General features: G+C 40.4%; 1 protein-coding gene and 2 long non-coding RNA genes across 4 annotated transcripts; 2 read left to right on the top strand and 1 right to left on the bottom strand.

Annotated features, from left to right (window-relative positions):
- Nucleotides 1–11,080: 11,080 nt before the first annotated feature.
- Nucleotides 11,081–49,246, bottom strand: LOC306826482. 2 transcript variants are annotated; one of them, XR_013779424.1, is made up of 4 exons: nucleotides 49,130–49,246; nucleotides 11,580–11,601; nucleotides 11,295–11,329; nucleotides 11,081–11,199 (listed from the first exon to the last, which is right to left on the bottom strand). It is a non-coding gene; the product is annotated as an uncharacterized lncRNA (long non-coding RNA). The 2 variants fall into 2 exon arrangements; XR_013779425.1 differs by lacking the exon at nucleotides 11,580–11,601 and having other exon boundaries at nucleotides 11,295–11,351.
- Nucleotides 18,009–27,255, top strand: LOC306826461 (class I histocompatibility antigen, F10 alpha chain-like). The gene is made up of 6 exons (XM_079347820.1): nucleotides 18,009–18,194; nucleotides 19,590–19,856; nucleotides 20,441–20,719; nucleotides 23,309–23,602; nucleotides 24,861–24,983; nucleotides 25,777–27,255. Exons 1-6 carry the CDS (start codon nucleotides 18,116–18,118, stop codon nucleotides 25,851–25,853), a joined length of 1,119 nt encoding a protein of 372 aa, XP_079203946.1. The 5' UTR covers nucleotides 18,009–18,115; the 3' UTR covers nucleotides 25,854–27,255.
- Nucleotides 38,851–39,928, top strand: LOC306826480. Its single transcript, XR_013779422.1, has 4 exons — nucleotides 38,851–39,097; nucleotides 39,254–39,317; nucleotides 39,515–39,571; nucleotides 39,667–39,928. It is a non-coding gene; the product is annotated as an uncharacterized lncRNA (long non-coding RNA).
- Nucleotides 49,247–60,948: the final 11,702 nt, after the last annotated feature.

The following is a 60,948-nucleotide window of genomic DNA, read 5'->3' as shown; positions in this document are numbered from 1 at the left end:
AACAAACGGAACCCTATGGACAGAATGAAAACTAAAACAAGATGAAACACAGAAACAAACCATGACACTAAGTCTGCACAGCAAAAGCTGCTCCAACAAACATTTAATTCATCACCACATGTGACCTTTCAGGACCTGTGACGGCATTAATACCTGCACTGTTTGTGTTTGTTTACCTGTGAAATGAAAGTGTGCAGTTATTGTCTGATTTTTTAATTCAAATAAACTCAAGCTGGAGTCATAGGGAGTCTAACAGCACATTGCAGTATACGTATGAAAATCTAAAACACCTCAAGGTTAATGTAGTGTACCAAAGGTGAGATGGTGGGAGGAAAAACCGACATGTAATTGATTGACCCCGGCAAAAAAACAAACCAGGACCAATCAATAGAAACTGTCTTCTGCAAAACTCCCAAAAACATTGAATGTAACTTGAAAATACCATCTTACTAGGATGGCATTCAGAACATGACTTCTCCAAAGTCTCGTGACCTCCAGCTCAAACAAAACCACACAATATTCACCAAATCTAACTCTGTACAGGAGCGAGATTTCTCTTAAGGTAGCAGACGAGCCTCCACACGTGGAGTGATAGAAGAGAAGATGTGTGACCCTGAAGGTGATCAAATATCAAACCTTCTTGTAGCTGTACACAATTGAATGACTGAATAATCAAACTGTAGCATCACATAGTCTTTACAGGAATATGTTATTGACTTATGAGCTCAACTCTGAAAGCCAAGTGGACCGCTGATGGGAGAACGGAGGCTCAACATTTGATCCGTTGTCAGACAGAGGAAGTCATGAAGTTACCATTCAGTTGATGAAAAAATAACCTGGATCTCAAACTTCTTGTAGTTTAGGAAGCCCGTTTTCTTAATCTTCTGTCTCAAAGACATTGTGGTCCAGCCACGTTTTGCTCGATGCGTGGCACATAATAAGGGTTGTCGACAGGATGTGAACTGATATGTGAGCTCAAATGGTGTAAATATTTATTTCTGTTTGGATGACACAAAACGTGCATTGGAGGGAGCGTGCACACAGGAGAGCTTGGTGTTGGTCAGTGTGTCTCCACCCTCTGTCCCATTTAAAAATGTTATAAGAATGTATCAGAGCAGCAGTGTGGCGTACAGTATGTGCGCTGTTGTGCAGCCTTACGTGGAAGTCCAGCCACTCCTGGCCCCGTCCCAGTCCATGATGTTTCTTTTGCAGTGGTCAGATATTGCTGATTTGAGATTTTCCTCTAGTGCTGTTTCCTTTAGTGATCGTGTGAGTCATGTTGCTGTTTCCTTTTCACATTCCTTCTGGTTTTCTTTTTTTCCTTGTGTGAAATGGTCTTCCTGTCTCCCTGATGTGTGTGTTATTGCAAGAGTTGCATGGTATTTGGTAAATGACATTGCACTTTTCCCCCCTCAATTTTGTCTTTGGGGTGTACCTGAAGTTGTTGTAGTTTGGTGTGTGGTTTTATTGCAGTGCCAATGTTATGTTTTTTCATGATGCTTTGTATTGGTTCTGTGATCTCGCGAAAGTATGGTAGAGTGATTGTGGTTTTGTTACTGTCCTGGACTTCTAATGCTTTCTTTGTATTTTGTTGTTTTGTTGCATTCTGTTTTTGACCTGTTGTTTTCCTCTATTGATGGCCCACATGGGGTATTGGCAGCATGTGTTGCTCTACTGTTGTCTGTCCTTCTCGTCCATGATGAAACTGGTCCTTTCGTATAGTGTTCTGATTACTGAGAGTTTCTATTGTGCTCCTCCTCATGTGTGAATTTCCTGTGGTGTCCATGGTGTTCAGTGAGGGGTTGAGTGTGTCCAATCTTGATTTTTTTCCCCCAGGATGTCATCAACATAACGTTTCCAGAGGGTGGGTTTGAGTGGTGGTGGTCCTTTGGTCAGGAGAGGGGGTCCCCCATGGCGAAATCCTCTTTTGACTGTAAATGATGTTGTTGAGTTGGATGTATGTGGATTTAGCAACACAACTTCCTTGTTAATTCCCTCGTTAATTTGCGCATTCTGTCTGTTGATTGTGTTTACTGTTCCTCTTATCCTTTCCTTGTGTAGGTCTTTTTTGGCTCTGTTTTTTTTTTCTCTCGCATTTTTGGATCGGATCGGGTTCTTGTTGTTGAGGCTTGATAGTATTAAATCCTCACCTTGAATGGGAGGTTGAAAACTAGGTGGTTGTGGAAGCATGCCTTTCCAGTTTTTCTAGTCTGCATAGTTCTCTAGTCTGCATAGTTTTCTGACACAGCTGTCTCCAAATCTTCCTCATAAAAACTCAAAAACATTCATTAGTCCTTTTGGTACGATGGGCTTTTTAGTTTCTTTTTTCAGACATATGATATAAGAGTGGATGTAGGTCTTTACCTTGACAGTCTGGCTTGGCCACGACACTGCCGTTTTGGTGTGGGCTGGTTGGACCAGCAGATCTGACAGCCCCGCTGGGTGTGCCGCAGGTGTCTCACTGACACGTCACACGCTGTCAGTGAGACACTTTAAAGAAGGCGAGAGACATTCGCTGAAACTGTCAGGTAAAGAGTTACAGCCACCCTTATATCATGTCTGAAAAAAGAAACAAAAAAACCTATAGTTCTATAAGACATGAGGACAGTTTTTTGAGTTACTGAGACACAGATTATAAATCAATTCGCTGTGCTCATGTGCCTCTGACTACTTTTCAGCAATCAACCCACCAATTTCTGCAATGCACAAAAATGAAATAGCATATTTGACAAGCTCTGCAAGAGAGGTCCCTCCCCACAAAGATTTTTTTTGTATCTCTCTCCAGCAGAACTGCAGTATAGCTAAGGGCCAAAGCTGTTGCAACAATGTGTAAAGACTATTATTAATGCAATGAGTTTTTAGCCACACCAGCTGCAGGGGCTAAAGGAACAGCAATGGCGATGGTTTGACATTCACTCTATCATTTTGGTCCTGACGGGATTATTCTGTACAACTTTGGTTATTCACTGACTCATATAAAATATCAAGTAAAATAAGATGGCTGTTTTAAAAGTTATATTCATATTCACATCTTCAGTTCACTTGTAAACCACATTTTCCTCTGAGAGATCGCTTCTCGTTTCCTAACGCCGTGTACACGCTTTCACATATAAAGTTTGGTGGACTCGGTGCGATTCAGGGCTAACATTGTTGCATTTTTCTTTTGGTTTGGTTTGCGTTCAGACTGCACTTTGTCAAGCGCACCAAAGCCTGTCGAATTGTGTGTACCACCGACACGCGTCACTAGTTGTGCTATAGCTGCACTCACGTGGTGTCAGACACATCTATAAAACTAGTTTAAGAGCTGTAAATGTACAGAAACGCCTGCTCAAGCTGGAACAATAACCTAAATTATTAGATGCCCCACTTGTTGAAATTTTCATCAGCATCAAAAGATTAGAATTCAATTAAGCTCATTGATGAGTTGAATGCATATAATTTCTCTTTGTTTTTTCTCTCTTTCTTAAAATCTATTACTATTATTATTATTAGCATAGATGTAAACAAATGGTAACTGGACCTAAGCTTATATAGCTTATGTAGTCTTCTGACCACTCAAAGTACTTGAGTACTGTCCACTGCATGTAACACCGACACATAGGTCGCTATGTAATAAGACCATCTGAAGTAACTAATCCCATTCATGCACTGCAGATGAAGCAGTGAGAGCAATTCATTGTTAAGTGTCTGACCGAAGGACACATCGGACATGTTGCTGCCCCCAACCTTCTGGTTGAGAGACAATGACTAATACAGTCTGCCATTATGTGGGTTTCTAACTAACTAGAAACAACTGGAGCTGAGGCCTTCTGGGAAAGAGATGAGCTGTTTTCCACAATTATTGCCTGGTTAAGAGCCAAAACAATCACTTTAAAAAAAGATTGTTTTTACCCTGCACTCTGTTACACAACAAGCTTGTTACTCCCTTGAGTCGTTTCAAATTGTAGCATTATTGCTGTTGACACTGAGAATGGGGTGATGGCAAATGCAATGACTTTTATTTCTTAACCAATCATCCCAAATGGGCAGCCATTGATGTAGAAGAGCAATAATCCCAGAATACATACCTCTCTCGGAGAACAGACATAAAAGAGATAAAGGACGTAAAGCAGAGAGTCTGAGTGTGGACTAAATATTAACGACAGTATCGACAAATGTGCCACAGCAGCAATTGGTATTGATCAAAGTTTCCACAGTGCAGTATCCTTTTAGTAAATGCAGATTCAGAGACAATTACCATTCATCCTCTTTAGTATCAGCAATTATTCTGCCACGTTATTGAATAAAAATATCAGTGTACTTTAGATTTTAATTAAACGTCAACACAAAGGTTTTGTAAAGGCAAACTAGAGTGTTGAATCATAACATAGGACAACTTGGAGAATAACCCAGCTGAAGCTTTCATACCTTGAGTTAGAGATTGTATAATGTTCATACAGTGTTATAGGATAACAAAGGTAGCAAGTTGTCACAGCACTGTTGTTCCTGTACCATGTAAACAAAGGAAGATGACTTTGCATGCAGCAATATAGGATGCTGACATTTTCAGGACAGAGCTGCACTGTGGTTCTTTGCCTCACATTTAGTCCCGTGGTCCAACAGGCCTCTGTGTGGAGTTTGCATGTTCTCACTGTGCATGCAAGGGTGTACATGCAACTCGCTCAGTGACAGCTGCGATCAGCTCCAAAAAAAAATTATACTCAAGATGTCACTCTGTGATTTCAACTTTTTTTTAAATTCTACACGCCCACTCGCTCTCTCAGGTCAGCTTCTCCTGAGGGTGCCAAAAACCAAACGAAAGCTCAGAGGGGACCATGCGTTTGCAGTTGCAGCTCCAGAACTGTGGAACAATCAGCCTCAGCACCTTAAACAGGCCTCTTCTATTTGTCTTAGCCTTTGACACCGAGTAAGAAGTCAATTTTATTTCATTTTTTACTGCGTTCCTTGACTCATGTTTTATGCCTTTTAATTCTAATATAATTTATGTTTTAGTTCAAATGTATATTATGTATTCTTCTGAACAACAACGGCTGTTTTTAAAGTGCTCAACAAGTAAAGTTGGATTGGAAACTTTAAATATTATTAAGGCTTAAAATAATTTTAAATATGTTCCTGATTCCATACCAGCCATGAACAATCCTCCGCTCTCCCTTGTTTCAGAGCTCACCCTGGACTTTGTGACAGTGGTTCAGGTTTGCATAACCCCTTTAAAACACACAGTGTAAGTCAAGGACTGGCTTCAGGGGGAGAGATTCCCACCAGGCCTTTTGTTAACCCAAAATTAATTGCCCTCTGAAATATTCATCTAAGGTTGCACTCTGCACTGATGCAGAGAGTGCACTGCAGAATGCAGCCTCAACATCGTATCAGGAATGAGTGTGCTTTATTTTTGAGAAAAAGACAAAGAAAGGCAGAGAAGCAAAGCTTTTCAAACAATATCTGGAGTGCCAACACAGTTCTTATTCAGCTCTTGAGTATGCAATGTTCCCAGAGTCTTATTGCTGCAGACATTGCCACCCAAACATTTCAATCCACTTCAAACAGGCCCAGAAGACCAGGGGATTTAACTGTGTTGGACTTGTTCTTTTAATGACTTTGTCTGCCATTGTCTGTCAAGTTAATTAAGTTTGACCATGCTAAAGCTGAAGGCTAAGGACTTAACATGAGAGCCCTGTAAGAGCTTAGTCTCTGTCTAAAAACAAACACTGACATCATGATGATTATAATGGAACAATGTGAATCTTAGGTGTTTGTAGTCCAATCATTTAATGACAGGGGCTAAATAATGATTGTCTCAGAGAAAAAAAATATGGTAAAAAATACAATGTAGCTCAGTGTAGTCTATTTGTACAATTCACAGCAAACGTTATCTCAAGAACCTTTACAAAAAGATCTTACTCTTTGTTAATCTACAAAGTCTCTACATAAATCGATCACGAGCACGAAACAGAATTTAGAAAAGTTACATCCTCCTTTAAGAAACCTTGAGCAGAAGCAGACTCTTAATGAACTGACATGCTGAAATAGTTTCAACATGAAATTGAAATATATTTATTGGTGTAATATTTCCATGAAAAATGTTGAAGCCAACTTGTGTATTTAATTTGCACCTGAAAACTTGGTAAAATTGTGGAATTGGAAGCAAAGTCAGTTTATATATAATCTTGTATTGGATTATTGGTATCAGAAAACATTTTTGTTTGGGAACTTTAAATGAATCACAGAGATAATGTTAGTGTACTGCTTTGAACAGAACCCCCTCAGTGGCTTTTCTTTAGCCAATAATGGGTCTGTTGGAAATCGGTCAATACACACTGTTACGAGCTCACGTTGGTTGGCATTGCTTCTGTGGGTGCTGTGATCACACACATTTTGTTTTCTGTTTCAGTCATTATAACTTTTTTTTACTTCAAAAGTTTGGTTTTCAAGCTAACATTTTTTTTTAAATAACTGTCCAGAGGAAAGTACCAATGTATTGACTGTTTTATAGAGACATGGATTCAAATCCTGCACATTCTCACATTTACACCTCACTTCACACATTTCAATACCACTCTTATCTCGAGTGGCATATGGTAGCATAGAGTCTGTTGCATTGCGAGTAACATCTCGTAAGGACTGTAGGGCTAAAAAGATCACTCCAGGTCACCATCTGCTAATTTTCTGTCTGCCTGTACAGCAGAAACAGCCTCAGGAGAAATGTACCTGAAAGTGAAACAGGCTCTCACAGCATTATGCTGACCTCACAGAATTGCAACCCACCTGTTCTCTTCTCACATTTCTCTAACAAACAGCAAGACATGTGCCTTCAATATCGATTTACCGAGATTTGTATACGAACGAGTCTCTCATGAAATCTCAAAAGTTCTAGTTCATGGCTGAGCAGCTATTCTTCTAATGTTCATTTTATTATTCAGTTTCTTTGTTTCAGCTCATACAACAAACTTCCTATGCTGCGGTGTTTTCAGTTTCAACAGGATAAGATTTATTTTCATTGGATTTAAATATTTTAAAATTAACACTGAAAGCAATTATGGTTGAGACAACACTGTGAATTTCCCTTTCCTGCTATTAAGAGCTGTTCTTCATGATTAGTTTGTAAATTGCTGTTCACATGAGAAACTTTGGATCAGTTTCATACTGTGTGGAGGTGTTCATGAATCTCTTGCTTACTCTTCAATGTGGACAGGACAGTCAATAGAAATGGTGGAGAAAGGGAGTTGGGAACAACATGCGGGAGCCACAGGTTGGATTCAAACCCATGCTGCCCAAATAAAGGACCACAGTCTAAAATTGGTGTGTGTTCAGTCTTTCACACATTCAACACACATAGCAACATACATGTTGGACATTTATTTTTAATTCCAGAGTTACATTTTAAAGTACTTCCATTTCATGAAAACTCCTACATACTGTCATACTTTGAAAAATACATTTATATACAGTATAATGTTACCATACTAAAACATTTCTAATTGTGTTTATTGCACATTAAACAGTGTGCAGATTGCATTTTGGATCTCAGACGCGCAGAAGGTTCAAAACAGTTCACTTGAGGTGGTGTAGTTGATATGGAGTCAGTATTTAAATAACACGTTCATAACAGTAAACTAAGGCAGGCTCCATGCATTATTGATGGTATCTCAAGGCTATAAAATCTACATGTGTATTTGTCTGTGCCATACCACTCTTCCATTATCCTGCTTATCCTATTTGGGGTCGCAGGGGTCTGGAGACAATACCAGCTGTCATTGGGTGAGAGGCGACCCTGGACAAACAACTGGCCATGTTCACATCCCCCTACAGGAAATTTAGAGAAGACAATTAACCCATATGTCTTTGGACTGTCTTTGATAAGGAACCCCATACATTCATGGGGAGAATATGCAACATCCACATGCAAACATTCAGCCAAGGATCTTAACCAGGGACCTTCTTGCTATGAGGAGACAGCTGACCACTGCACCACCGTGCAGCTTCTGGCCAAATGACATTTAATCAATAAATCAAGCAGGTAAAATACTTTACTTGTTGTCACAAGACCCAACATTAATCCATCATGAACACTGAGAAACATTTAGTAAAGCTACAGTGGAGAGGAAAAACTTTCTTTAAGAGGCAGAAACCTGGAGCGAAACCAAACTAATGATGAAGAGCCATCTGAACAACTTAACCCTAAGTTGCTCCTGCTGCTTTGTCGGTGGCGTGTGAATGTTTGTGAACGGGTTTAGTTACACCTGATGGTCACTGCACACAGCAGACTACCATCAGTGTGTGTATGTGTAGGAGTGACCTGTGGTGTAAAAGAACTTTGAATAGTCAGAAAACTAGAGAAACGCTCTACAAGCTCAAGTCTAGTTACCATTAAAGTTATTGTAGATGCACAGGAATATGTCAAAAGTTCGAGAGTCAAGTAAAAAAACATTTAAAAACATTTATTTAAACTTTTAAAATTACGCTTGCAGCTACACTTTTTCTTAAACTTCGATCCATACATTGACTGTTCCAAAAAGTCTGACTTTCTACACTAACAGCCAAAAGCAACAATTAAGAGTCCAGTAAGGCCAAAGCCTCCCGATACATCGTATACTTTATTAAACTGAAGCTTTTTGGCGTGTACTGGCTTGCTCATTTAAATTTGTATCTTGTAGCTGACAAAGGTTATGTTGTGAAAGTTGGAGCAAACAAGGGAGAAAGACAGCTGAAGGCTTAAATGAATAATAAAGTTTTTTGCTCTTTTTGTGTCTTTAAATAGGTCAGCTGGCATGACAAATTAGAGGAAGAAGCCAGGAAGAAAACTGAAACAACAAACAGAGTAACTCATCCAAACATGTAAATAAAAGAAAAAAATAATCGACTAAAAGCAATGATGTGTCTTTGTCTTGTATCTATCATAGGAACCTAATGCCCTCCCACTCAACGGTGAGATTATTTTTACATAATGCAATAGGGACTGTCATCCTATCCTGGCTCTGATGAGAGAGGACGTGTTTGTCAGCAGTCCGTCACCGTGCTGTGTTAGAGCTGAACACTGAAAATAAATTAGGGAAATGAGAGTCAATAAAAAATCCAATGTTTCGTTAGATTTCTATTTTTATGTGCAGGTTTTTCTTCCCCTTTCTGTCATTTTGGCATGTCGTTTCTATAGACTTGTGGCTGGATGTGTTATTATGTCTTATAGAAGTGTGATGCTGTCATACTGTGAGGTTATATATGTGTCTGGATAATTATAATGTTCTGACATGGCAATTGGATCAAATTGGATCAGAGGTTTTTAAAAACCAGGCTGTTTTGAGACATGTTGTGTTAGCTCTTCTATGACTGGCATTTCTAATAAGAAACCAGAACTCAGTACTTTCTCATTTAGAGGTGGAGACGTTTAAATTACTGATCGCTTTGAGAGACAGTGTCCCTTCCTGTGCTGCAGTAGTTACACTCAAATCTGGACCAGCCATGGACTCTGTCATAGACACCGGTTGAGCAGGGAGACAAATGACATACTACAGGTTACCAAAGACAAACACATCCTAAACAAGATAAAAACAAGAAACACTGAACTCTTTCCCCGCCAGAGAATTCTAGAATTGTTGCCAGCCAGTGCCAGACTTATTCACCATTTTCACCAATCTTTCAAGACCCACAGAATATTTTGTTCTTTGAATATGTAAATATTGAATATGTCAAAAGAAAGATCAGAGCCCCTGCTTTCATATACAATTCAACTATTTCATTTAAGCTTCATTCATTCTTTTTTTTTATCAGCACTTGAATATATTCACAAAAAAACAACATTCCGAACAAAAAGCAGAGAAAACAGCACTTTTGTAAAACACATTTATTTTCAAGAAAAAAATGTGATTTTGAGTTTACATTTGGATTCTTTTTACTTCCATTTGACAACTACAGTTATATTTTAAAATAAATAACTAAAATAAATAAAAATGATTACATAAAATTATACATTCTCTTTGAATAGTGTAGCACTACAACATTTACAATCGTGAGTACTCACTAACTTTATACATTTACACATTTTTCTTCTCCTATACAATCAGAAATACTTTTTTTAAAGTCTTTGTATTTAGAAACACCCAAATATTGGTTATTTTCAATAGTAAAACATTAGTTGAACAAAAACCTGATCAAGAAGAGAGACAATTGTGTCTCCCAGGGAAGAGCCTTCTCCACAATAGGGTTTCATGTTGTAACAGTACTCTGTGTCAGAATCGCAAAGGATGTAGGATTTGAACCCATATTTGACAGGTTTTTGGGGATTGTATACCCTGAACGCTAGCCGTCCACGCCACAGAAGCATACCCTCATCAATGCAAATGTTGGTGTTAGGTTGATACATTTGACTGAATTTAGATATAAGGTAATATAAGACAGGGCGGACTTTGTACAACCTGTCAGTGCTATTTACTGGCCTTGAGTCATTATCATTGGAGTGTAGAAATCTCCATATGATTTCAAACCGGTTGCAGGACATGACCTTGTTGAAGTAGGCGGTGGCCAAAATGTCATCTGTAGACCAGTACATTTCAAGGTCAGGCTTATGAATGATACCTGTGAGAAAAAAAAGTCCCAAGAAGGTTTTCATTTCTGATACTATGACCGGTTTCCATGCATGAATTCTAGCATGTGCGGAAGCACCATTCACCCCTTGAATACACTGATCTGCATACAAGTTGGTCTGATCAACAATGTTCTGTATCAGTTCATCAGACATGAACAACTCAATAAAGTCAACCGGTTGTTATGAATCAAGAGCAGCAGCATCATTTAGAGGTCCAGGATTCTCAGTGAAAATAAATTCTTTTGGCTGCTTATCAAGATACAGGTGTTGGTTTTTCTGCTGGGCATTGCTGCCTGACGCACCTCCTCCAGTGCCTTTTGAACAGGTGTGCTGTGACACCTCAATGAACACCTCTGTGGGCCTGAACGGGTCATCAGCTGAGGACCACCACTCATCAACGTTTCGCTCCTTTAACCCCAGTACGTCTCGTGGTGGCGGAGAGATGGCAGGGATCTCTCCCTGATGCCCTAGGTGCCAGTTCATTTCTTTCCATATCAGATGACCTGGACCAGGACCTGCACCTGGCTGGTTTACAGGGCCTCTTGCTTGGTCACCAGGTACTTGACCTCCACCACGCCCATAAGATCCACAGGTCTGACCTCTGCCTCTTTGCTGTGATCGACCTGTAAATAATTAGAATGACAACTTTTTTATTCAACAGTGTGATGTGCACAAAGAGAGGAACGTTATTTTTCGGCCTCTTCATATCATATCTTACCTCTTTCACCTTGGGTAGTTCTGTATAAAGGACACCTGGGCCTTGAATCCCTGGACTCTGTGTGTAAAATGACAGTAAAATGTCAAACAAATATTCATTTGGTAAATAGTTTGTGTACAAAATGAAAGATACATTTGTTTTTCATCTCCTCTCAAAAATTAGCAGATGCTCTTGTCTTGTAGTATCTAATAATCATACAATTAAAGTAACATACTATCAAACTAAATAAAACATGTTATCATAACTCACCACTTGCACCTACGGGTATGTCTGTATACAGGAGACCTGGATCTTGGAGATCTGGACTCTGTGTCTGAAAAATTACAATAAAATGTCCATCAAAAATTCGTTCGGTACAAAACTGAGGGATATGTTATTTCGACGTCACGTTATCTCATGAATTAGCAGATGCATATGCTATCACGGTAAATAAAAAAATAACGTGATCATATCTTACCTCTTACACGTCCTGGAGGTCTGAATGTAGGTCCTGAATCCCTCCATTCGCTGTCGCTGCTGCTGTCTTCATTCAGATCAGTTTTACGGAGGTCAAAAAATGAATTATCAGAGTCTGTATCTATAAGTAACTCTAAAGCTTCCGCAGCCGAATATCTCCTTGCTGGCGCCGGCATGTTTGTACTGTTCAGGAGCTTTTATCTCATATCCTTACGGCTAATGGTTACTTTTTGACGCGCGTCAAACTCACATACAGACAGATCGAACTCCACCCGCTGGAAAATAAGGACAAAAGAAGATGTTTGTTTTTTTTCTCGACTTTCCCACGGGTGGTCTTATTTGTTGGTTTTTGGCCTCACAATCCTGTAACTTTTTACTGGAAGAGACAGGGATTTCAGGTGGATATGACGCATCTCTATAAATAGCTCTGCCAATTCCTCCCGGTTAGAGACGCCCAAAAGGCACAAAAACCTATCCTACCCCAATGGCAAGCATTGGACGCAGAGGGACTGGCGTAATAAATGGGTTCGGTTTCCCATTCATCTGAGTGTGTGGGGCAAGTCTTGATATGATTTACGCCGATATATACCTTTTTAACTTGGGCCAAAAGAAGTGTTTCAAAACTTGATCCTTTTCCTGACACCCATATGGCCAGACCAGTCAAAAGAAACCATGGCCTGAAATTTAGCTGGAACAACAATTTGGACCACAGGACTCTTCACACAAACCACATGAGAAGGCATCCATTTTTCTCACCAGTACACTATCCTCAATGTAGTAGCCACGTTCTTGATCTGTCTGAGTAACAGAGACCACAGCCTCTAACAGCGCCTTAATGGAGGGATCTGACTGCTGCTCAGCAATCAACTGTACACAAGAGACAGCCAACGGAAAGTTAGACGAGTTCAAACCATGTTCAGCGTTGACGCTTACCTCTACAGATTGCTTGTCAACCATAGCCCTGGAGCGTGTCAGAGGACAAGCTGCAACAGTCTTGCTCAAATCAGACTCACTGTCATCGCACACATTACCACTACCTGTAACCAGACCAGACCCGGCCACCAGCTAACCCATTACCCAGAACCACATGAACTCCTTCCAGCAGCAACGCAGGACACTATGCCATTCACACCTCCCCCTGCACCAGATCAGGAAATAAATGAATCCTGTGTACAGGAGTGGATAAGACGGTCAGCCCAATATCCAGGCCAAGTTCTGACCCACCAGTGTCCGACTGCTCTGAAAATGGAAAAACTGACCCCAGGATAAATGAGCCCAAAGCACCTTTTAACCATCAGCCAACAGAGAAACAAAACCATCAGAAATAGAAGGCAAGCATGCCTCACCACAGGAAACACTGCACCCCCGAACATCCGAAAACTCTGGACCAACTCCAACAGGAGCAGATAGCGCCACAGCCTTTACATTTACTTGTTGGCTTTTCAAAAAAGCGAAGCATTCTGCTTTAACATGGCCTTTCTTGTGACAGAAATGGCACATCCTCAACTCCATATTTACATCATTATGCCCATTGGCCGCCCCTTGGAAAACCAAGGTGGAACCAGGTATTCTCTAAGACCGTCATGGATGGATGGATGGATAGATAGATAGATAGATAGATAGATAGATGCCTCATCCACCGTCCTTACTTCTTGTTCGGTTAAATATGTTGCAAATCAACCAGGCAAAGCAACTTTCAGTTCCAATTCAAGACGTTCACATAACTCATCAAATGTAACGACATTATAAGAATCACGCCAACGCCTAAATGAAGTCAACAAGTCCCTGGAAAACTCCAGGTATGACTGCCTGTCACCCTTCCTACCGTTCCTAAAGCGCTGGCGGCGCGCCTCGGGAACCATCTCTTAGGACTTCAGAACAGCTGACTTAACAGAAGCATATCTCAAGGAATCTGTCACAGACAACGTCATATGTGTACTGGTGGTGGGTATTTACGTACCTGAAGCCCGCTTGCCAAGGAGAAAGCCCACTACCTCCAGCCAAAGCTACGGCTGGTACTCCCAAGACAACTGCCTCACCTGCACGGACAACATACAAAAATAAACAGCCTCCTTGTGAGAACTGCTGCTACCGCCTAACCAGGGGAATAAACTCAGCTCCTAAATGCTAAAACAGCGTGATCACACTCACCTTCACAAGCAGCAAAAAATATCGCTCCAACTCTGGACACAAAAGAGCTCTGCCCGCCTCAGGTGCCGCCGTGACTTTATTACACTCAAAATGAACAGTAATCAACACGTCAATCAAAAAGAGGGAATCCCGCTAAACCCCGCCTTGAAGTGACATACCTACCACCACGTCACGATTTCATCCCAGGAAACCCCAAGCAAACACGAACACCTGGGTGTAATCAAGCACAAGACATGATTACACGCACACAAACCAAAAACCTTTGAAAAAATATGTCTTAATCGAGCAGACTCTTTCCTCTTCCTCCAGTCCCCCCCCCGAACTAGGAAGTGAGGCCATCTTAAATGGAAGAAGACCAGGCCCAGGTGTTTTCAATCTCCTCTCAGCCACACCTCCTGGAGCCTGCAGCACAAAACCACAAACAGCCAAACCATACCAGCAGGGTCGTCACAGTTGAAAGACAGAATAACATCAATAAACACGGAATTGAAGCGGATTCATTCATTCAGTTTAACATCATCAAACACTTCACCCACGGAGAGCCACCGGCCACCGTAGCTCGGTACTAAGTGTTACATGCAGCTACTGCTACAGCTAACAGGAGGACGTAGGAGGAGCTGTGTTTCGGCAGACTTTAAATTTTTTAAACAAACACAAGACACATGGAAAACACAGTAAAGAGCATACAAAAAAGCTGAAAAAGCAGGACATGGGACCCTGGACCTGGTCATCACTTATGGCCTGTCCACCGGGGTGTCTTCTGTTGTTGACCTGGCTGTGTCGGACCACTACTGCGTGTTTTTTAACATCACTGGTTTTATTCAGCGGGAGACCTCTGTGAGAACTATAACGAAACGTCATCTAACCCCTGAAATGGCTGCAAATTTTAAAGAGGTTTTAGAAAAATGTCCACCTACTGTTTTACCTGCCCCCTGCGATCTTATTATTGATGATTTTAACAGCAGACTACGGTCAGCCATCAACACAGTTGCCCCACTTCAAACAAAAATCATCAGTAATAAACCAATACCTCCCTGGAGAAATGAAGAACTTAAGAAACTGAAACGTAATTGTAGGGTCGCAGAGAGAAGATGGAGAAAAAACAAAATTACAATAAACCATCAAATATATGCCGAACAGCAAAAAATATACAATAAAGCAATAAGAAACTCACGCAATAATTATTTTTCAAACCTCATCAATAGCCATAAAAATAACACCAAAATTCTCTTCTCAACAATAGACAATCTACTCAATCCAGATTTTAACGAACCTCATTTTAACGCCACTGACTCCCTTTGTGAGGAGTTTGCAGACCACTTCATGGGGAAGATAGACACTATCAGATGTAACATTTTATCCTCCCAAAGTAATATGGTTTTAAGCACATCTGGGTGTCTGTCTTCACCGGAGGAAACACTGAACAGTTTTGTCCTGGTTAATGCTGAGACTCTTGATAAAGTTTTCTCCTCAGTGAGGCCCACCACATGTCTTTTAGATCCAATCCCAACCTCATTTTTTAAATTATTTTATGGATCCTTCAGAGAAGAGCTTTTAAACATGATGAATTGCTCTCTTCAGACGGGGGTCTTTCCTGCTGCCTTTAAAAGGGCAGTGGTGAGGCCCCTGCTGAAGAAGAGCAATTTAGATTTTAATGATTTTAATAATTTTAGACCAGTATCTAACTTACCATTTTTAAGCAAAATTTTAGAAAAACTTGTTCTTATTCAGTTGAATGATTTTATTAACTCACATAATGTCCTGGAGAAATTTCAGTCTGGTTTTAGGGTAAACCACAGCACAGAGACGGCCCTTTTAAAGATTTAAAATGATTTTAGATTAAATTATGATTCACAGAAGCTGACAGTGTTGATTCTACTGGATCTGAGCGCCGCCTTCGACACAGTAGATCACACTGTCCTTTTAACCCGCTTGCAGCACATCGGCCTGTCCGGTGCTGTTCACAAATGGTTTACCTCCTATCTCACAGACAGGACATTCATGGTAAGTCTTGATACTTGCTCCTCTAAGGTCCATGATGTCACATGTGGTGTTCCCCAGGGTTCGATTTTAGGCCCAGTGCTTTTTAACTTGTATATGCTCCCTCTAGGCAGTGTCATCAGGAGACATGGAGTCAGCTTTCACAGCTACGCAGATGATACACAGTTGTACATCTCCATGTCTCCTGATGACACAAGGCCAATGGATGCACTTTTTAACTGCATTTTAGACATCAAATCCTGGATGGCAGATAACTTTCTCCAGCTTAACCAGGACAAAACTGAAGTTTTAGTCCTCGGTCCTGAGGCTCAGAGAGAGAAACTTTTACCCAAATTACAGGCACTATCTTTTAATCCATCCACACAGGTGAAAAACCTGGGCGTGATTTTAGACTCTGAGCTGACTTTTATTCCACACATCAAGAACACCACCAAAATAGGTTTTTATCATTTAAAGAACATAGCCAGAGTCCGCCCCATTCTCTCTCGGGCCAACACGGAGACGCTAATGCATGCTTTTATCACCAGTCGTATCGACTATTGTAACGCCCTGCTCTCTGGTCTTCCTAAAAAGAATATTTCATGCCTACAACTCCTACAAAATTCAGCAGCTCGTGTCCTGACGAAGACCAGAGGGCGGGCTCACATTACTCCGGTTTTAGAATCACTGCATTGGCTCCCCGTGTCTTTCAGGATCGATTTTAAGGTTCTTTTAATGGTTTTTAAGTGTATTAATGGTCTTGGGCCTTCTTATCTGTCAGAATTGCTTTTACCATATGAGCCTTCGCGGTCCCTGCGCTCCTCCGGCAGAGGTCTTTTAGTCATCCCAAAAGTCAGGACACACACCCACGGCGAGGCGTCTTTCAGTTTTTACGGCCCTCGTCTCTGGAACAGCCTGCCGGAGGACCTCAGGGCCGCAGAGAACGCTCATATTTTTAAGAGCAGGCTCAAGACCCACCTTTTTAGTCTAGCTTTTAAATAATATTTATTCATTTTATCTGTTATGATTTTAGCATTTTATGTTTACTTATATCTTACCATCATTCTATTGGTTTTAGCTTTATTCAGTTTGTTTGGCCTCATTTTAAAAGGTTTTATGTATTTTACGTCTCTTGCAAGTGTTTCCTCCGAGGGAGCCCTCTGTGTCGGGAGCGGTGGAGGGCTGTGGCTGACTGGGCGCCGTCCTGCGGTGTCTGGGTGGAGGTCAGGGGTCTCGGCCCCGCCTCCCCTGGGCACCCTGTGATGGTGCCCCTGATGGCCGCGGCCGATCTGCCGCTCTCGATGCAGACGGCTCCTCTTTGGCGTTTACTTACCTGGTTCATCCGTACTCAGCCTTCTGTCCATATCATTGATGCTGGTGTGTGTGCATGTGTGTGTATGTGTTTAGGTCTGCGCGTGTGTGTTGGAGCGTGGGGTGACTGTGAGTATGAGTGTGATACTGTTTGTATGCGTGGGGGGTGGGGGGAGGGTGGGAATGATTTTAATGTGATTTTAATGTGATGTTAACATGTAAAGCACTTTGTGCTACTTTTAAAAAGTATGAAAAGCGCTTTATAAATAAAGTTTGATTTGATTTGATTTGATTTAACCTGTCAGATTCAGTGTGATCTAATGTTATTTTTTTCAAACCATCATTTGTGACTGTCTCAACAAATTTGTGCCAATACTTGTGTGTAGGCCTCTGCTGAAGACTTATACACAATCTAACAATATTTACAGACCACATTGAGTTACTGCAGGACACTACATTTAATCACTATAATTTATATAAAACTATATTTATTTCTGGATTAGGACATTTTATTTTGAATCATAGAGCAGCCAAACATCCCTACATCCATAAATTATCCCTATACCTGGCCTTTAAATTCTCACAAATGTCTTTATTTGTTCTTCAAACGCCACATCAGCCAAAAAAATAAAAACTAATCACTAATCTGATCAGCTGACTGTTTAACACTATGATCTATAAATAAAATCTTGCGTGTCTCACTATGCTCTATTATGGGCTGAAACATGGGGAGTTAACTTTCATTTTCGTTTACTGCCTGTTTCACCCAGTTACTAGTGACGTCGAGGCTCAGGCTAATTCCCTATTGGCTAAGACAGAGTAAGTCAGTTTACCGTCAGAAGTCATTTTACCGTCAGAGCTCGAGCTGGAAGCACAGACGACAAAACTTTCTCATAAACATTAAGGATGTAAATTGGTCAAAGATGAAGACTTCACAGGTCACAATGAAGACTTTCATGTTTGTGGCTCTCGTGGGAGTTCTCCTACACAACACGGCGGCAGGTGAGTTCATTTATTGGACTTAGTTAGTAGACGATCGGTTGTCTAACAGGAGGAGAAGAAATACAAAATAAAAGCAAACTCCACAAACTAACCAAATCAAACAGGAAATAAACAGCAGCCTAACCTCGTGTTTCTAAACTTTTTCTAAAGTTAGCGTGTGTTTACTAAACTAAAACCTGATCCAATCCAACATGAACTCAGAAAACACCAGACTACTAGTTCTTTAAAGAACATGTGACAAACACAGACAGACAACGAGAGAGGCTCGGAGCCGCCCAGAGGAGGAAGGTGTTCACAGGTGGAGCTGGAACGCTTATTTACTAATCCACCCACACACACACACACACACACACACACACACACACACACACACACACACACACACACACACACACACACACACACACACACACACACACACACACACACACACACACACACACACACCGTTTTGAATACTTTTTATTTTGTACTACACTACATAATGTTTACCATGCCCATGTTTGCTATCATTTTTTTAGCACAAAATTTCCTATATGATCTGACTTATTTATCAACTTTGACATACAGTATCAACAAATTTGTTTAAAAAACAAACAAACCAAAAAACAAAATCTGAAAAATTACATTAATGTTCACAATAAACAACACAAACATGCTTAATGAAGCATTTGAAATCTTGAAAATGTAAATACAGGTTGCAAAGGTGAACATACAAAGGTAAAATTGAGAAAAACATTTACGATATACAATTACAAGTGTGGCTATATGGCGTCCCCCCTTTTTTACGAATGAAACTCTGAAATAGTTTATCTAATAAATTAATTAACTAATTAGTCCAAATGTAAAATACAAAAAAAAAATCACTAATATATCACTAACCTACTTTCTCTGTGTCCCTCTCTCTGCTCACCAAACTCCCAAACATTTTCAGATTATACGCAGCTGCGCTGTAAAGGACAGCCAGCACTTTCTGGCATTTTTTTTTTTTTTAATCGTTTTCTGATTATAATGAAAAATGAAGACAGAGTCACACACACACAGATGCACTCACACATAGACACACAGATACACACACTAAAAACTTTGAAGCCTGCACCTACGAGTGAATGTGCCTGCATTGCTCTACATGCGCTCTACACTGTGCAGTTACGTAATGAGGTGGTCACATGATTTGATCGCGCCGGCGTGATCTTTGTCTTCAAAGGGTTAAACTTTGCTCCATACACTGTTTAATAGTTTGTCCGGGTCGCTGTCCTCCAACACTGTTCGTTCAATGCTCTAATAATAACACCCGCCTACGTGAGGACGAATCATGAGATGTGAAGAAGTCAATCAAACATCCACTGAATGAAAGTTTCAGATGAAACTGATGAAATCATTTTGTCTTTGCAGTGCTGCACTCCATGAGGTTTCTTTCCACTGCGTTTTTTGAAGTCCCAAACTCTCCAGAGTTCGTGTACGTTGGGATGGTTGATGATGTTCAGATACAATACTACGACAGTAACACCAAGAGATTCGAGCCCAATCAGGACTGGATGAACAGGATCACAGAAGATGAGCCTCATTACTGGGCGGGGCAGACGTGGAGAGGTCAGCGTCAAGAGCAGCGGCTCAAATTCAACCTCAACAATTTAATGATGCGCTTCAACCAAACTGGAGGTTTGTTTATGATTCAATTCATACTGAAAAAAAATATTGTTTATAATATGATCCTGTATTTTAGTGAACACGTTTAATTTATATTAATTCAGATAAGATGACCTGTGATGGACTTGTTTGACTTTTTATTGACATTTAACAGATTCCAACATTTAGTGATTGTTACACCAACAATAATAATAATAATGGGTAAACGCTCTAAATATGTGGTATAAAACATAGGACATCAGGACACACAGACTGTCTCCTTACTGGTCCTGCTGGTCTCTGTATTAACACACTGCTGAACTCTGTGAGGGCCGAGCAGGAGGAGTCTACAGACCTGATCCTGGACTGAGACTCTCCTTCAGAGATAATTTAGAGAACAGCTCGGGACAGTCAAGTGTGTGGTTTCTCACAGGACGAGTGAAATGTTTGACTGATCCACAGAGAGTCCACGTTCAGTCTGCTTGTCAGGACTACAACTCTGTGTGTGTGTTTCTAAAACTTTATGTTAGACTCAGTGTGTCTTTGAGGAAAACAAAAACAAAAGGATTTAAACTATAACCTGACTATCTCTCTCTCTCTCTGTCTGTCTGTGTCAGGTGTTCACATTAACCAGGTATCATTAGGCTGTGACTGGGATGATGAGACCGGAGAGGTTAAAGGTGTCTATCGGTTTGGTTATAATGGAGAAGACTTCTTAGTTCTGGACACAAAGACATTGACGTGGATCGCTCCACAACAACGGGCTGTCGTCACCAAACACCAGTGGGATCGAGACAAAGGATATTTAGAGTATCTTAAGAACTACTTCAACAATGAGTGCGCTGACTGGCTGCAGAAGTTTGTGGACTTTGGGCGGAGCTCTCTCATGAGAACAGGTAGGATCAAATGACATGACAATCTGACAATGTCCATTTTCTTTTTTTCTTCTTTGTAATTGATCAGTAAATATTTCACACGTTTCTCTCACACATGTTCTTTTTCCATCTTGAAGCTTCCGCTTACCTTTCCCTTCATGTTCAATCTCTTTCTCTCTGCTGTTCATCGCTCATTCTCAAAGGTTCTCTGCATTTAACAGTAAATCCTGATAAAGAAACAAGAATGTGTCTTCCTGTTTCAGTGATTTAGGCTGAAATGGGAAAACAGGGGGTGCAAAAAAAACAAAACAGGGGGTGCAATTTCTTTGTGTCAGTCACAGCGGAGCGGAGGTTATGTGCTCTCTAACACATCGGTGGTTGTGAAGAAAACTAAATAAGTCTCTAAATGGTGCATTCTGTTCAATAAGATGCACTGTTACACATTTTAGTTTCCCCAAACTTGATGGTGTTAATTTACTGCACAGCCCCTGCCCTGACACACCTCTTCATCATTTGACTGCAACTCACTTAGTTCATGTTGTCTAAACCCTTTGTAGTTGGCCCACTACTTCAATCTGCTCTTTCTTTAAAAAACAAACAACAAATAAATAAATAAACTTATAATATTACATGTGTCATCCAGTAATAATAGATCCCCAGACCTTGATAAGTCAATCAGCTGTCATCATGTCCAATGTTACCTACTCCTCCGTACATATTAAGTACATATCACAGCCATCATGTTTTTGTAGATTCATAATTTGAATTTTATTCCAAAAACAAATTGCTCAATAACAAATAAAGCATATATCTAATATAATACATATACTGTTGGCTAGTGTAAATTGATGTTCAGTGCTTGTGCACTGCTTTTTTCAACCTGTGTGGTTGTTCCATGTAAATGGCCAGTGCCTACTCAAAGGGAAATTGCTGAAGTGGAATGCGCCCATACGCAATGCACATTAATTGATCCATCCGCTCATTTGAGAGGCGGCTCCTTGATTTGGACTTCATACGGTTCTGAACAGAGATGCTCCGTTCCGCTTCAACGTTTGATGGCATTGTCAGCACCTGTCGTTCTGGTGAAGTGCCTGAGGAGGGCGGTGTTTACCCATAGATAGACTGTATCTAGTCATAGAACGAACTGAGAGGCGGCTGATGTGGGTTTGACGGCCAGGCAGAGCCGGCTCGAGAGCGCCTCTCGTCAGCCCCGTTTCCACCGAGCGGTCCGGCTCGGTTCGTCTCGGTAAGGCGCGTATTATGCAGCGTTTCCATAGACTAATCCTGGGAAAGATTTCCGAATAACCGATAAGTACCATCATACTTTTTGGGACCCTTCTGTTGGGGTGCCAAGAATGTCGAGCCGACCCAAAACGGTGGAGCTAAATACTGCAGTCCGCTGATTGGTTGAAAGAATCGTTACTTCCCGTGAGACAAACTCTGCCGTCTTTAAACCATTGACTGTAACACAGTTGATTGTTTACATCTGTATTTCTCCTTGCAGCACACAGCCTTCTATGAAACTGTCATGGTTTGGTTTTGTTCTGTATTTAATCTTGTTTTAGTTTTCATTATTTTTCTCGTGTTCTGTGTATGTGTGATTCCTAGTGTGTGTTTCCCTGTATCCTTGAGTTCTTCTATGTTGTCTGTAGACCTGTTTTCCTGTTACTTGTGTTTTCAGGTTCTTAGTTTGGTGTTTAATGTTTCCTAGTCTTGTTTTAAGTGTTTCCTGTTTTATTTTGTAATATCTTGTTTTAGTTCATGTCTTTTCAGTGTCAGGTTTTACTTTGTACTTGTCCTCAGTGTTCTGGTCTTGTGTTCTTTGTTCCTTGTGTTTCCCGCCTTAGTGATTACCCTGATGTTCCTCACCTGTCTTGTTAGTCTCACCTGTGTCTGATTACCCCTTGTTTATTTAGTCTCTGTTTGTCTCAGTTTCTTGTCGGTTCATTGTCTTGTCTTATGTTGGTTGTCGTGGCCTGTGGTTCTTGTCCCTGCTCCCTGTGTTTTTTCCTCGTGGATTTTTGGATTTCTATTATTTAAGTGAGTCTTGGTTTTTGCCCTTTCTTTTAAAATAAATAATTTAAGTTTTTTTTGCAATTGGGTCCTCCCTCTCCTGTTTCCTACCTGCTAACACGTGACAGAAACAAAGCTTGATTAAGTTCTTGTAATAAAGAGTCACATGTCAGTGACAGAGTCGAGGAACTGTTGGATGTCTCCAGTGTGGATTTTGTTTGCGTAGTGTTTTTCTCCTTTGTTTACATTTTTTTACTTATGGGTTATCATATGGCTATCATCATCCGGCTGACACGCTGTCTACCAAATAGGGCACGGGTGGCTGTGGAAACACAAACGGCATCGGGCTTAAGCGTGTCAGTACCGGTATTCGGCAAACATATTCTTTGCCAGAATTAGAATGTAGCCTAATCAGATACTTAGCGCACCGTATAGAAACCTGTGTACATAGTAAGCACGTTTATTAAATGTAGATATTTGCGCGGCCTAGGTCAAGCCATGCAATCATTTCAAGGCCGTGTTTTTTTTTTTAAATAGGCCGTGCTAAAAGCGGTTTCGCGGCAGGCGACCTCATTCTATGTCCTGTTTGTTCTCCAGACCTCCCCACAGTGTCTCTCCTCCAGAAGACTCCGTCCTCTCGGGTCACCTGCCACGCTACAGGTTTCTACCCCAACAGAGCCGTGATGTTCTGGAGGAAAGATGGAGAGAAGCTTTACGAGGAAGTGGAGCACGGAGAGATCCTCCCCAACCACGACGACTCCTACCAGATGAGCGTTGACCTTGAACTGCCCTCTGATGACTGGGGGAGGTATGAATGTGTGTTTCAGCTCTCTGGTGTGGAGGAGGTCATCGTCACCAAACTGGACAAACGAGAGATCAAGACCAACTACGGTAAGACCTGGATGAGAGGTGATGGAGGGAGGATTTGACTGTGACAGTCGTGTGATGGAGGGAACGTTTAGTTGTGATTTTTCCTTTTTTTCAAACTTTTCAAATTGTAAAAGTATTTTCATTAAAGGGATGATATTCACCTCTCGACCTCTTAAAGGAAGGAAACTTTTTAAGTTTTAAAAACTTTTAAAAAGTTAAAAGTTTTAAATGGATTAATGATGATTGATGAGTTAGTTTGCTCTTTAATGACCTTCTATTTACACAACAATAACACATCAATAACACTCATGACTTATTTGTTTGTCTCGGTGTTTTAAAATATCACCTTCATTTACAGTCACATCATTTCATTGAACACTATTTAGAGTTTGTTTGAAGTGCTTTCATAATTTAAATCATTTTAAAAAGTGAAACGCGTTTGTCGGGAGATTAAAGGTGCTATGTTGACTTCTTGACGTTAAAGTGCAAGATGTCACATGTAAATATATCAGTGATTAAGTCTCTTCTGTGTAAATGTCACTCTGAGTCCCGCTGGCTGTGTTGTTGTCAGAGCCTTGTTCACATGGACGGGGCGGCGGCTCCTCCCCTTGTGTATAAAAACAGTATTAATGAAGGAGTAGAGAAGAAGAACATACTCACTGGTATTTGGATGTCATCAAAGTGTATTTAGATCACGCTCGCTTTGTGTAAATCTACATAATCTTAAAAAAAACCAACTTGAATTTCCCTCGGGATCAATAAAGTATCTATCTACAAAATTCATTAGCTAACTAAAGATCGCTAACATTAGCATGCTAACAACAATACAGGACAGGGTTGGAGGTGTGTTGCTGGAGGACGCATCAGTGTGGAGGAGGTGTGGCCAAACCAGCGGTTGCTGGGCGACATCTAGTGGATCAAAAAGTCGCACATTCTTCCTTTACTTGTAGAGATGATGAAGTTGAGGAATTACTGGATGTATAAATATGTCAGGAGATCTTTCATGCTTTGTTTTCCTCGTTCAGTCAAAATGAGTTTGACAAAATCTGTCATCGAGCGAAACATCAACGTGTAAAGAAATCAGGATTCAGATAAACGACACGACTGGAAGATGAATCAAACATAGAGGATTTATTTACAGACGAGTGGAGATTCAGATGAACAGCAGCAGGACAAACCATGATGTTTACAGGATGATGACTGTCTGCTTGTCACATGTTCTCCTCCTCTAACCTGCTTCATCTGCACAGGTTGTAACTGTGTTTGTTGACTTCAACAGTGACTCCCTGGCACACCATCATCCCTGTCATCACTGTCATCGCTGCAGTCCTTCTCCTCCTCGCTGTCATCGGTTACAAGCTGATACGGAGACTGACAACGTATGGAAGCAAACGCACGCAAGGTAGTGTTCAAAAGACGGTCCTTGCATTCAGTCTGGGGTTTGGTTCACGAGTAGACAGGGAAGGGACAAATCCTGAGGAGCAGGCTGAAGGCACAGTCAAAAAGTCAGGTAGGACTAACGATCTAAAGAAAACACTAACAGCTGGCAACACGAGGAAGGACACACTAGGATGGGTGTTATTTACAAATTGGCCCAAAAGCAGAAAGAATAAGAAGTAACCATGGCAACAACTCGCAGACTGAGTCAATCCTGCTAACTGTGGTTGTTTGTTATTTCTGAGACGCCATCAACGACCCTCTTCTTTCTTCCATATCCACTGTGTAGCTGAGAAGATGAAACAGCTTCGTGGTTAGGACGTGTTTTTGATGTGAAAGGAGCCGTTTAGAATTTGTTATATCGCAGTTCACTTCCTTGTTTGAGCACAGTGACATTTACATCTCCCACAGAGCGTACTTGAGCACACGTGAATCCTGCCTGAGACCATCTCTTTAAATGGACTAGGGTACGGTACGTTTGTGTTCACACTGGTCAAATGACCCTGACTTCAGTGTCAAGAGTACTCTGATCCAGACTCAGATCCAGGCCTGGGTCCCTGGTGTTAAACCACCTTAAGAAGGAGGGATGAATTTAATATGGTTTGTTTGAGGTTTTTAATTCATATTTTAGTAAACAACACAAAGTCAGTTTGCGTCAGTTGAAGGTTTAAAGTTACTAGAAGAAGAGAAGAAATGATATCCTGGCTGTTTGACTTACATGAGATCTAAAACGAGCTGTCTTTGTTTTTGTATTTCAGCTAAATGTGACACGTCTTCTGAAAACAGCTCTGAGCTCGCTGACAAACTGAATCCAGAAGAGTCTAATCAAGAATAGACCACCCTGCACCCTGTGAGTTTCCCTCTACAGGACGTGGACGATTCTCACAGTTAAAAAGGACTCTATAGGTGCCATGCTGAAGAAGCCTGTTTGTTAAATGTGTGTGAGGTGGAGTGTAAATATGTATTTTTATTGAGCTGCTGCGGGTTGCACCCGTTACACGTAAATTCAAATGTAGACTAATTTGAATGCAACAGAGTTTGTGCTGTACCTGATGTGATGGTTTGAAATGATATTTAGTCTCAATTACTGTATGCATGATGCATGAGAATGACTGATTTAAGTTCTGGTAATCTGTTACAATTTTTTACATTCAGTTACTGAAGTGTGAAGTTGTTTGCATGCGGTTTATGACAAAGTTACTCCAACATCTATAGAATTAATGTTCATGTAGTTATCAGCAGACACCAGCAGGGGGAGCAACGCAGCACTGTACACAGAAGCCTAATTTATACTTCTGCGTCGTGTCGATGCCGTAGCTACGCGGTCGACATGGACCCCTACACAGTGGCCCTATGCGCACCTCCAAAAAATCCTGAATACATGTCGCGTTGACGCAAACTGCAAGGACTGTGATTGGTCCGCTCAGAATGTCATTTCTGGCAGTTAATTTTCCGGTCACAACGGAAATTTTATAAGGTTGTATACGCCGAAGAAAATCAGCCGATTGACATTCGAAAGTGTATTTTTTCATCCAGGTTCCTCAGTGAGCGAACTGTTAAATTCACCTGTTTTCAGCCTTGATTGGTTTAGTTGTCAGACAGACCTTCTCTGCAAACGTCTCCTTCGTCGCCACTGCCCTCTAGCGGCTTGGTGGTGAATTGCAGAGCAACACGTTCCCTCAGCTTCCTGACCAGTCGATACACAGATGAGCTGAGAAATGTTTCATGTCTGTTATTTTTGACTCAAATATCCCTTCTTCAGGGCTTTTACACTGATCCAGTGCAGGTATTAGTTATTACTGAAAAGTTATACCTTTGCCCGAGTAGGTATGAAGTCCAAACACTATCATTGTATTTGAGCGTCTTTATCTGGGCAGGTTTGTTGAAACTTTTTGCTCAGGAACAATCAGTGTAAAGGTCATCTGTGTGTGTTACTGGAGTTACCTCTTTCACATTTCAGTCACCGTAACTCTCCACAAGATGAGCTAGACTGAAAACAGACAAATGGAGTTTTGAGAATAATCTCAAGTTTCCAAGTAGAGTCAATTTTTTTGTTTACACGCGTTATGATAAAGTTCAGTGTTTACTTACAGCTGAACGAGACCTGAGAAGACGTAGTTTGTACGTTGCAAAGATGGGGGCCAGCTACTGAAAAGGCATGATCGCCTCTGAGTTTTGCTGGGCTCTTGTGTTTTTATGATTTGTGATTTTTTTCTTTTCTTTTTTACTGCTCAAGTCTGCTTGTATTTTTATGTCAAAAGGGAATAAAAAACAAAAATGGTGTTGCCTTGATTAACTTCACAATTTAAAGAAAAAGAATAATATATATATACACAGTTTTTTTAAACAAGATTTTTCAAGCCACTCCATTATACTTTAAAAAAAAAGTAATAAACATGTTTACTGCTTTTACTCTGCGTGTGATCTTTGAAAATATTAACAGTTTAACTATTTTCACGCTACACACACACACACACACACACACACACACACACACACACACACCTTTTCCACCATTGTTGTTCCATGAATTTAAAATCTCCTTTGACCACTTTGGACCAAATTAACGCAGTGCGAGGTGGTAGGGTCAGGGTATAGCAGGACAGATGTAGATAGACTTTCCTTTTGGTGAGTACTTTTGAGTACTTTTCAGAGGGCAATCTGACACACGGTGGGTAAACGTTTTACCCAAAAGTCATCAGAACTACGCTATCAGTATGTAGTGCATTTTATGTAGCTGCAGCTATACTGTCAAGAGTTACGGGTAGAAAACGGAGGAGGACCCAATTGCAGAAAAATGATTTATTTTAAACTAAAAAGAGGCAAAAGGTAAAACTAAACATACTTTCGAACAAAATCCAAAACGAGAAAAAGCACAGGCGCAGGGAACACGAGGAACATACAACATCAGACTGGAAACCAAAAGACAACGAACCGACGAGAAGGTAAGAACACAGACTAAATAGACAAAACTAATCAGACACAGGTGAGACTAATCAGACAGGTGAAGACAATCAGGGTTATCAAGACGGGAGGGAAACGGAGAGGCAGGGAACACTGAAAACTACACAGTACAACATGAAACACTGGCTACGGTTACATGGACACAAATAATCGGAATAAAAGCCTGATCCGAATAAAAACGCTGCATGTAAATATGTCAATCAGAACAGACTGATCCGATCAGGCTCATTCCGATCTTGAGGGTATCTCTGACTGGGGTACATTAACCCTTACTGCACATGTCTGCCCCACATAAACTGACGCGTTTCCTTTTTCGTCATTCCTGAATTGAAAAACAAACGTGGCGGGAGATAAACAGAACTGGTCAGTAGCCAAAATGGTTTTGCTTGAAACTTTGAAGGAGCCGAGAATCGTAGAAAGGCTAGACGGTCAAAAGGCCAGAAACAGCGAAGTATTCAAACAAGTGTTTGATAAATTGAGTGAGGCTGGACTCATCCGAACGATCGAACAGATGGAGAAGTCTAAAAGGAGCTTACTATAAAGCAAAGACTCTTGAGTGGCAAAAGTGGTGCTGGCCCTGCTACTTTTCAGTTTTATAGTTTGATGAAGGAATTAATGGCTGATCGACCATTGACAAACATTATATGCCACGGTGTGGATGATGGACTGGAGGAGGAAAGCCATGGCGTGACCCAAGAGGACATTTTGGGTAAGCGTTAAAGTCAGATAGTTTTTTAATGATGAGCCTGGAATTGTATGATTGAACTGAATGAGTTTTCACTCGTGGGATAATGTTTATAGTTTACATCCCTGTAATATAAAATTAATGTGGAAATCGTCAAATGTCTTTAGTACTCCATTATATGTCAAGATTACGTCTAAACATAGCATTTGTGTATGCCTAAAGCATCTTATGTTATGGTTTGGGTTTGCATGTGTTTTGTGTGTGGAATGTTTTTTGTCTCTCGGCTCCTGTGGATTACCTTGCTGTTTCTCTTTGATGCTCTTTTGGACGTTTTGGATTTATTAATTATGTTTTTGTTTTGTCTTTTGTTTAATACATTTTTTTTTTTTTTTTTGGCTTTTATGCCTTTATTATAGAGGGAGGACAGTGGATAGAGTCGGAAATCAGGGAGAGAGAGTGGGGAGAGACATGCGGGAGATGGGCCACAGGCCGGACGCGAACCCGGGCCGCCCGCGCGTGAGGACTGAGCCTCAATACATGGGGTCGCGCGCACTGCCGCTGCGCCACCGGCGACCCCGTTTAATACAGTTTTACTATCTGCACTTGGGTCCTCCTCCCTGTGTTTCTGCTGGCAGTTGTGACAGAATGAACCGACCAACTATGGACCCAGCAGAGTTTTTTCCTTTGGAGTTGTGTGAGGTTGCGTATAATCTCACCTGCTTGAGGAATGACTTAAGGATGGCTTGCTGTGATGAGGAAAGGGAGGCAATCCTTTCTGAGGCTCAAAAAGAAATATGCTCAAGACCTTGGCTGATGCATATGCTCCCTCAATGGACAATTGAGTCGAGTCAGCCACAGCAGCTTAAGCCTCAGTCCAGGCCTCAACATAAGTCTGTTCCTGATTCCGCAGAGCGCCTTCTGCCTCCAGCTTCGGCAGAGCGCTGTCTGCTTCCTTTCCCCTTCCTGCTGTGCGCCGTCGTCGTCGTCAAGTGGAGGTTCCCTCGGCAGTAAAAGCCCTTGGGATGACGCCCGACAACGTCTCCTCAGTGGCCCGGCCGACACCTGACGTCTCCTCCTCCGTGGTCCGACCGACACCCGACGATGTGTCCTCGGCGGTCCGGCCGACACCCGACAACGTCTCCCCGGCCGCCTGGCCGACGCCTGACATCCTCCCGGCGGTCCGGCCGATGCCTGATGTTGTTTTGCCTGTGGTCGGGCTGGCTCCTGGGCCTTTGGAAAAGGTCCTGCCCTTTGTTGGTCGGTCACAGGGCCGTCCACCTGAGCTATTCCCCGTGTCTGCTCGGCCTCCCGGCCGTCCTCATGTACTGCCTGAAGTCTGTATGCCTGAAGGTCGGAGTACCGCCTCCATACACCCTCCACCCACCCTGGGAAGGTTTGAATTACTTTTTTGGTTTGTGATTGGGACATCTGGTAGCTGTCACTTAAGGGGGGGGGGGGGGGGGGGGGGGGGGGGGGAGACTGTCATGGTTTAGGTTTGTATGTGTTATATTTTAGAGTTTTGAGTTCTGTAATATTTCTTAGTTCAGTCTTTGGTGTTTCCTGAGTTTTAAGTTGTATGCTAGTCTTCAGTGTTTCTTTGTGTCCTTCTCTGTTGTCTGTAATATTGTTTCCTGTGTTACTCCTGCTGTGGTTACTTTGGTCTTTAGTGTGTTTCCATGTTTCCTGTAAGTTTATTTCCTGTTTTGTGTTTTAAGTAGTCTTTGGTGTTTCCTGTTTTATTTTGTATATCTGGTTTTGGTGGGTTTTACTTTGTACTTGTCCTCAAAGTGTTCTGGTCTTGTGTTCCTTGTGCTTCCCGCCTGTGTGAGTACCCTGATTGTCCTCACCTGTCTCATTAGTCTCACCTGTGTCCAATTAACCCCGTCTATTTAGTCTCTGTGTTTTTCCTCAGTCTCTTGTCAGTTCATTGTCTTTTGAAGTCTGTTGGTGTGGTTTGTCTCTCTGCTCCTGTGGATTACCTTGTTGTTTCTCTTTGATGCTCTTTTGGATGTTTTGGATTCATTAATTAAGTATTTGTTTTGTTTAATACGTTTTTATTATCTGCACTTGTGTCCTCCGACCTGTGTTTTGAAGGATAAAAGTTGGTATTGAAGGATAAAAGTTGCTATTTCATCCTTTTCGTATGTTGTTAATAGAAATCTGACTCCTCTAAATAATTACCTCAAATCTCTGCGCATTCTTTTGATGGGATGAGAGGAATGACTGTCAATCAATCAATCAATCAATCTTTATTTATATAGCGTCAATTCATAACAGGCGTTATCTTGAGACACTTTACAAAAGCAGGTAAAGGACCTTACTGTTTGTCTGTTAACATTAACAAAAGGGCAGGTAACAAGACCATGCTCATTGTTATGTTTACAAAAAGCAGGTAAAGGACCTTACTTATGGCTATATTACAAGAGCCCAGCTTAATCCGTCATGGCGTGGCAAGAAAAAACTTCCTTTTAACAGGCAGAAATCTTCAGCAGACCCGGGCCCATGACGGAACAGCCATCTGCTAAACTGTGCTGGGCTTGAAAATGGGATGGGGGAGATGGGACAAGATGCAGAAAGAAGAATAGGATGGGATAGGTTGGGGGGGGTCTGGGCAGGCCATCCTCAGGGGGAGGGGGGGGGGGGGTTGTTTGGGCAGGCCATCCTCACCAACAGTCCCAAGGAACCTAAGAGAGCTCAAGGAACCTAAGAGAGCTCAAAAGGAGAGGTTAGAATACAAAGATAGTGACAAGCTACTGCTTGTCACTATAGACATATCTTATTACTATAAGGTGAGAAAGCTGGGAGAGAAAGAGGGAGAGAGAGATAAGAGATCCTGGTGCCAGTTCCCCCGGTAGTCTAAGCCTATAGCAGCATAACTATGAGCTGGTCCTAAGCCAGCCCTAACTATAAGATTTATCAAAAAGAAAAGTTTTAAGTCTATTCTTAAAAGTACCTAGTGTGTCTGCCTCCCGGACCCCGACTGGTAGACGATTCCAAAGGAGCGGTGCCTGATAACTAAAGGCTCTACCTCCCATAGTACTTTTAGAGACTATAGGCACCACGAGCAGGCCTGCATTCTGGGAACGTAATGTTCTTGATGGATAGTACGGTACAATTAACTCTTTAAGATACGATGGTGCCTGACCGTTTAGAGCTTTGTAGGTGAGCAGAAGGATTTTAAATTCTATTCTAGATTTTATAGGGAGCCAATGGAGAGAAGCCAATACAGGAGTAATGTGGTCCCTTTTCCTCGTTCTAGTAAGAACACGAGCTGCAGCGTTTTGGACGAGTTGGAGGGTCTTTAGAGATTTACCATAGCACCCTGCTAAAATAGAATTACAGTAATCCAACCTGGAGGTAACAAATGCATGAACTAATTTTTCAGCATCATTTTGTGACAGGATCTGTCTGATCTTAGAGATATTACGAAGGTGAAAATAAGCTGTCCTTGAAATTTGTTTAATGTAGGAATCAAAGGACATATCCTGATCAAACAGAACTCCTAGGTTCCTAACAGTGGTACTAGAGGCTACACTAATACTACTAAGGGCCGTCATATCGGCAGAGAAAGTCTCTCTAAGGTTCTTAGGACCAATCACTATAACTTCAGTCTTGTCTGAGTTGAGCAGTAAGAAGTTTCTGGTCATCCAGGTCCTGATGTCCTTGACGCAGGCTTCTAGTTTACGAAGCTGGTTGGCGTCTTCTGGCTTCATTGCTATGTAGAGCTGAGTATCGTCTGCATAGCAATGAAAGTTCATGGAGTGTTTTCTCATAATACTACCTAGAGGAAGCATATATAATGTAAATAAAATCGGACCAAGCACTGATCCTTGAGGCACTCCATGGCTAACTTTGGTGTACAAAGAGGACTCATCATGAACATGCACAAACTGAGATCTATCTGACAAATAGGATCTAAACCAACTTAAAGCAGTCCCTGTAACTCCAAGCAATTGTTCTAGTCTCTGTAACAGAATCTGATGGTCAATTGTATCAAAAGCAGCACTAAGATCTAACAGGACAAGCACAGATAGAAGTCCCCTGTCTGAGGCTAACAGAAGATCATTTGTTACTCTAACAAGTGCAGTCTCAGTGCTATGGTAAGCTCTAAATCCCGACTGGAACTCCTCAAACAAGCTGTTGTTGTGGAGAAAATCACTCAACTGATTAGCTACCACTTTCTCTAAGATCTTGGAGATAAAAGGAAGGTTAGATATAGGTCTATAGTTAGCTAGAGTTCCTGAATCAAGAGTAGGCTTTTTAAGGAGCGGTTTAATTACAGCTACTTTAAATGACTGGGGTACATAACCTGCAGCTAAAGATATATTGATCATATCTAGTATGGAGCTGCTAACTAGAGGAAAGACTTCCTTAAACAACTTGGTTGGGATTGGATCTAAAAGACAAGTTGACGGTTTAGACGCAGAAATAATCGAATTTAGTTCTGCGAGGTTAATTGGAAAAAAACAATCGAGGTTAGTATCAGAATTTGGAGCCGTTTCTGCCGAATCGAAAATATAGGAGGAATCTGCACTAAGTAAAGGTAGTAAGTTGCTAATTTTGTCTCTAATGTTTAGAATTTTATCATTAAAAAAGCTCATGAAATCATTACTGCTAAGGGCTAAAGGAATAGATGGCTCAAATGAACTATGACTCTCTGTCAGCCTGGCTACAGTGCTGAAGAGGTATCTAGGGTTGTTTTTATTTTCTTCGATAAGAGACGAGTAATAGGCCGTGCGGGCCTGCCGTAGAGCTTTCATATATCGATTATGACTATCTTGCCAAATTAAACGAGATTCTATCGTTTTGGTGGAGCGCCAAATTCTTTCACATTTACGTGACGTTAGTTTTAGAGTACGGGTTTCTAAATTGTACCATGGAGCTGATCTCTGTCGTTTGATTGGCTTCTGTTTTAGGGGAGCGATTGAATCCAGAGTAACTCTAAGTGAATCCACCGCACTATCTACAAACTGATCTAGCTGAGAGGGACTAAAGTGATTATAGGAGTTTTCAACTAGGTTAGGGGATGGAACAGGAACAAAGGCAGCTGAAATAGCATCCTTAAATTTAGCTACAACATTATCATTTAAATTTCTAGAGAGCACTTTTTTATTAAGAGGAGTTAAGGTTGGTAAAAAGAAATCAAAAGTTATTAGGAAATGGTCTGATATCAGAGAATTTTCCAGAAAAACCGACAGACTGTTAATTTCAATACCATAAGCTAAAACAAGATCCAGGGTGTGGTTAAATCGATGGGTAGGTTTGTTTACACCCTGGGTGAAGCCAATAGAGTCCAATAGAGACATGAAAGCCATGCTAAGACTGTCATTAACAACATCCACATGGATATTGAAATCACCTACAACAATTATTCTATCACTGCTAAGAACTATGTGTGATAGAAATTCTGCAAATTCAGATAGAAATTCTGAATATGGGCCAGGAGGGCGGTAAACTATAACAACTAGAACTGGCTGAAAAGTTCTAAAGACTGGATGTGAAAGACTGAGTGCAAGACTTTCAAAAGAGGTATAATTCAGCTTTGGTCGAGGATTGATTATAAGACCAGAATTAAAAATAGCTGCTACTCCACCACCTCGACCAGTGTCTCGAGCTATATGAGCATTCAAATGACTGGGAGGGGTGGATTCATTTAAACTAACATATTCATCCTGAGAAAGCCAGGTTTCAGTTAAACAAAGTAGATCAATATGATTCTCTGATATTAGCTCATTTACCAGGAGAGATTTAGATGCTAGGGATCTAATGTTTAGTAAGCCGCATTTAATTGTTAGATTTTTTTGCCAAATCGTATTTGTAGTTTTGATTTTGACTAAATTTTGATGATTTACGCCTCTTTTATTGAGGCTGGAATTGCCTATGACAGGTCTGGGGCGGAGAACAGACACAGTATCTATAGTATAAGTAGGGTTACAGCTATAAGAAGATCTAACTGAGTTACAGTTAGATTTACAGTCACAAGGACAGCTATAGTGGCAGGTAAACAGATCTAAAGGAAGCGCAGAGAAGTGTGTAAGACTGCAGCTCTGCATCCTGGTCTGAACTCTGATGAGTTGTCAGGGTTTGGGACTAATAAACTCTGCTACGTTTCTAGATAATAGAGCTGCACCAACCAGAGTAGGATGGATGCCATCTCTAGCTAGCAGACCAGGCTTTCCCCAAAAGGACTGCCAGTTATCTATGAAGCCCACATCGTTTACTGGACACCACCTCGATAGCCAGCGGTTGAATGAAGACATGCGGCTATACATGTCATCACTGGTCAAATTAGGGAGAGGACCAGAGAAAACTACGGAGTCCGACATCGTCTTAGCAAAACTACACACCGACTCCACATTAACTTTAGTAATTTCCGACTGGCGAAGTCGGGAGTCATTTGTGCCGACATGAATTACAATTTTATCAAATCTACGTTTAGCCTTTGTCAGCAGCTTTAAGTGAGCCATGATGTCGCCCGCTCTGGCCCCGGGTATACACCTAACTATGCCCGCTGACTTCACTAACTTCACGTTTCTGACTATGGAGTCTCCAATTATCAGAGTTTTTGTCTCAGCGGGTGCGTCGCTGAGTGGGGAAAATGTGTTTGAAACATGAACTGGAGGCATCTCTTTCAGGTTAACAGAGTTTATTAACCTGATGAATCAAGGATATAAGTTACAGAGTCTCTGGGTTCAAACCACGCGTCCCTGACAACAGACAGATGCTGGATCAGTTCACGAAGTCTGAGCCCCGACTATCTTTCCCTGAACCCTTTTATACACTAGACAGAGAATATCTAACCAAATAATGCATTCAAGAATGTGCAGTTTTCTTCCTCCGATTGGGGCAACTTCCAAATTATGCGTCTTCGGATGAGTGGTTCCCCTTCTCTCATTGGTGCATCTACTCCCGAATCTGTAGGGGAAGACACTTCCTACCTGTTTCTTATCACAACCTGACATCTCGTCTAGTAACTAATTCTTTTTAAGGAGAAGACAATTTAGGTAATTAAGAATCCAGACTCACTCAACCTATATAAAAGTGGGTGAGTAATTAACTGTTCAGGGCCTTAAACTAAACCTATGTTTCAGTTGGTGAGTGATTCAGTTTAAAGGGCCACATCAAACACATGTTGGAATGTGCATTCACTCCTACAAGCCCTCTTCACACAAACACCTTACTGAAAAGTATGACAATTTTATTAACACACACAAACCTGGAATAAAACATGATAAAATAACTGGTATAATATAAATGTAAGCGAACATCATTCAAACTGTAAATATCAAACCTTTGCTTTGGACCGGGTGATGAAACTTTATTGCAGTAAACACATTGAATATAAGCAGAAAAAGGCCTAATATTCTATCAGTTTCATCCGGCAGTCGTGACATCTTATAGTTATAGATAGATTCCATGAAATCAGTGCCTTTTTTGAGTTTTAGAAACTTATTTTTAAAATTAAATGACCATATTTTAAATGTGTATCAAGCAAATACACGGCATTAGTAGAAATCCCACTGTGCTATCTCATACACCTTAATTCTGTGTTTTATTATATATTTATCTCGACTGAAGCGATCTTTTAGTCAACTGTTCCTGAGAACACAGCTATTGTTTACCATATTTCCAACTTTAAAAAAGTACTAGATTGCACATGCTTGTAAAGGAACTGAGTCCCTTTATTTGCTGCAATTGTGGTTTTATGTACGTTTTTGGTTTGAGCATGTTATTTGTTAGCATATTCACATGTAAAATGAGAAGAAGCATGTGGCAAACAACTCAAACAAAAATGTAATATAGTATCAATGGTAAGATGACAGTTAAAATACATTTTGATATGTAATTTATTTTTTTTAATTAAGGAAGGCAACAGGGTTGACATTGTGGTAACAGGACTGACAGGACAATACTCAGATGAACCCTAACCCTTGGGTCTACTTTAAACCCACCGACACTCATGCACTGCGACACAAAGGGAGGTCACACCCCAAACACACCTTCAGGGGAATCGTCAAATCCCAGCTCATCCGCTTTCATCGGATCTGTACAGAACCCTCGGATGTAGAACCAGCAATAACACCACTTTTTCAGACTCTGGGATACAGTAGATCCTTCCTGCGATCCATTAAAGAAGGTCACTCATACCGTTGGTTTGTGGAGGGGTGGGGGAAACATGGAGGAGGACAACTTAAAAGTTGTCCCACTCATCAGTACATTTTTTTCATTCGCTACAAAAATGAACAGGATAACAAAAAACAATTTCAAAAAAGCATCTACAAACAGAGTCCTTCTCAAGCTCTAGGGTCCTCCCAGCGTACCGAAAAGGAAAAAATCTTAAAGATCTTCAGTTCTAAAGTTCATGCTGCAATGAAAGGGAAACCCAAACACATGAATAAAAACTTCCAAATGATAACGTACATCAAGAATATTTTTGCAGAAGCGCCAATAGCACAGCACAGTCGTCGAATGTGTCACGGGTGCAGCGTCACGAACAGAGGAGGAGACCCAAACGCACGACTCTGGGGTAAAAGCAGAATCAATGTCCATTTATTGCAAGCAGGGTTCGGTACACGGGTAGTCAGTCGGTTCAAGGCAGAAGTACAAAAAAACGGCAGGCAGGGTTCGGTAAACAATGATCAGATAGTTCCAGGCAGAATACAAAAACGGCAGGCAGAAATCAGGGTCAAACAATCAGGATCAGAATCAGAAGACAAATACAAAAGTGCTGCTATTGCTGCTACAAAAGACAAGATGAACTGGCAAGGAGTGAGAGGAAACACAGACACTTATATACTGAAAGGGGGTGGAGTTAACAAGACACATCAGGTAATCGGCAGGGTGGAAAAACACTGGGGAGAAGGACATGCAGCCAACAGAACTGACAGAAAAGGGAGGTGGAGTTAAGACACAGGTGAGACACATCAGTTATCAGACAGGAGGGAAACAAGGAACAAAAAGCACAAGACCAGAAACTGAGGACAAGAACAAGTAAAACACAAACACAGGACATGATGGATGAGGAAACAGAAATAAACTAAACCCTTAACCAGGGAATGTGACAGAATGTGGTCTATGTTATTGAGTGCAGAATCTGCAAAAAAAACTATATGTGGGACAAACTCAGAACACCCTGTCTCAAAGACTCAAACATCTGTACCACATTGATCATGGAAACTAAAATACTGTATTATTCACACACTTCACTCACCATGGTAAAGAAAACCTGATCATAGCAGGATTCGAGAGTAGGTTGAGTTGGACAATGCCTCAAAGGACCAGAACAGAAACATGGTGGATAAAGCATCTAAAAACAATCATTCCTAATGGGTTAAATGAAATCTACCATTAGAAGTGGTCTTTGAGTTGCTGGGATTTATACTTACCTCCATGTTCTGGCATCTATCTGAAAATAAGGAAGAAATGTATATACTTCTTAAAAAATAACAAACAACAAAAAAACAAAAAGAAATGAACTCATACTTCCCTTCTTCTGCCTCTGATGCCGACCTTAAAATAAAAATGTTACTTACCCTCCTGGATTCTTTATCATGAAGGTGGAGATGACAACCTTTCTTATCAGTCCTCGCCCGGTATCAGCTTCTGTCTCTACTTAAAACCTGAAACAGAAAATCAAAAAGTTGTGCGTGCCCGTGCAAAGTATGACTATCTTGACAACACTATTTTAAGCATCCTTTTAACCCTTTTTTCCTAACCCTAACCCTTTTCGAGACAACTGTACTGTATTTTACTTTCTAGAAATGTTTTGGAGAGTAATTTATTTTTAAAGTATTTTAGCAAGCATTTTTTTGTTCTCGTATTGGCCAACAGTACTTATTTCATGTTAAAAATATAAAAATCACATCCAATACATCACAACCGTATTCAATGTTTTTGTGGCAACAATTTCATAAAATCCAAGGATGGAAAGAACATTGACATTTCATGTAATAACAATAAAATAAAATAAATCTTGGCTTCTCATTAACTCATTCCCCGCCATTGACGTAATTTTCTGTCAATTGGTGTTTTCAGTGTAATACGATAGGGGGCGCTCTGACGGATGTTGTGAAAAAGTTACAGGGCTGTGGGGTCAAAAACCAACAAACAAGACCACCCGCGGGAAAGTCGAGAAAAAAACAAACATTTTCTTCGTCCTTATTTTCCAGCCGGCGGTGTTCTATCAGTCTGTATGTGAGTTTGATGCGCGTCAATAAGTCAACATTAGCCGTATAGATATGAGATAAAAGCTCTTGAACAGTACAAACATGCCGGCGCCAGCAAGGAGATATTCAGCTGCTGAAGCTACAGAGTTACTTATAGATACAGACTCTGATAGTTCATTTTTTGACGTTCGTGAAACTGATCTGGATGAAGGCAGCAGCGGAGGGATTCAGGACCTACATTCAGACTTTCAGGACGTGTAAGAGGTAAGATATGATCACGGTATTTTTTGATTTATCGTGATAGCGTATGCATCTGATAATTCATGAGATAACGTGACGTCGAAATAACATATCCCTCAGTTTTGTACATAAACTATGTACCAAACGAATTTTTGACAGACTTTTTATTGTAATTTCCAGACACAGAGTCCAGGTCTCCAAGATCCAGGTCTCCAAGGTCCAGACATACACGTAGGTGCAAGAGGTGAGTTATGATAACATATTTTATTTAGTTTGATAGAATGTTACTTGGATTGTATGATTATTAGATACTACAAGACAAGAGCATCTGCTAACTTGTGAGAGAAGATAAAAAAAAGAAATAATTTAGCTTTCATATTGTACACAAACTATTTACCAAATGAATATTTGTTTGACATTTTACTGTCATTTTACACACAGAGCCCAGGGATTCAAGGCCCAGGTGTCCTTTATACAGACCTACCCAAGGTGAAAGAGGTAAGATGTGATATGAAGAAGCCGAAAAATAACGTTCCTCTCTTTGTGCACATCACACTGTTGAATAAAAAAGTTGTCATTCTAATTATTTACAGGTCGATCACAGCAAAGAGGCAGAGGTCGGACCTGTGGATCTTATGGGTGTGGTGGAGGTCAAGTACCTGGTGACCAAGCAAGAGGCTCTGTAAACCAGCCAGGTGCAGGTCCTGGTCCAGGTCATCTGATGTGGAAAGAAATGAACTGGCAGCCAAAAGACTTTCCTTTTCACTGAGAATCCTGGACCTCTAAATGATGCTGCTGCTCTTGATCATATCATTCCTAAGCCTGACCTTGAAATGTACTGGTCTACAGATGACATTTTGGTCACCCCCTACTTCAACAAGGTCATGTCCGCATCCGGTTTGAAATCATATGGAGATTTCTACACTCCAATGATTATGAATCAAGGCCAGCAAATAGCACTGACAGGTTGTACAAAGTCCGCCCTGTCTTATATTACCTTATATCTAAATTCAGTCAAATGTATCAACCTAACACCAACATTTGCATTAATGAGGGTATGCTTCTGTGGCGTGGACGGCTAGCGTTCAGGGTATACAATCCCCAAAAACCTGTCAAATATGGGTTCAAATCCTTCATCCTTCTGACACAGGCTACCGTTACAACATGAAACCCTATTGTGGAGAAGGCACGTCCCTGGAAGACACAGTTGTCTCTCTTCTTGATCAGGTTTTTGTTCAACTAATGTTTTACTATTGATTCGTGTGAAAGCAAACTGGTGTCTTAGGTTAAACAAATGCCTCCTGAATCTGGTCAGTTGTTCGTTAAACACATCAATTAGCTCCCCTCTGCTTTGTTTTTTTATGGTCGAAGAGAGGGAAAAACACTAGGAGGTTAATATCACAAGGAAAATACGAAACATCCAAAATCCAAAAATCTTCTAGAGCGCGCTGACACAAGGAGTACAAACCACTGGAGAATGAACAATAGCGAGCAGGCTTAAATGCAGCGCTGATTAGATCCGGTTCACCTGTGGACACACCTGACTCCAATAATGATCAAGGGGGAAAGGGAAACACAGGAGGAGCAGACGCAGACATGAGGACCTAATTTGAATATTATTTGCATAATTCACACAACTTCCGCTTTGACTAGTGGGGACCTTGCAACCACAATATGTATATATAATAACAAATGCCATGCATCTATATCATGTAAATCCTCAGATTATTACTTCCACCAAGGAGGTAATGTTTTTGCCAGCATTTATCCGTCTGTCTGTTTACAAAGATAACTTATACTAAAAGTTCTGAATGGATTTTAATGAAATGTTTATAATGAGACAAGGAACAGATGATTACATTTTGGTGATGTCCTGGATTTACCATCTGGATCCAGGAAGTTTTTTGAAGGGGTGGAAATGAGCTGCTTGGCGGAGGTCTGTGCTGTCCAAGTGCTTTTCTAGTTGTATTTGTTAAAAATATTGTTAAAATTAATTTGTTTTGCTTAATAGTTATTAAAACCTTGTAGCCCTTCTAATTTTCACTGTTAAAGATATTCCTTCTTTAACTTTCACACAGTCAAATGTAGTTAATATTTTTTAACCAGTCTAACACCCAGCATTAGCTAACTACTACTGTATCAGCTATTACCACTATAATACACCACCACCATGTAAAGAATGTCAAGACATAAAACCCACATTTTAGGAACGCAATGGAGAAATGAACTTTATGGTGTTCAACTTCATAAAATGAAGTCAAATGAACCTCAAAACAATCCCTGAGTGATTTACAAAGGGATTCCTCACATAAAACATAAATACAACTTTCACCAAAAAAACAACAACTTTTGGCCACAATTGTCAATTAAGAGAAAATAAAATGGTGCACAATGTTCAAGTATGTCTCAAAAATATAACAAAACATTCATCATGTTCAGTCGACCAGCGCATTTTGCTGAGACATGAGAATTAAAGCAAAAACTGCCTTCCTGAAACTGTAGTCTTATAATTATTTACGTTGCATGTTTTTTTTTGTAGGCTGTAATGCAGTTATAGATATAGAATTTTAGGTTCTTCCAGTCTCGGTTCTTAAGAGCTTCTGGTTCAGCTTTTAAACACTGTTCGCAGTCAGTCTTGCCAGGTACAGTACAAGAGATGATGAACTTGTGCATGTGCCTTTCCACCGCTTGCACCTCCGTCTGCTGCCAGGGTGTTTTCTTTCTTGTAGTTGATTTACCTTAAAGAGGTCAGAAAAACAGATTTGTAACACAGAACTTTATAACACTCAAAAACCATAACCATAACAAATCTATTCATATGTCTGTGATAGCACTGAAACATGAAGAAATTATTTGCTTGCATGCCCCCACCCCTTAGTACAGCATGTTATTAATCAACTATGAATGCTGACAAACACAGTCATGTGAACCACCCGATGAAAGCCTGCGTGTTTTTTAAACATATTTATTCATATGGATATTTAATATCAATTTTAACAATACTGAGGGATAGATGTAATATAACTAAACTAGAAAAGCACACAAAACTCCTGAATCCAGATGGTAATCCAGAACGTCACCAAATTCTAATAACCTGTTCCTTGTCCCAGTATCAACATTTCCTGAAGATTTCATTCAAATCCGTTATGTGCCATCATTAGTATGACCCAAAGTCTGGGATGGGAGTAAATTCACTCATCTAATTTGCATATTATGACGTCACATTGTCAGAATGTGTCAAATCCTTGTCTGCACATACCCAACAGGGTCATCAAAATGTCTGATCCAATTGTGATCCACTTCCTCATCTCTCAAGCAAACCCAGCCATTAGCATCGTAATTTACGACGGGACCCTGAACGCCACAGCTGCCTCCATCGTTATCAGCAGTTGATTTTCTCCTGCGGCTTCTCCCATTTCTGCCGCTATTTTCACGGATTTTTACATTCCCGCTACCCCGTCATCATTAGCGGTGTTCTGACCTTCCCTGCTACCCCCACTATGGACATGGTGAAGCAAAGCATCAGCTTTAGTATGTGCTGCTTGACTGTCATGGCGAACGGACTCGCCGGCGATACACACGCTAACACTACTTCGTTTCCGCGACCGGGGGGCGGTTTTCAAACTCTATAAACTCCAAAACTTTGAATAGAAACACGCCCCCAAATGTTGCTCAGGTTGAAGTTACAGATGTCTGACATCTCCTGGTGTAAAGTAGTAACTACATGAGGCACCATATTTACAGCTATGGCTTGTTAAATTCAGCAACGTCGCTTGTCGCAATTTTGCGACTTTGGCGCTTAGAGGGTTAAAACTGAATATACGTTGAAAAACTAAAAAATGGAGAGTCCTGGAATGGCAGAGTCAAAGCCCAGATTATAACTCCATTGAAATACTGTGGGGTAACTTGAAACGGGCTGTACATGCAAGAAACCCCTCAAACATCTCACAACTGAAATAATTCTGCGTTGAGGAGTGGAACAAACTTTCCTCAGACTGATGTCAGAGACTGGTAGATGCTACAAGAAGCCAAAAGGGCTATCTTTTGTTTAATGAGTAAAACAAGGTAAATTGTTGTTGTTTACCTGCAATTAAATCACTTTCTTTTCCAGAGATAAATAAAAACAAGATTAGACATTGAAACGTGAATGTTTCTTAATAAAGAACTGAACATTTAATGGGGTGTCCTCATTTTTTTCACATGACTAGTTTTCTAAAATTTCTTATTATGGTTTTACATTGATATAACGATTGTCTGTGACTTGATATATACAAACTTATTAGAAAATACAATGATTTTGACAACTGTTCCTGGAGGTTGTTTGATATCAATCCTTTAAAGTAAGCACAGGCTAAATGCTTCACCTTAGCCATCCATTTATTGATAGAAACTACAATTTATTATTATTCTAACACCTCACATGGAGCCTGAGGTAAATGCTGTTAGGTAGCTGCAGTTCACTTGGACAGGTGCGTGATGTAAAGTTGAAAAGAGTAAATAAAGGCACTTGGTAAATGTCAGATTTACAAAGTGATTTAAACTACACTGCAAGTTTTTTTATGGGCAGAGCACATTTTAAATGTCAATACTGTAATCAATCTGATCATTGTTCTGCACTTACTTTTTATATGTTCATAGAAATATGAATGAAAAAAAAAGTCAAGTTCATTGGGAAGAATCAATGGTAATATTTTTATCAACATTTTGAATCAATTCAATAAATCTGTCTAGTTATCCTAATATGTATCATGTCCAATAATTAACAAGATTTTACAACCATTATGAAAATGCAACTATGGAGTTCATGGCTTTAGAAGCTTTATAAACTATTATTTAAATTTATATTAAAGCTACTCGAAGTTGATTTGTGTCTTCAATATGAGTGTTCCTGCAAGTTATAACTTGGCATCAATCCACTCACTATACCGCTCCAGCCACTGCAAACGTTTTAGTCCAACTGCAAGCACCTAGTACACTCTAGCAACAACCAAGTAACCTTACCAACAAATACCAGTGGGTTTTAGAGCATTTTGATCTGGGGAGTTATGTGTAGACAGCACAACAATTTGGAGCTGGTGGAGTTAGCAAAGTCTTCAAATCACATGCTGTTGACGAGAGGATATCTGATTGATTTAAAAGGAAAATGTATAATGTTTTTGTGACAAAATTACTATGAACTGTAAGGTGGCAAGTGATTCACATGTATGTCTAGTTTCTTTGTGTTCACGTGGCTGGTATACCTGTTAAAACATTTTCTAATTTCTAGTTTATGTCGTACACCAATAGTACATCTTCAGCAAACACCATAATAATCATGCCAAAAGAGAAATGATGAGAAAAGTTCACCTTTGGAGGTAGAACTGACCCCTGATGGAATCTCATCTGATGATCGGGGTTTGCATCTCTTGGGTTGTGGTGGCATTTCATTTCTCTCAGTGGGAGGAAGCGTCTCCTCTGCTGATGGTTCTATGAAATATAATCAAAATTCAACATTTTTTGAAAGGTACAGTGTGTGCTTTACATGTACTATATATATTACTGGCAATGTACTATAGATGTGTCATTTGTTGCACTAATGATTCATAATTACAATTAATGCACAGAAATCCATTAGAGACTAAATTTGTGTTCAACATTCCAAGTATAGTTTACACCGTTTTATTGAATTGATTGAAACAGTTTTAGGCTTATTTTATAATGCCTTTTTTATATTGTTCATGCCGTTAATCCATGTACAATCACACAAAAAAAACAAGTGCCAACTAACCCATGATGTTTACTCTACTAGAGCAGGCGTTGAAACTCACTTGCATTCTTCACAAGCTCTTCATCGTTTGAAATTAAACCCTTAGCTTTTAAGAGTTTGCTTACTTTAACGAGGGTATTCCCAAGTTTGTTTGCAAGTGATGGAACTTGGAACTTGTTTGTTTCACTATCATACCCACATGTAAACTTTACAGCTTTGACAGTCTCCATGTACATCTTTGGATTTATGAAATCTTGCATGTCTTTTAAGCTGGTGAATTTCCTGGCACTGTGTACCAGCCTTCCCATTTCTCGCATCTTCCCTCGCACACACTGTTGATTCTTGGCTGATGTCCCACCTTTGTTCAACAGGTGCTGCCCAATATCAATAATGACTGTCGTTTTTTACGATATTTGTGATTGGGTCAGGATTCATGGCACAGATTAGTCCCCACAGATTCTTACTTATGTTTGAAGGCACAGGCATTGTGTATGCACACATGGACTGAACTCTGTTCTGTCCTGGTTTAGGGGTGACTGATCCAGGTTTAAGTCTACATGTGCGCATATGTCGCCAGAGGACCTTTCTCTTATAAAGTGCCTGACAGTAAGCACAGTGCATGAAATCATTTCCCTGTGCTTTGTCAGAGGGTCTTTTAAATGGAACCAGTTCTCCCTTTCCAGACTCCAAAACAGAAGCATTGTGAGTATAGTTTCCCTTGTTGCGATTATAATCCAGATATGCTTTTCTCTGTTTGGAACCCTTTGGATAACTCAGAGCCTTAGACACATCAGATTTGTCCTCATGTGCACGTTTGAGATGCCTAGCCATTTTAGCAAAAGGCTTACAGCAGTACCAGCAATAATGTCTCTTGTCATACACTCTTTTCCCATCTTTTTTGTTCTATGCGTTGACAAGTATGTTGTCATTTAGGTCTTGACTTGAGCAGGGTTCTTCTTGTACAATGTCTTCAGAGGTAAGACTATGCCTGTCACTCTCAAAAGTCATTTTGTCTGATGTGGTGGAGTCCCAGACAATGGCACTCAAAGAGCCAGACATATCCCTCATTTGATCAGGACACAGCTGTTTTGCCCTTGGGTTGACATTAAGGCTCACATCACTGTCGGTGTCACTTTCACAAGTGGTATCTGGAATATATTCATCTGTACTCCCTGATGAAGAATCATAGAGCTTGCCAGGATCTTCAGGATCTGTGTATTTCATCTAAAAAATAAAATATAAAGTAAACAGAATTATGTAAAGCTGTAAGAATGAGTTAGTTAATCAATAAAGTGAAAGAGATAAACCGACAACTATTTTGTTAATCAGTTTACGATTCAAGGCATTTTTAAGAGTTAGTTTGCGTCATTACGTTGTCAACATTGTGAGAAACTGGTTTATGTTTTTAACAGCTTATGAGCTCAAATAAGTGATACACATTTTTTACAGTCCTCCAGCATTTTATAGAACACATGAATGATCATTTCCAGCAAGTTCATTTTGTCTACTCCAAATATTACTTTCAGGTTCTTATTTTCAGACAAAGTAGGTGATGTTCTTTACCTGACATGTTTCGACTGACAGCTTCAGTCTTCCTTAGAGGTGTCAGCTGATCGCTGTGACGTATCCTCTTGTGGCGTTTCTACATGGGCGTGGCCAACCCGACAGATCTGTCAGTTCTGTCAGGTTGACCACGCCCCCCGCCGCCCACTGGTCCTTTTAGGAGAGAATCCCAGGTGTGAGACATCATGTATGCTCCCTCATCCCGGTTCATGGTCTTGTCACCCCTCTTCCTGATCTCTATGGCCTTTTCACTGAGAATCCTGGACCTCTAAATGATGCTGCTGCTCTTCATCATATCATTCATAAGCCTGACCTTGAAATGTACTGGTCTACAGAGGACATTTTGGTCACCCCCTACTTCAACAAGGTCATGTCCCGAAACCGTTTTGAAATCATATGGAGATTTCTACACTCCAATGATTATGAATCAAGGCCAGCAAATAGTACTGACAGGTTGTACAAAGTCCGCCCTGTCTTATATTACCTTATATCTAAATTCAGTCAAATGTATCAACCTAACACCAACATTTGCATTAATGAGGGTATGCTTCTGTGGTGTGGACGGCTAGCGTTCAGGCTATACAATCCCCAAAAACCTGTCAAATATGGGTTCAAATCCTTCATCCTTCTGACACAGGGTACTGTTACAACATGAAACCCTATTGTGGAGAAGGCACTTCTCGTCTCTCTTCTTGATCAGGTATTTGTTCACCTAATGTTTTATTATTGAAAATAATAATGATATTTAAGTGTTTGTAAAAACAAAGTATTTCTGAGTGTATAAGAGAAGAAAAATGTATAATATAGTTTGTAAATGTCGTAGTGCTACACTATTCAAAGAAAATTTATAATTTTATGTAATCATTTTTATTTATTTTAGTTATTTATTTTAAAATATAACTGTAGTTGTCAAATGAAAGTAAAAAGAATCCAAATGTAAACTCAAAATCACATTTTTTTCTTGAAAATAAGTGTGTTTTACAAAAGTGCTGTTTTCTCTGCTTTTTGTCCGGAATGTTGTTTTTTTGTGAAAATGGCCGATATTCAAGTGCTGATAAAAAAAGATTGAATGAAGTTTGAATAAAATAATTTTTTGTATATGAAAGCAGAGGCTCTGATCTTTCTTTTGATGTATTCAATATTTACATATTCAAAGAACAAAATATTCTGTGGGTCTTGAAAGATTGGTGAAAATGGTGAAAAAGGCTGGCGCTGGATGGCAAACATTCTAGAATTCTCTGGCGGGGAAAGTGTTAATTGTAGACAGCCCAAACAAATGAAAGACAGATGAAGTGTCCAACTGGTGGGAAGCAACCCCTGACAAATACTGGACTAATTCGCAGCGACCTGGCGTCGTGGACTGAACCAGGGTAGCCCACAAAAATGTCCAGAAATTTGCCAGTGCTGTCGCAAATCACCTGCAGCTGGACAGAGTGGAACAGTTTCCTGTTCAGGTAATCTGCTGCATTGGGACCGTGGGGGAAATAAGCGTGAGACACATTGTGCGTGCACAATGTCAAAGACGGTTATCTTTGGCACATCAAAGACCTGGGAGACAACTGTGTACGACAACCCATGTGCCAGCCAGTAGACCACAAGAAGGACCTCCATGTACCGCCCCCAGCCATGGGTCTTCTCCCTACTGAGTAGGGCCATCAAGGCCTCAATTGACGGCCTACTCAGGCGGTAGTCAGTGGTCAGATCTTGAGATTCATCAAAAAAGATCTGAACAAGAGAGACATGGGCATTGAGGGTGGCATATATACGTCTCTAAATTTATCAGAGACAGTTTTAGCCACATTATGTTTTATTCAACATATTTCATTCACATAATGCTTTGTGCAATCTTACATTTGTATGCCTATAACATTAAGTACATTCTCAATGTGACGTTCTTTTACTTCTCTTACTCGTAGGCTCATTTCCTTTTATTCCAATATCACAGGTAAGAGGCGCAGGGGAAAGCTTTTAGATGCGATTTTTGTAGTCCAGTTTTCGGAAAACTGTAGCTTCACTACGGCACTAACGTCCGCTACCGACGCATTATTACGTCACCTAGTAAAAGTGCAGTCGGATTGTCAAAACAATGCGATCGCCTTTTCCGAATTCCTTTATGAATTTTCCCAACTCCTTTCCTTAACTGTACTTGTGTGCTTTTTTTATATGTCATTAGACCTACTTATATTCCAATGTTCCATTCCTGATTATATTTTATATTTTATATTTTTCCTGATTAAGTCTTTTGGCTGCCAGTTCATTTCTTTCCACATCAGATTACCTGGACCAGGACCTGCACCTGGCTGGTTTACAGAGCCTCTTGCTTGGTCACCAGGTACTTGACCTCCACCACGCACATAAGATCCACAGGTCCGACCTCTGCCTCTTTGCTGTGTTCGACCTGTAAATAATTAGAAAGACAATTTTTTTATTCAACAGTGTGATGTGCACAAAGAGAGGAACGTTATTTTTCGGCTTCTTCATATCACATCTTACCTTTTTCACCTTGGGTAGGTCTGTATAAAGGACACCTGGGCCTTGAATCCCTGGACTCTGTGTGTAAAATGACAGTAAAATGTCAAACAAATATTCATTTGGTAAATAGTTTGTGTACAAAATGAAAGCTAAATTATTTCTTTTTTTTATCTTCTCTCACAAATTAGCAGATGCTCTTGTCTTGTAGTATCTAATAATCATACAATCCAAGTAACATACTATCAAACTAAATAAAATATGTTATCATGACTCACCTCTTGCACCTACGTGTATGTCTGGACCTTGGAGACCTGGATCTTGGAGACCTGGACTCTGTGTCTGGAAATTACAATAAAAAGTCTGTCAAAAATTCGTTTGGTACATAGTTTATGTACAAAAATGAGAGATATGTTATTTCGACGTCACGTTATCTCATGAATTATCAGATGCACACGCTATCACGGTGAATCAAAAAATACCGTGATCATATCTTACCTCTGACACGTCCTGAATCCCTCCGCTGCTGCCTTCATCCAGATCAGTTTCACGGAGGTCAAAAAATGAATTATCAGAGTCTGTATCGATAATTAACTCTGTAGTTTCCGCAGCCGAATATCTCCTTGCTGGCGCCGGCATGTTTGTACTGTTCAAGAGCTTTTATCTCATATCTATACGGCTAATGTTGACTTTTTGACGCGTGTCAAACTCACATACAGACTGATAGAACTCCGACCGCTAGAAAATAAGGATGAAGAAAATGTTTGTTTTTTTTCTCTCTACTTTCCCGCGAGTGGTCTTGTTTGTTGGTTTTTGACCCCACAGTCCTGTAACTTTTTCACAATGTCCGCCAGAGCGCCCCCTATCGTATTACACTGAAAACACCAAATGACGGAAAATTCCGTCAATGGCGGGGAATGAGTTAAGATGTTTTGGTGAGTATGCCTGTTATGTATTAGTGTCAGGTTTTACTCTGCTGATGGATGGCTGCAAAACTTTACAATTCACATCATTCAATAAACGCAACAGGAATTTATTTGGTCAACTTTGTCTATTTTTTATTTTTCACTAGGTCACCCAGCAGGCTCAAGAAGCGTTCATTTTGCTCCAGGAGAGCAGCATCATCTTCTTTAGCCTGCTCCCTCGTGAACGACAAAATGCCCCCAACCCCCATCTGCCTTTTGGGGGGAGGCTGAGAGCAGGAGGAGGGCACAGACTCCTCATCTGTGGCAGGCTGGAGAGATGATGATGAGGCTGGTCCAGGTTTGCCACCGGGCATGAGGCAATGAGGGACGGCAGCTGAATGGAAGGCCTCTCCCCCAGAGCCTCATGCATGGCACCAAACCACGGCCAAGTCGCTGCTGTGGCCTCACCACTATCCGTGCCCATTCCAGTGGGGGGGATTCTTCAACTCCTGTTGACATCATGGATAAAATGTTACTGGAAGGACAGTTGGGCCAGAAGGCCTGATGGACTAGTTACAAGCCATTTAACATGTCCCTGCATTTTCCATTAGTTTTGTACAGCACTTTCATTGAAAGCACATAAATAAATGTATTATAATAAACATTGTCTACTCCTAATTGCTTTTCCCCGAAATGTTGAAAATGAATCAAATGTGTTATGTTAGATACGTCATAGGCACATACAATTTCAATAACACTGGGGGAGCCAACGTGACCCTTTTAAATGTCAAAGGGAATATCCACAAACATTCACCCACCACAGTGCCCAGTCAGATGATTTGCTTTGGCCTACCTTGTATATTGATTTTAAATTATCCCATTTCTTTGAGTCCTGTATAGCAGTCACCCCCATCTCCTTCACCACCTGCCTGTAGGTCACTATTACATTCATTAGCCATACAGACCCATTTATAGTACTCATATTTTTCACAACAAATATACTTACTCCCAGCCTATCTTAGCTGCATTTCACTTCCCACTGTGTCCATCTTAACCCTTCATTAAGGCCTTTATTAAGGCAAGGGTTTCAGCATCTGTGACTGTAAGAAAGTTTTACGTTATTTATGATATTACCCTTTGTACGGCTGCCGCAATACTTAGTCAATACATAACGAATGCAAAGTGAGCATAGGCTGCACTAAAAGTGTACTGTGATCGTTTTACAACATCAGCATAACATTTATAGATCGGATATGGGTTTAGGATTACTGAAAGTGTTCAAGGCATTGCAATGGTAACTTACACGATCCGCGTCCCTTTTCCGTCATCGTTAGTTTTCGTGAATATTCAGATGAGCGAGTCGCTTTAAATGTTGCGGCCGCAATGAATTGTGGGATGGCACTTTCTCGTCTTCTTTCGTAAAGGATTGTCCAGTGTTTCAACGAAAAAAAGAGCATTGAGCCATCTTTCCTTAATTTTTAGAGAATTCCAGCAGCTCTTATCATGGCCGCGAATGAACTGCTTCCAGGGTTAAGGAAAAAATGGACCGAGTCTCTCTGTCGAGGTGGTTGAGGGCAGACACCCCACAGCCTCTACTTGCTTTGAGACCTTCCGCTTTGCAAGGATGACATCTTTTAAATGTGACATCCTAGCTTGTATTTGCAGTTGCCATACAGGATTTAGTGTGAGTGACGTTTGACTTGTATTTGCCCTTGCAAGACAAACTTTTTTTAAGCTTGTTAGCTGTTCTGTTAAAACACCTCAACCTCTTAACTCAGCAATCAAAGAAAACATTCAGGAAGTTGTACTGAGAGTGTTTTGTGAAAAATTGTCAGTTTTCCATGTTTAACATGATCCTTGTAAACAATGTCTGCACTATCACATTGAAGCAGGAGTTAGGTGAACTATAAGGGGGTGTCTTTTTGTAATGTTACTTGTGTTACATTAAGTAAACATTTTTGCTATGTTACTATGCTGCACCTTCCTCTTTTTCTTTCTAATCTTTCTCTTGCCAAAGCAATAACAATAATACAATTCAGTTAAAAAAAGATAAATTGTCTCTCTCAACTCAAAACATAAGTCATTCTGATCAGTTCTCTTACAGACTAAGAAACCTCTGACATAATTGAACAGCAGCAATGTAAGTATCGCAGCCAAAGGACTGGGATGCTGCTCTTGGGTGAACTGCATCTCTTAAAGCTGTTATTTGTTCACTGGTCAGGGAACAATGATGCTTGACTGGTCATCAAATGGAAGTCCACTCAATGTCAAGAATATCCATGCCCTACAAACAGAGAGCATTTGAGTTGTGTGCAGTAAAAGTAGGCACACGTTCAAGTCCTACAGAATGTGCTCTTGGCTTCTAATTAAATTTCTATGTGAACCATCCTATTAATTCAAATCACATTATATTTGTATGTACCCGTGTTATCTGGTCCTGGAATTGGGTAATGTGTACGACCCAGCTCCCACAGCTGGTTAGGGGTCATGTGGCTTTCCGTTCTCAGCAGATGATTGTCCCAACCACTGCGAACAGTATCTAGGTCATCCTGCAGGTGTGGGAGAAAAATGAGGGGACAGCAGATGCACAAATTGCAAAAAATTGAAGCTATCCAAATGACGTAATAGTTAGAACCATGTCTTTGAATTTCTCCTGAATTTTGTGTTTATGCATAACCCACTGAATTTGGAATTAGATCTTGTTACATACTATTCTGCATGTCCTTACACCTTTACAAATTATAGTACTCCTGCCAGCTGTATGATAACATACTACCACTTTAATTAACACTAGCAGTATCTATTCCATCAAACAAACCTTTGATTGTGATGAATACTCAAAGCTGCTCTTTCCAGTGCCACGGACTGCAAACATGAAGCGTGCAACGAAATCTTCCTCTCCCTGAGCAGCACGAATGTTAAAGTAGAAAACATTTTCAAAGATCACGTACTGTATGTCATTATGGTAAAGTTTGTTGGTTGCTTTTTGCAAGGGAAGTGATTAAAAATTCTGAATATATATATATATATATATATATATATATATACATATATACATATATATATATATATACATATATATATATATATATATATATATATATATATATATATATATATATATATATATGAGACCTGGAAGGACCCTTGGAAAATAAGAGTGTAAAAACATAGCACATTATCTGTTAACTTCTTTCTAATTAAAGGAGGATGTTATTGCAAAAGGCATATTTGAACATCTTCATACATGACATAGATGAAAATAGATCAAATCAACAGCATGTTAAAATGCAGTATACAAAGGGCCTGTATTTAAAATAGAAAACATCTCCCTTATGTCTTTATCTGGTCATTTCCATTTGAAGTGAGGTCTCTCAGTCTGCCTGTGTTCTCTGCAGGATTGTGTCCAACAATACGTATTAAACATCAATACTTCTGCACTGTGTAGGTAAAATAAGCCATATGTACATGAACTAAAGTTAAATACTAAACCTCCAAACTTGATATGTTACTCCACCACCCTTTTGTCTTTCAGACAAACTGGCACCCGGCTGGCTCCAAAATGTCATCAGGCTGACTATCCTGTCATCAAAAATACAGAACACAGATATTACAAACCAGCAACACAAAAATGACGTTTTAAACAGCTTGATGTTTCTAGACTTTAATAAGTGTTCAGGGAGTTTGGTGTAATAATTAATATTATTATAATCAGTATTTATAAAGCACTCCTCTAAATCTACGTTACAAAGGGCCTCATAAGCATCTGCCTGCCTGCCTTTTCCATCAGGCAGAATGCAGACCGCCTTTGTGGTTTTGATACGCAAAGGCAAATGTGTCCCCATACAACTGGTGTTTGTGCTGGTAAACGTCCTCAATCTGGGTTTAAGTAAGAACACACACACACACACACACACACACACACACACAGCTACACCTGACAGAGGGACAATGACCAGCAATAAGTGGGTAAAATATGGAAGAAAATGTAATAAAGAGTGGGAGAAAGACGAATCAGACTGGCTCCGTGTTAAACCAGAAAGCTCAGGTTTTTTCAAACTCAATTAATTTGTGTACTATTAACAAACATTAATCTAATTTGATCAACAACAATAATCTATAGCTAGCCATCCAGCCATGAAAATTTCGCAAAATCAAGATTTTCATGAACGTGTCGGTTGTCAGCCGCAGTCAGGGCATTAATTTCTGTGATAATTCATCAAGTTGGTGAAGGGGAAGAAACTTTCTGACTGCAGTTTGAGAGCAGAAATGACAAGGAGTGAACATGTAAATTACATTTCGACCCAATATATGCTTCAATGCGTAACAGCAAAAACACAATATGATTGTTCAGTAGCCTACACACGTTCGTGAAAATCTTGATTTTGATTGGCCATGGCTGGGTATATATTATCGATTAGAAGAGCTAAATCGCTTGTTTTGGGCTTATTTCTAGACCTGGTTGCTTGTTTCTCTCACGAGATCTGGCAACACTGCTTCCTTGCACGTGTCGTGTACTTCACCTACAAAGCAACTGGAGATTCTGATTAAGGTTTGAAATAAGCTGCTGAGTAATGAGGGAGGGGGCAGTTACAGAGTCACGTTTTAGTGCAGATTTCTAGAGTGAGTGAGTAAATAAACAAACACAGTCACGTAGAAGTGACACCTACATGAAATTCCTTTTTTTTTTTTTTTAAAGTTACTTTTAGGCATTTTACCTTTATTGGATTGGACAGCTGAAAAGAGAGGAAACGCTGAGAGGAAAGAGTATACAGTGACATGCAGCAAAGGGCCGAGGTCTGACCCAATCCAACGGCGGCTGTGAAGAGGACCGCCTCAGCACATGGGGATCGTGACATAGCCGCTAGGCCATTCGGCATCCTATAATTACATTTTCTACAGGTTTTCTTTATCATGTGGTGTGAGTGAATTTGTAAACGCTCGAAGATTAGGCGGAAGGAAACCAGGCTTAAAGCTCCTGCATGTCTCGTCTCAGCCTAAACCGCTTTGAAAACATCAGTTTGTTCACAATGTCAAGTGTTTTTCATTTCTTTCTAGTCCTTTTAAAACATTCAAACTTATGTTTTTGAAGATGTATGAAGCTGAGGAGAGTTAAACAATATTAAATAGGCTTGTCGAAATTAAAAGAATTTAAAACTACTTTCACCCCTGTGTTTGTGTACATTGTTTTATTTGTTGTTTGGTCCTGAATAAAGATGCTGTAGTTCTGACAGCTTGCTCGTGGTCGTCAAATCTTTCTCGATAACAACAAACTCTTCACTTCTCACAGTCTCATCTCTTCTCCTGTTGCTCTTTGTTGTCGGCTCACATGCTGTTGTTCCTCACCTGAGCCAGCAGTAGAGATCACCTTTGTGCTTCGTCAGGGTGCCATCAAAATTCAAACTGGTGACTATTTTAGGACTTTAGTTTCGTGCCAGTTGTTGCCGTTGTTTGTCTCACTGATTTGTCAGCAGTCTGTAACCGTGCGGTGTTAGAGCTGAACACTGAACATAAATAATGGAATTGAGAGTAAATATAAAATCCAGTGTCCCATTAGATCTCTATTTTTATCACTATGTACAGGCTTTTTTCCCTTTCTGTCATTTTGGCATGTCATTATGACAGGCATGTGGCTGGATGTGTTATGTCTTATAGCAGTGTGCTGCTGTCATACTGTGAGGTTATATATGTGTCTGGATAATTATAATGTTCTGACATGGTCAGATTAGATCAACCAGGCTGTTTTGATGTTTTGAGACATGTTGTGTTAGCTCTTCTATGAACAGCATTTCTAATAAGAAACCAGAACTAAATACTCATTTAGAGATGGAGACGTTTATGTTACTGATTGCTTTGAGGGACAGTGTCCCTTCCTGTGCTGCAGTAGTTACACTCCCATATGGACCAGCCATGGACTCTACACTTACATCTTCAGTTAAAGTTTGACGATTGTGCTTGGCCCTGGAAGTCAAAGTCTGAGGTCATTTTCATGCACTGTCCACCTTGTCAATTTTAGTGTTCTATCCACCTTTAACAATCTGTGTAAAAGGTTGTGATTGGTAGTGGATCAGTGGTGGAGGTCTGTCAAACGGAGGGTTGGTCCCCTGCTCCTGTAGCAACACGTCAGAGTGTCTGTGTAAACCTAAATGGCGGTGTCGATGCATGTGAATGGCTTAGTACTGATGGGCTTTACTTTGTTGTCAAAAATACATGAAAACATGATTGTTTTCAAGAGAACCTAAATTAGAGAAGTGGCTTAAGTTGAAAAATATTGATTTTAGTGAATATCTGCCAATCCACTTATTTCATAATCGACATGTTTCACTTCATCTATTTAAAGAAACTCATTAAGAAACAGTTGTCAATCCAATAAGAACTGTGAAGCGTCCCTATGTTGACCTGGTTGTAAAAGCCAAACAGCAGATTTTGTTCTACTATGAGAATGTAAGATGAGTGACTGTGTTGTCATGACAACGACCTCAGTCCTTGTTATTGTCATGAAATATATTACATGAGAGATTTTGTGTGTCTGTTTGTGGGCTTTAAGATTTGTCTCGGCTCAGAAGACGATGTATTTGCACAAGCATTTCTTGTAGCTGGAACAGCTGTCGACAAACAACAGGCTTCTCCTAAGCTGTAACCTCGGTGTCTGTGTTTCTCTCCTCACCGAGACAGCAGAGGTGAAGGCAGCCAATGGCTGAGCCGTGACTCAACAGGAAGAACCACTGAGGCCAGATCTGGAAAGATGAGATACAGAGCACAGGTAAGAGCTTTAAAAGTGCAGCAGCTGGTGTTTCGACACCTCTCTATGAACACACCCAGCTAGCTTCAGCACACACCCAGGATCTCCCAGGTGTGTTATTCCATTCAAAATCATTACTTAGAAAGAATGCAATTATGACATTGTGAGATGAGTGACGAAACACAGCCTGTAAAGTCAACAGGTTGAGCTGTGGGGACCAAAAGGGGCCATGTGGAAGGGTAGCTTTCAGCGGGTCGTATCAGCTGGCATAGACAGAGCATCAGTCTTTTTGGGTCATCTTTGGGACCCAATACAATATATTGTGGGGCCTTTATGGTTTTTTTATTTGATTGGACAGTGGATAAAGCAGGAAACCAGGGAGACAGGGCTTGGAGAATGATATAGGCTCCATACATTGGCCGTGACCAAACCATTAGCTCATCGACGGGAAGGTTTTACCACCTTTTATCCACTAAGTCTTTATGATAAGCCTGTCAGGATTCAGGTGGATCAGATAAAGTAGCTAAGAGATGTTTGTTAAAGTGTGGCTGCTGTAAAATAATCTAGAACATTTCAAAGTAAAGTCAAAATGGCTGACTTGGATATGAAGCTTTAAAGCCAGAGTAAAGTCCCACTCCAATTAAATATGGATCATTGTCACTTCATAAGATGTCCACCAGGGTATCATGTGTTTTAGGACTTCTTTATGCCATCTGATGTGCAATGTATGATGAGATCCATCTCACTGCACCTCAACAGTGAACTGAACACCTGCCCGGTGATTCACAAACACAGTATCTGCAGCACGTCCATGCCTCATCCCTTTTATTGGCTTTACTGCATGTTGTTAAAGCCTGACTGCAAGCCAGTTGAAGTCCCTCTGACTTAAAGGACTAATGTCTACTATTTTACCTTTTTATTTGTCTGGCATTTTTCCTCAGACAAATGCAGTGTTGGTCCTGTGAGAGAGTCAGCATTTTATATAAAAAAATCAGTGAACCAGGACTTGGGGGCAGGGAGGGGGGCTGGCAATGTGCAAATAGAAGAACTCTGCTTGCAGTCTCCAGCAGGAATGCAATTTGTTTTCCACACACACACACACACACACACACACACACACGGGACCAATGTCATGCTGGTGTCTGATGGAATCCACCCTTTCCGAGGATCCTACCGCCTTCATTTTAACTTCTAAAATCATGAAAAATTTAAGACAACACAAAAATCACTTGAAACACTGAAAACCCACAAAAAAATCTAATCTTCCTGGGGACCAAACCTGAATTTTGATCTTCCTGAATTCTGGTTGCTCTTGGGTACCGCTACTGTTCTGCCAATTTGCATGCAATGACAGCATTATTAAGACACTTCACAGCTCCTGATGAACATCTACAGTGACTCTGATAATCCAGACTGTCACACTAACAGATCAGCTTTACAATCCAAAGAATTAATGATGCCAATATATGAGTTGATAAGAGAGTTGATAAAGATTACCGAGATTATTACTTTAAAGTAATATTGGTTCAACATGATCTCTCCCCGATACACAATACAAATTCTTTTAGAATTAAATCATGCAGTGTCTTACAACACAATCCAACATTTGTACTGCTTTCACAGATCAATTATGGGTTGATTAGAGATGCGTTGTCAATAAAGTTATTTTTAATTTAAATTGTGGTTTGGTTTGTTAATAGATCATAATGTACCATCAGGACAACCTTGTTCTATTATTACCACAGCCTGGTCCTGGAACCTTCACTGTGACATCAAATACCTGTTCAATCAAAGATAATCAAGATTCTGTACTGAACAATGGTTTTATTGAACATCCATCAATAAAGTGACAAAAGTTGAACAGATGTTCTCCAAATGTCCAACAGCAAGAACTGCCCTTTGTGCACGTTTCCATTTGACATGACGCAGTGACCCTTGATCAACACTTGAAAATGTTACTACACTGTCAAAAACAAAACGCACCTCGTCATGCAAGATTATAGTGCTTTGGACTCATAAAAAAATAAAACTAATAAAAATGAATAACAAATAACACTATGGAAAAGGCCCTACAATCCAGTCAAGAGTTGCATCCTGTGTAGTGATGTATTCAGCCATTGATTTGGTATCTGTCACACATTAAATGGAAACCTTAAAAAAAGTGCATATTTTTTACTCACCAAAGTCAGCAAAAATTTGAAAATTTACTGAAAAGTTGAAATTTGACTGAAAAGTTTTTTAAAAGGTTTCCATTTAATGTGTGGCAGAGACACCAAATCAATGGCAGAATACATCACTACACAAACGGCAAAACTTTATTAATATCACTGTTGTCGCTGCACAGACGTTAACTGTGGTATTTATTCTGCTCTCTCTGTCACAGCAGCTAGCTTCACAGCTAATAGCTAGTCAGTCACAAACCGATGAAATAACTCTACTATAAGGTTCAAATCTGTCAGATTCTTGTTTACTGAGTGACACACAGCCCCTCCCTTTGCAGAGTGACAGACTGACAGCAGGAGAGGAGGACTCTGAACACCTTTAAAAGGTGTAACATGAATATGATTTATTTTATTGTAATAGATTAATATAAGCCCCGAAAAATCTTATTATGGATAGTGATGGGCAGGGTGAGCGATTAGATTAATTACCAAACTACTGGTTTAAACAAATCATGAAAAAAATAAAGTCATGTTAAAAAATACTGTGATACAATTTTTTTTTCCCATACCATCCAGCACTATGTTAACTTTTTCTAAAGTTGATCAACTTATGATATTTAAAAAGTAGCATGCACAGCGTTTGAGTGTGAAAGACCTTTCTCAAAATCATCATCGTCGAGCTGGACACACTGCTGCCTTCTTGGTGTCGAGGATGCTGTTAAAATAACAAACAATAACTCAATCCTTGTCTTTTTTTTCAGTGTACATAAACTAGGAAAGAATGTGTAGTTGGTTAGTAGGTTACCTAATGGTGTGGCATCTTCCCCAGAGTCACTGGGAGGCATTTTTCTTTTTCCTCTTGAAGATCCTTTAACAAATCAGGCATTATGAAGTTACCAATAATGTTGTCTTCATGTTCTTTAACCACATGCATCTCCCTCCTTGCCCCTGCATAAAGAAAGACATACAGCACCATGTGCTGTACAGGGCACTTGCCCAGAAGAAAGACTTAAATGTAAAAATCACCTGTAGATTGAGTGCTGAAAGATGAGTCCTTGTCTGTCTCCACGTCTGAGACCTCCCTGTCCACAGCTTCCAGGACTTTTTCTGAAAAACAGGGTTCAAAAGTGTGAAAAAACAAACATCTCCTCTAAGAGAAAAATGCATGTAAACTGAATAAATATCTTTACCGTTTGGATTTGGTCCATTCCCTTGAAGTGTGACAGGTGTCCTTGTTCAAGCGCGCACAGGACTTTGCTGACTTTAGCCAACTCCAGAGTTTCTTCAGGTAGTCAATAATACTGTCTATGAACCCGAATGTCATGGCCAAGAAAATTTGCAAGCACATTCAACTCATGATCATTCAGGTTCAGGACCGTGGACAGTGTGGAGATCTGCTTCCTCAGCTTGGTTGAGGAAAGAGTTTCAGGATGTTTGGCTCCGCATTCCTTTGCAATCTGTCAGATGGCGTCTGATCCCCTCAGGTGAGTCTCTGCTTCAGGTCTCGAGAAGAAAAAGGGATTTTCATCAGGAACACCACAGGTCCTCCGATGTGCAACCAAAGTTTCCATGGAAGAGAGCATGTGTGGTGTTAGAAGGATGGGAACTTTCTGGTTTCTCTTCCCCCTTATTTCAATGCGCTGAAAATGCTGACAAAGCTTTTGCTCCAGTGGGGAAAGTCCTGGTGCCAGATCAGAATGGACTTCTGAGGCGTCTCAAAGGGTAAAGGCACTCTGTGACATCTTTGACACCTCATCCACTCTCCTTCGGTTGAACAAAATGACCTCACAAGTCAAAGCAGCAAACTTGGACCAGTTTCTCTTACTGGGATAATTTGTATTCTTCCCTACACTTTTCAATATGCATGTGCATCATCTTCACATCTTCAGTGAAGGGGAGGAGATGGGGAGTGTTCCATTTAGCCTCTTTTAGAGTTTGTAGGGCTTGTGATGAAATACTCGCATCCCACTTTTTGTCATACAAACTGCGGCTTTTCTGCACATTCTTCAGAAATTCCTCACCATCAGACCCAGCCATCTGCGCCTCACGCTCGAGAATACCTGAAATCTTCTTCAGGCTATGACCGAGTTTTACATCCCTGCAACTGGCAGAGCTGCAAATAACAAACAAAAGTATGACAAATCCAAAGAGTAATTATAGTAAACAGAAAATGTTTATTTTTCAACTAAGAAAAATAAATGAGGAGAGGGTGAGAATTGGACAATGTAGTTGTGCCAAATAAATAAACTTATCAAAATAAAACCGGACCTAATCTTCTATCTCAATGA

The sequence above is a fragment of the Symphodus melops genome (assembly GCF_947650265.1).
Source record: "Symphodus melops genome assembly, chromosome: 7".
Lineage (NCBI taxonomy): Eukaryota > Metazoa > Chordata > Actinopteri > Labriformes > Labridae > Symphodus > Symphodus melops.
This window is presented reverse-complemented; position numbering and strand designations above follow the sequence as displayed.

Excerpts from the sequence above, each read along its gene's own strand:
- LOC306826461 (XM_079347820.1), top strand. The coding sequence starts at position 18,116 with ATGAAGACTTCACAGGTCACAATGAAGACTTTCATGTTTGTGGCTCTC. Across the intron at positions 23,603-24,860 it reads AGAGATCAAGACCAACTACG|TGACTCCCTGGCACACCATC; the intron begins GTAAGACCTGGA and ends TGACTTCAACAG. Across the intron at positions 24,984-25,776 it reads TGGAAGCAAACGCACGCAAG|CTAAATGTGACACGTCTTCT; the intron begins GTAGTGTTCAAA and ends TTTGTATTTCAG.